Raw genomic sequence first — 72,089 nt, 5'->3', positions numbered from 1 at the left:
ATTCAGAGATCCTTTAGGGGCTGCAGCTTGGAAACTTGTAGGACACTTTATTGCAGCTATGTGCGCCCTTTGATGGAGTATGCTGAGAGTGGTGTCCTTCTCTTAAAAGCGATCAACTTCTTCTCGAGTCTGTGCAGCGTTGGAACACAAGGTTCCTTTTGGGAAGGCCAGACTATCACGCTCGTTTGAGACTGATGAATCTCCAAACCTTTGGAGATCGACGAGATAGAGGAGATCTTATTGTGACGTATCGAGCATTGCATGGGCTTTTTGGCGTGAATCTCGATCACATCTATAGAAGAAGTAGCACACAACTCCGCAGCCATGCCTTCAAACTGGCCGAGGAGAATTTTAGGACTACACAGCGTCAAGTGTTTCTCTACAATAGAGTTTTCGATGGATGGAATCGTCTTCCACATGGTTGGTGCCAACTCGGTGAATACGTTCAAAAACTGACTCGATCTGCTCATTCAGAACCAGAATTGACTTTTCAAGTGATTTTTCAAGTGACTGTGAACATACGTGCGAGTTATTGTCTCTTCTAATTTATGTATTGGAGCATTCCAATTTATTTTGTATTTTTGAGTTTATGGGTATAACCCCTACTCTTTTTGGGAATTAATAATAATAATAATAAAACTTAAACACCTATTTCTTTTTGAATTCTCGTTTTCCATTTTCTCAAAAATATGACTTCCAAACGAAACACTGAAACAAATGTTCAAATTTCCCACCTTGGCAACAGAACTTCAGACACAAAACCTTGAATTATTATTTTTTTAAATCTCACTTCTTTGATGTGCTTGGCTGAAATTTTGAATTTTTCATGGTGTTGCCAAACCTATCGATGATTGAAGTAATCAACGATTATGATTCCACGGTGCAAACCGGCAACCGCTAAGCAACGTTTAAATATTAAACATTGATTAGTTTAAGTTTAACCATGGTTACCAGCGAAACGGTGCAAACGGGCATAAGGAATTAGGCTCGTTTAATGAAACGGTGCATACGGGTATGTAGTCATACACACACGATTAACCTTTTATACATAATCTTCAAATATTAACACTTTCTAGTTTCTAACACACTCCAATATCTCAAACGTTAGAAATGAATTAATGTTGTGAGGTCTTATATTAGTGTACTGTGGCCTGAGCTGAGTAGATCCCTATCTATCCTTGCCGTGAGATGGATAACGTCAAACCATAATCGTGAAATGCAAACCATAGATAGATAACTACAAGGATAGATAGGCAGACAAACTGGAGATAGCGATCTATCCCTTATCTTGGATAGGTTATTGAAAACGGCCGAGTGGAAATAAATAGTTGTGTCATAGTTAGTTTGTGAGTTATAAATGTATTAAGTGTAAATAAATAATTTTAATAAGTTGGACGTTTTAATTAAGCGAAGAAAACGTTACAATATTATAGTTCTACCTGAAACATGGCTTGGTGGCTCGATTCTGAAGTATGTCCTCCGGGGTATAATATCTACAGAACGGATAGAAGCTGCAACACCAGTTGCAAGTCTAGAAGTGGTGGGGTGGCAATGGTCGTGAGATCAGAATTGGGTTCAAGTATTGTTTCACTACAATATGATAACGTTGAACAATTGTTTGTATTGGTGGAAGGTGCTGTCAAATTTATAGTAGGTGGTGTGTATTTGCCGTCGGTTTCTAGCGAGGACGACTATGCTTCTCATGGATTGACAATTGAAGAAATCTCAATGTTATATCCTGATACTAAACTTTTTGTGTGCGGTGACTATAATATACCTAGTGCGTTTTGGGATAATGATCAATTTCTGCTAAGTACGGGCAATGACAAGCATGCTGCCCTCCAGGAGTCTCTGAGTTTTGCCGGCCTGTTACAGGTCAGTAGAGTGCCTAATGAACGGGGCAGGTATCTTGACTTGGTTTTCACGAACGAGGTTTCTGTTGATGTGGTGATGACATCTGACCCATTGCGGAGCGATACAATGCACCACTTGGGACTGCAGTTCTCGATCGTCCAGTCTGTTGCCTCTGGTATGGGGGCCAACCATTTTGAGTGGAGATTCGATTATGATAGGGGTAACAACATCGGTCTTAATAACTTCTTGGCCTCATGTGACTGAGACTTCAATGATGAGCATATCAATCAATCTGTGTCGAAATTTTATAACAATTTATATGATGGGTTGTGTCGCTTTGTTCCCATGAAGCGGATGAGAGACTCCAGCTACCCTTGTTGGTTTAATGGTGAACTTATTGGACTTGTGAACGCTAAAAGGAGAGCCCACAGAAAGTATATTGAGTCCAGGGATCCTGCTCATTACCAGTAGGTACTTCAAAACTTTAAGGAATAAATGTAAGATGCTTGGAGAAACGTTGTATCGTTCATACCTGCTCAAGATCGAAAGTAGCATTCACGAGGATCCAAGTTCTTTTTGGTTCTACTTTAATTCAAAAAGGAAAAAAAAATGATTTTCCTGCGAGTATGGATTTTCGTGGAACTCAGGCTTCTACAGGGGAAGATGTGGTGGAGCTCTTCAGCGAAGTTTATAGCGAGGATGCAATTGTCCCTCCGAATGTCGCCTATTATCATAATGTAAACTTGAATGTGTGTCAGTTCAGTGTGGCTGAAATATATGAACTGATATGTAAAATTAAGCCTAAGAAGTCCAGTGGTCCTGATGGCATACCTAACTTTATCATTAAAAAGTGTGTCAGCACGTTACCATTGCCAATTTGTAAGTTGTTTAATAGCTCCTTGCTGTTGGGAAGATTCCCCCTTCTTTGGAAGAAGAGTTTTGTGGTTCCAATTTTTAAATCTGGTTCGAGATCGAGTATAATAACTATCGGGGGGGTGGCGGTTCAGTCTGCCATTCTTTGCAATTCTGGATAACCTAATGTACAACTTTCTTTCGCGGAATTGGGGATCTATCCTCATTAATGAACAGCATGGATTCCGAAAGAAACGATCAACCACTACAAATCTTTTACTTTATACAAACGAAATATTTGAGTCTTTCGAAGCTGGGATGCAGGTTGATGCAATATATACGGACTTCTCTAAAGCCTTTGATAGGGTCAATTTGAACTTGTTGGTTTCTAAACTCGCTGCTTTAGGAATTTCTGGGTCTCTACTGGTGTGGTTGCGCCAATTTCTCTACGGTCGGACCCAGATAGTGAGATATGGAGGGTATCATTCCAGAGAATTTGAAGTGCCGTCTGGTGTGCCTCAGGGGTCTCATCTGGGCCCTCTCTTGTTCAACCTATTCATAAATGACCTGAGTAAAGCTTTGAAGGGCGAATTTTTGTTGTTCGCAGATGACATGAAAATGTACCTACTCCCCAATTCGACATCTGGGTGACTCCTTCCTATTGCAGGACCAGCTAGAGAGGTTTTTTGATTGGGCTGTCCTCAACTGCTTGGTCTTGAATGTGTCAAAGTGTAAGACCATCACCGTTCACCGTTGTGGGGAACCTGTTGCCTTTCATTATAACATCAATGGAGCGGTGCTTGTTCGGGTCGGCTCGGTTGATGATCTGGGTTTGAGACTGGATAGACATCTGGATTTTAAACATCCGTTGTATCACTTCCAGGGCATATCGCACGCTGGGCTTTGTTTGTCGTAACTCATCTCATCTGTAACATTTAGGTTGTTGTTTTGTTCGCTTGTTAGGTCCGGCGCTTGCAGGGGCGGATCCAGGATTCGATTTTGGGAAGGCACAACCTCCCCCCCCTATTCCCATCTCTCACCAACAATTTTCTATTCTTATCTGAAAAAAAACCTATAAAACTATATTTAAATTCAGTGCAAGCGAGCAATCGAGGAAAGAATTTTTGGTCTTGGGGGGCACGTGCCCCCTGTGCCTAACTAGGGTTAGTTTCAATGTTCCTGGCAGAACAACTAGGAATACCTTTTTGTTTCGCATCGCTACTCATAGGACTAACTACGTTTCCAATGTTTTTCCAGCACGGCGTTCAAATCTCTGGTGCTTAATGGATTGCGAGAGTTGCAGTAATATTTTTGTTGGTTTATTATTTGTGGTAATGTTGGTTTTATGATTGTTGTTGTGCTATCACATTATTGTACTTCATGTATTTTATTTATAAGTGCCTATGTCGAATTGGTTAATTTTCAATTCAATAGTATGATTGTACTCATGATAATGGAAGTTTTTTTTGTATTAAAGTGTGTTTCCCGTTATGCTGTAAATTTATAGTGTCGAATAAATAAATAAAACAATATACATGCAATCTGTAACTCGTTTAATAGATGTTCTTTACTCGAATATCTAAAAACATGCTATGATATCAATCTTGGAAAATTAGAGAAAAAAACCAGTTTCATTAGAGTTAATCTGTGCTGTGCACATTGCATGAAAATGGTTTTTAAAAACGTCGATCTTTTAGCTACAAATAAGCAACAGAATACCTATTTTAAGGACCTACTCGCAACAGCCATTTTGATAAATAAAATAGATATATTTGATCGTTTCCTAAAGCATGTTTATGTGTGGTTGAAATCAAAGAATCAAAGTATCAAAACTGATCAGGCACAATATTGGCTGAAAAATTCACTAACAAATTTGAAAACTGAAACTTATGATGATAATCCTCTGAAATATTTTACTCCAGATGAGGACCAGAGTTCGAAAGTCCATTAAGGCTTGCTCAAATCGAGTCCCTATTATGAAAGATTCGGTCGAGTTATACGGTCGGTGGACTTGGGTGTTGAAGGGCAGGATGAAAATATTTTGGACAATTGAAAAATATAAAAATGAGTTTGCGAAGGAACCTGAAATGTTCCCATTTTGTTAGGAAATTACGAGAAGATGTTTTAGCTCTGAGATTAGAGTGTACACTAGGAATCAGTAAATCTCGTTTAACGAAAGGAGGTCCTGCAGGTGAACAATTTTCTCAAGAATTTTGGTCAAAGAAAGATAAAAAAAAGGTTTGTACCCATTTCGATGGAAAATACCTCAGAAACCCTATTTGCCAAACACTGAATGACAACATTATATTTCCAGAAGATGACAAGGAACCCACTTTATGTGCATACTGCGGACATGGAATCATAAATGAAGTGACGGTCTGGGTAAAATGTGATAGTTATTTGAAATGGATTCATCAGTTATGCGACAAGGATGGTGATGAGAATAAGTCGTATAAAGATATTTTCCACTGTAAATTGTGAAGTCTCACCCAGAAAAGTTTGTCAACGTTAGGCGAAAGTATTTACCTTTTTTAGAATCTCTCAAACTCACAGAAATAGAAATAATGAGTTTGGAACGAAATACTCAAGATCAAAGACATTCTGAATTGTGGCAGAAAGAAGGGAGATTTAGAGTGACATCTTCATACTTTGGAAGAATTTGTAAGGTTCGAGAATCATCTTCTTATGAAAATATTGTTAAAGTTATAAGAGAACAAAAACCCATCCGTTGTGCAGACCTGATGCACGGTATTCGATATGAACATCAGGCTAGAGATGCTTACACCGAATTGACAAAATCTTCCTACAAAAAGTCAGGACTGATTATTCATAGGAAATATTCATTCCTTGGTGCGTCCCCTGATGGATTAATAGATGGCGATGGCCTCATAGAAATTAAATGTCCCTATAAAGCCCACTTTTCAGATCCGAATGAATATAATTTTGATTTTTTAAATAAAAACAATTCTCAAATGAACAACAATCATGATTATCACTACCAAATTCAAGGAATATTAGAGATAACGAACAGAAAATGGTGTGATTTACTGATTTTTACCTTCAAGGGTGTAAAAATTATTCGTGTTCATAGAAACCTTGATTTTCACGAAGTAATGTTGAGAGAACTAGAATTCTTTTATTACTACTCCATGTTGCCTTCCAGTGTTCTGCCCAGTATACGAGTTTACCGCTGTCCGATAGAGAGAGAGAGAAAATGGACATGTAGAAGCTAACCTCTTCGGGAAAAGGGATTGGTTGATGATGTTTTTTATTATAAAGAGCTACAAAATAAGAGAGGATGTGTTGTCACTTTCAATACCGATGTGACATTTTCAATATCGGAATTGATGATAAACGACTTTTTAACCTTAAATGAGGGATGCTGGCTGAGTAGTTTTGTGACAGATCACTGTATGTTCCTCATTAATTCAATTGATGAGAGATATCAAATAATTTCCGTGGCAAAATCTTGTATAATCTTTGGCGACGTTCCTATAACAAAATATTTCGCTGATATCAGAAATATAGATAAGAATGAAGTGGTTATATATTCACGCGCAACGGAAATATATACATTAAAAGTGAGAATGACGTAGAGAGAAAAAATGTAACCTCATTAGAATGAATTTCTTTTTTGATGAGTCATTCATATTATTTTTTTCTGAATTATTGAAATCATAATTTTTTGTTTGAAAATAAAATAATATGTAGTATGTATTTGTATATATTATGCACTTTATGAAGTGAATCTTTTCAAATTTTTTACTTGATCGAGAGTCACTAATTTTTGTATCTGTCTCATGAATGTGTTAGAGACGGTGGAGCTTGGTGAGGTCCCGGATACGGCGGTGGTCGGGGAGCTTGGGGCGGGGGAGTGTTTTGTTGGGGGTCATACGCGGCTGGGTATAATGAATTTCAACATAAGAAGTATTCACAAACATTTCAATGAACTGTTAGTTCACTTGGACCTTTAACATCGAAACTACTAACATTAATCTATTCACTATAACTGGGTATGATACATTTTATAACAACTCACTATTCAATAAAAACTATGGAACAATATTTTATATTCGTAACAATCTGAATCCAAGTGTTCTTTCTGTACAGCTGAGTCAAACAATTCCTATTCGTATAGAAATTAAAATCAATGACTTTTCTCTTGGACTGACGGCTGTTTACAGACCTCCAGCAACTAAAATGAAAGTATTCATAGAAGAAATGGAAATATATTTAAGTGAACCTAATTACAATGATGTAGAGGTAGTTATTGGTGACTTAAACATTGGAGGGAAACGATAAAATGGCAAGCCTCTATTTAAATGAAATGGGATCATGCGGGTTTATTTCTTATATTAACAAGCCTACTAGAGTCACAGCAACAACAAAAACTCTACTCGATCATATAATGATCAGAACACAGAAGAGTATTAGTAAAAAATCAGTCTTCGTCCCTTTGTTTTTAAATTTTCAATGTCTGATCATTTTCCAGTGGGATTAGAACTCAACTTAAATGAAAAAATTGCTAGTGGTATTAAAACGGATGAAGTTAAGAAAATCGATGACAGGAAATTGTTGGGATTACTGAGGGAGGAGGGATGGTTAAAAGTATATGAGAAAGATGATGTGGAGGAATGTTATCGGGAATTTAAGTTTATTTTGATGTGTCACATTAGCAAATGTGAACAGAAAACACGTATAAACAACAAAAATAAGAAGCTTTAACCGTAGATAACTCTTGGATTAATACATAGTATTCGTAAAAGGGATAAAATGAAATTAGATTTAAATAGAAATTACTCAGAAGAGAAGAAACTTCAATATATTGATTACAGGAACTTTCTCAATAAATTACTAAAACTAACAAAACATAATTATTACTCTAACAAAATTAAATCAGCAAAGAAAGACTCTAAAAAAATTTGGAAAATAATTAATGAGGCGGTCGATGTCACAAAATCTGAAAGCAAAATAAATAGTATTATCAATGAAAAAAATGAAGTATTGACTCATCCAACTGACATTGCTGGCTTATTCAACGATTTCTTTTCCACTATAGGAGGTAAAATGCAGGAAAAGGTCAAGAAAACAAAAAAAATATACACAAATAAAATAACTAATCCAAAAACACTTTTCCTGGCACCAGTGAGCTCAAAAGAACTTATACTACTAATAGCTACCCTGAAGAATGATTCCTCACCTGGGGATGATGGAATTGACGCCAAACTCATAAAAAAGATACATACATATTTAGTAGAACCTCTCAAATATATAATTTATCTAACTTTTGTTAAAAACGAAATTCCCCTAGACTGGAAAACATCTAATATCATACCTATACATGAGTCAGGAGATAAACAATCTTTAGAAAACTATAGACCCATTGCACTCATCAATATCTTTGCCAAATTATTCGCTTAAAAAAACGAGTTATGAACTTTCTCGAAAAAAATAATGTAATCTTTAATAATCAGTATGGATTCAGATCAAATTTGAGTACAGAAGACGCCATATTTAATCTAACAAATGAAATAAATACGTGTTTTAACGCAAATAAGAAGATCTTATCAGTATTTATCGATTTAGCTAAGGCTTTCGATACCGTTCCTCATGACAAATTATTGGAAAAAATGGAGTATCTGGGAATAAGGGGAAATGTGAATCTTCTTTTCAAAAATTACTTATCCAACAGGACACAAAGAGTAAAAATCGAAAATACTTATAGTCACGAGAGAATTACCCCAATAGGTATCCCACAGGATACTGTCCTTAGTCCTACACTGTTTTTAATCTATATTAACGATATTGGATCAATACTAAAAAATGCTAAAATAATTGCCTACGCTGATGATACGGTTTTATCGTTCTCAGGGTCCACTTGGCAGGAGGTATTTGGGAAGGCTGAACATGGTATTAGATCTGTATAGTTGGTTCAACTACAACCTTCTTAGTATAAATATCCTAAAAACAAAATACATTACATTCTCAATATCCGCCGTCGACATACCCCAAAATATGATTGTACGAATTCTGACTGTACATGCGAGCCCTTAGAGAGTGTCGATAGTATTAAATATTTGGGTATTATCTTAGAGAGACATCTCAGATGGAATCTTCATTGCAACTTCATCAATAAGAGAATGAGAAAATGAGTATACAGCCTATATCAACTCAGAGATATTCTTAGCAAAGAACTATTAAAGATGGTATATATCTCACTAGTAGAATCCATTCTGAGATACTGTTTGATTATTTGGGGGGGAGGATTCAATAACTCTTTACAAAGCGTAGTGACCACTCAGAAATTTATACTTAAAATAATACATAACAAACCCCGAACCTTCTCAACTGACAGATTATTCGAATGTACTTCCAATTAAGGCTCTATATGTTCATGCCTGCATCAATTATTTGCCCAAAATACAACACCTATCACCAAAAAAACCCACGTACTACACCACTAGATCTAATCTTTTAAGAACCCATCTGTACATCAAGTCACACACGCAACGGACTGTAACATATTTTGCACCTAAGTTTTATGATAAACTTCCTAATACCATAAAATCATTGAATAATAACGAACGAAAGTTCAGTAAACTAACCAAAAATACATCCGGGAGAACTATGGTACGTTTTTGAATATAATGCCATCAACATAATAAGTACTAATAAAAAATAGTACTATTTTGAACGGTTATTTTTTTTCGTGTGATCTACCGGCGGAAATCTTTTTCGTCAGGCTCTCTGGGTGCGGTCTCTGGGCTCCTCATTTGCTCCATTCTGTTTTTGCATCCTTATAATTCGATGGTAAAGGGTTCACGACACAGATATGGATTCATTCATTTCTAGTGTGAATTCAGTTGCCAGTGGAACACTTTAATTGTTTATATGATGAATAAATAGATTTGATTTGATTTGACAGATCACTGTATGTTCCTCATTAATTCAATTGATGAGAGATATCAAATAATTTCCGTGGCAAAATCTTGTATAATCTTTGGCGACGTTCCTATAACAAAATATTTCGCTGATATCATAAATATAGATAAGAATGAAGTGGTTATGCCTGTCGCCAGGCACTGACACTTCTTGATCCTGTGGGAAATGAACACATCATGAAAGCATTTTATAATGAAAAAATGGAAATTTTTCTTTGAATGAAGGGAATCGAATCAAAAAATCCCGAAATAGTGAGCTTTAATCACCCGAGACAAGCGGATAGAAATAATTGTGGTATCTTCATATGAAGTTATCTAACATGGCCTTATGGCGTCAATCTGTCTCATAATTGTGATTTATTTCTTTTCGAAGATTGTGAAGAAACAACCACCCACCACAACTTTCGATACAAATCAATTAAGACGTAAACTCAAACTGATGATATTGAAAAATAGTTATGACATGAGACTCAGATGTTTTTACTGTTCCTCAATTATCAATGAAGATGGGCATGTATTCAAATGTGAAATATGTTGCCGATATTCACAAAAGAAATGTCTGAATACCATGGATGAGATCAAAAGATGCTCATCAACCGATGAAAAAAAAAACAACATATGTAAATTGTGTTATTTTAACTAACGTCCAGAAAAAACCTACTGTTTTTCTGTAATAATTTCTCATCACATTGTATGCCGTGAAAAATTACATAGCCGCACCTGCCTACAACGCTTGAACAGAACAGAAAGACAATCTATTCACGGAGAAAAAATTGAACAAACTAAATATATTTATCGCGATCGACTGAAAACTATCGTATCTTGCTATGTCGACTACAACCCCTTCAACTCATTAAATTCCTCATTAAAATAGTGATTTATCATGTGAGTTTGAAGTTGGCTTCTCGTCGCCTTACATTCAAAATATTTTTTGAGTATTCGAAGGGGTAGTTTCACCCACTTGGAAAACACCGAAGAGATTTTCCTTTACAACATATATTCCTCATTATAAGGATAATATTTCATGTTAGTTTGAAGCTGGCTTCTCGTCGCCTTCATATTGAAAATAATTTTTGAGTATTTTCGGTGGTAGTTTCACCCACTTCGACGGCACCGAAAAGATTTTCCTTCATACCATATATTACTCATTATAAGAGTAATTTATCATGTGAGTTTAAAGCTGGCTTTTTAGATGAACACGTAACTGACTTGGTGGCTTCTTGTAATGAAATGCTGGGATACATCATTAGGCACTATCGTCATTTTTTCAGCCACGAAGCGCTCCTTTCTGTCTATTATGCTTTTGTGTTTTGTCGATTAAATTTTGCATCCTCAGTATGATGTCCCCATTATGGGATTTACATAGACAGGTTGGAGTGGGTACAGTTTCTCAGATTCGTCCACTTCAGGACTGAATTCTGGTTGGTTCCCAGTGATCCGAATGATTCAATCAGAATGAGGCACTTTCAAGTGAACAGGTTTAAAAATGGAAGGCAAATCAATGATTTTCTATTTGTGTTCAAAGTATTGTCTCACCGAATAGAATGTCCTGATATTCTACGATCGATCAGTTTTCATACACAGATTCCGTCAACTGATATAATCGCCAAGATATGACGATTGGTTTGAATATTCAGATCCTAAACTTTTCAAAGTTAATTGTGGTGTGAATATATATAACATATATGTAGGCTTTTTTATCTGGTCTAGGGTATGATTCTCTTTCAGACAAAAGTAAACCTATATTTCCCTTCTTCTTGGTGATGTTGTTAATAAAACTCGAACTCTATTTACAAGTTTATTCACAAATATACACGTTGGAATCTACACTCTCCACAATATATTAATATATTGTGACCGATTGCTGACTATTTTCGTCTTTACTTCTGAACAAAACTCTTATCGTCTAATCGACTAAACATCTAATATAGAATCGTCTACTCGTCTTTATTCAAAACTGAGCAGGACACTTATGCGAAAATCTGAATGTAGATGAATCTGAATACCCGTTTTCCGGAAAGAACAATGATTTTAAAGCTTCAAGGCTCACCTACATTTCTGATTGGAAAACTTAGGGGATGTCTATTTTACTTTTGGACCAATGGGACTCCAGCAGTACCAAGTCTTAGGATGGTACTTACCCCGTCTTCAAATTCCCATTAATCAGCAAACGTCATCTGGCGTATCTCAATGTTAAATGAAGCTTTGTTTACGCCAGCGTCAATGTCTTAATGCTACACATGCTGTTGCCATAAAGTTTAGACCTTTCTCTTAACATCTGTAGGGGTTGGCGATAAATCTCGTTATCCACTGTTTCCTATAGAAATCTGTTTTTCTTCAAGCCGCAAAGCTGTCCCATATTTTCTTCTACGAAAAACTTCGGAAACTTCGAATTTCCTAAGTCTTCCATGAACGACAACATTTATTCACAATATTTATATTACACAATTGTGGATCCTACTTTCAACATTTGATTAATCTGCTTTCTTGGGCCATGGAAATCTATTAGTTTTTCGTGTCTGATGCAAAAATTCAACTCGAAAAATTTCACTCAATGTCTCCTCTATGCTACCAATATACCATCATTCTTCATAAAATATAGCATAAAATTCCCCATTTCAGTTGGAGTATTTTCTTCATCCAATAAGTCAAGAGAAAGATCATCAGATTTATACTTATCGATACCCTGTCTCTCAAATTCACATTTGTGCTCATTCTTATTTGATGACTATTTTCTTTTGATTTTAATTCCGAATTCTCTTCTCTCAACTCCTAAGAGGGTTCAACATCTAAACTGTCACATTTTCTGTCACTGGTCGAATCAGATTCGCTATAAAATGAAGAATCGGAAGTATCAGTAGATGAACTGATATTTTGATTTGCTTTCTTTTTTTTTGTGATATTCTTGTTTTTCAATTCAGATGGTTTTGAAGAATTTAAGGAAGAGCCAATAAATCTTGTCAATCGATCGGGACTTACTCTTTCGAGTAACCAACAAAGGGTTGATTTCTTTATAGTAATTGGTTTATTTCCAATTGTGACCTTTATGAACCGTCCTGATCCTAATAAAGACTCATCTTCATGCTCTAAAGAAATTTTCAAAATCAAACCATCAGCAACTTTCAAGGATGTTATAGTTGTATCACAAGAAAGTGTTGATTTTAAATTTTTCAAATCTTTCTTGTTGATGTCACTTTCAAGGAATGGTAAATGACTAAAAAATTTATTATTCGTTTTTTTGGTTTCACCTTCTTCGCAGACGTACCTACTCTGTATTAATCTCTTCATTATTTTCCATTCACCGTTTTCCAAGTCCTTATCGAAAACCTCAGTTCTCGATTTATGCAAAAGAGGTTACATGTTCCAGGAGTTTTTTTGAACATCTAACCCCAGTTGCTTCGTATCCTTCAGGGCACTATGCCAAGCTTTCATCACGGTTTCTTCAATCCTTTCATCACTCGATTGATTGACCGAGTAATAGTTTGACGACAATGTTTCCCCTTTATTTTTCTTCAGTTCCCTTGGGAAAACAATACAATCCTTTATATCATTCAGTATATATCATTAATAGCTCGAATTCTGTCTAATCTTTGAATGATATCTTTCATACTGAAATTTACTTTGGTCGCGAACGTTGAAGTCATAGACCTAGTACTTCGAAATGTTTATTCAAAAACTTGGCTACTGAAGAGCCATGGGAGAAACATATGTTCTTAGAGGTCTTCGTTAATCCGAAACATATTTATTAAATTTATTAAAGCATGAGCATTTAGCTCAATACATAAATAAGCGTTCGAAGTTATAAAATTATTTCCTTAATTATAATTGTCCATTGTCTCCAAATTCTCAGGCAAAACACGCTATACGAGTTATTATACATCCGTTCTTGGATATCCATGTTTGTTTTTGCGGAAGGCGTTACAGCAAAATTAATTATCCTCAGATAAAAGGCAGTACCTTCACTACCTGTAATAGTTCGAATACAGTTGAAGAGCTTATTTTTTCCGCCGCTTCATAGTTCATTTCATCTTCAGGTTTGAGATCTGAAGAAACCAACAAATGTTCATCTTTGGAGAAATTATTCATTAATTCAAAAAGTTGTTCTGGTGTTGCCCTATAATCCCCAATAGGAAGCACGACTCGGGGTTTCAGAGCCCTCGTTCGAAGTCATCAATATTGGCGGCACAAATCGCATATACTATTTTCAAATTCCTCATGTGGTTCAGCTTTGTTCGTCAAGCAATCAATATGATAGCTTCGTTTTCAGCATATGCATGTACAATAATTAATTCCAACAATTCATGAACAATAAAAACATCTTTCTGTCATCACACATGATTTCTCCAACAAGAATTTCTTCATTCTTAGTATATTCATATTTTTATGCTCATCCAGCGGTTTTCCCAAAAATTGCTGTTGCATGGAAGTAGTGAATAACGTACATTCCACAATTAAAATTATCAAATCTCGAATCTTAATTTTCCATTCTGCCACATATAATTCATCATATTTTCCGCTGGATAAAAGAAAACTCTTCATCGTCTGAAAATATTTAAATTTCCTTTCCTGGTTCACTATGTCTGAGCGTTGTAAAGGATCTAGAATAAAAAGTCTGTTGCTTCCAACGTCAAGCAATACCAAAATCAAATGACTATCATTTATTGAAAATGCGATGTATTTGTTTCCATAACGAAATTTAGTTCATGAATAGGGGCAGTGAAAAATATTGAACTTGCCAACTGCACCGAGAATTTTTGATATATTATATATATCGGTCTTATCAATGAGGCATAAGCAATTGTCTATGATGAAACTGGTTAAATAATTTCCGCAATCGAGGGATAGGTAATCGCTTATTTCAATTTCTGGCACAGGGCAAGAAATATTATCATAACGTGCGACTACGTAATTCAGTGTTCCAATGGTTTTCTTCTTGATCATCCAACATCCCAAAGATCGGGTATATTTTTATAAAAATTCATATCCTTTACTACTCCGTTAGGAAGGAGTTCAATATTCTGGACGGTTCACCATTTTCTATCTTCTGAAGATTCCGAATCATTAATAGTTTCTCGATATTCTCGGCAAAAAATCGAAATAGTAAAACGATTTCAATTTTGCTAGCATAATGTTTTGCCAAAATGATGGATTCCTTTTCACTCTTATAATTTTCACACCTTTGAATGTGAAAATCACGAGATCACACCATTGCCTTTTCGATATATTCAACAAACCTTGAATTTGATAAAAATATTTAGAATTTTGTCGAAGTTCGTGGGATTCGTTGAAAAATTACAAGTGTGCCATATTAGGATCTTCATTTCTAATTGTAAAGGGGCATTTAATTTCTGTCATCCCAATATTATCTATTAAACCATCGGGGGAACAGGCTAAAAAAGGTCCAGTTTCATCAATCACTAATCCACTTTTCTGACATTTTACATTGAACATTTCGGAGTACCTTGCTCTTGCAATGTCTTCAATAGCTATTCCATGATTAAAAGCTGGAGTATTTATATGAGATGGATTAGTGATCATTTTGAAAACATTGCCTTCCGTTGTCTGTTCACAGCTGCATATTGTGAAGAAATAAGATGCATTTATTCTTTTCGCCCTTTCTTCCCTCCAAACCTTGGAATCCCTCTGAGTAATAGTTTCTTGGAATAATTTCTTCCTCTGTGCAGAAGAAAAAAAAATTTCAATTTCCTTCATGCACTGTAAATAGAGTTGGTTATCAGGATTCTGTGCGGATATCTGGTGATGATTACTATTATCATCTATTACCACAGTTTGCTCCTTTTCCGAAATATCTGCAGATAGTTTATTTCCTTTTTCTATTTGTTTAATATAATTTCCGCCGAATTTACTTCTTTTTGAATTTTATACCAGGTTTTTTGTGAGCTCTATCCCTATTTTGACTTCTTTAAACACTGCTTTTATTTCATTTTGATAGGTTATAATAAATTTGGAACTTTTTTAATTTCGGTTCCCTTTCAGAACGGTGCTTTTGAGATAGCCAAAATAGTTTTCTATTAAATTACTCGATCTCATCAAATCACTTTTTAATAAAATAGGTACCTGTTCATAAAGGAGCGAACAGTATATACTTCCTTAAAATGGTATCAATGAATTCCTCATTTGAATAGATGTTTTCTGCCTCACTATTCTCAAGGAGACTTATTTTCTGCTTTATTTCAGTAAGAATAATTTCATACCTTCTATAGAAGGGACTGCTCCTGTAAAGCGTTTCGAATGTATCATCCGGTTTGTTCAGTTTTCCATCAAACTTATATTCAGTTTTTGATTGGATTCCTCCGCACAGTTTGTCTTAGCTTTTTTTTTTAATCTCAGACATTGTTCTGCTGGTTAGCAGAATAGCGATATTCTGGAACCATTCATCCAGCTCTACTAAATTTTTTGAAAGAGGGATTTTTGTTGATCATTTTTACCCACTGCTTCAATATCTTTGCACACCATTTTCATGCAATGGGCGCTGCACAAATGAATGGTTATTGAATTCTTTACGTTAGAATAATTTTTAGTTATAGTATAGCATGCTTCCAAGTATTTAAAAAGACTCATTCTATTAAATGCAATTGCAGCATGAATGGTCGCAAAACTATAGTCCGTCGCAAATCCCGAAAATGCTGGGCCACTTTTTCTGTTATAATAATATAATATAATACTAATACATGATAATACATGAAATACATCGCCAAGGATGCCTCAGTGGCGGACGATAGCTGTTGTTATGGCTGTGCGACACATGAAACTATCCAGCACATCACCGGGGGATGTCAGAAGTTCGCGGGCACGGAGTACAAAAATAGACATGATGCTGTTGCCAAGATTCTCCACCAAGAATTGGCGCTAAAACACCAACTTCTAACTTCGAAAAAGGTTCCTTATTACAATTACCATCCAGATGTTGTGCTGGAAAACGAACATCACAAGCTCTACTGGGATCGCACGGTTCTCACAGACCGAAAAATAACCCACAATAGACCAGACCTCATATTGCTCAATAAGGATGAGGACACAGCACTATTCATCGACGTGGCAATTCCAAATAATAACAATCTCCTAGATAGGCACACTAAAAAAATTTCAAAATACAGAGATCTCGAGGATCAAACCAGAAGACAGTGGAAGCTGAAAGATATAAAGACCATCCCTATTGTCATTTCATCTACAGGCCTGATACCGAAGAAACTACTAGAGAACTTGAGGAAACTTCAGTTGGACGAAAATATCTATAGAGTCATGCAGAAGGCGGTACTGCTCGGAACAGCGAGAACTGTACGCAAGTACATGGGGAATGCAGAGGAACACCGTCTGCTCCGACAGGAAGTGCGGGTGGAGCAGGAATCCAACCTACAGCAGGGAGGCGAGGAGCGACCCGGACCCGACCACCACCACGAGCCCGAAAACCTGGAAAGGGCTCCAACAGAGCTTAATCCTTTTGATATCTGAGATATCTGGGATAAGTGAATTTTCCTCTGGAGAGGAGTGTGAAAGCCGCAAGGCTAAAGTCATAATAAAAAATACATTCTGTATACTGATAAATTTTGAATTTTACGAGACTGATACTACATCAATTCCTTCAAATGTCTCCTCACTGCCCCCTTAAAAGTAGCCAGTGAACTTGAAGATCTTCTTCCTTTGGGAAGTTTATTGAAAAGGTCAACAGCAGCATAACTTGGTTTTCTTCTTCCATTATTTGTCATAACATTTTTATCAATGTAGAACCTCTCCCTGTCTCTTGTATTATAGCGATGACCAATGTTCTCATCCACAGGTAATCCATTCTTCAGAAGATTGTTAGTGATCTTATAGACAAATACACAGGATTCTTTCAAATTTAGATTGTTTGCGGGTTGCAGGCAATATAGGATGTATGTTTCATATAGCGCAGATGTAGGAAGTGTCGAACGGCAACTTGAATAAGTATTTCACCACCTTATTTTGTAATCGTTGCAGTCTATTCACATTAAATTTGGTTTCATCTCTCGGAATATTAAATACGTACCTACTACAACAAAGTCATAAATGCAATAAACATTTTTGTAATTTCAGGATAAAATGCAGAAAAGAAAAAGCATTCAGTGCTTACTCCACGTGGGAGAAACGAAGAGGAGAATAATCAGAAAATGGACAATCTCCTGAGGCTACGGGAAGAATTGCTGATACAGCAGATACATAATTCGAGGCAGGAAGATAGACGTGCCGAAGAAAATGAAAGAGAAAAAAAAGGCAGAAAAAGAAATGGAATTGCTCGAAATTGAAATAAGTTAAAAAAAAACTCCAATAATTTAGATATTCTGTATTGGAAATAAATATATTATTTGATAAAACTAGTCAGTGTTTCCACTATTTGACAGTTGTTCGAAATAATCTAAGAATATCAAACAAAATTTCTACTTCGCTTTGTGGATTACTCAATGGGGTAATAATAAAAGATTTGGCCGCATAGCCGCGATCAACAAGAAGGACTCCATTTCCCATTTCGTTATTCTGAAGTCTCATTTTCACTGCAGAATTTTCAAAGATGTGGTTATCGTGTGCAGAGCCAGGCCAGCGACACACCAAATCAATAATTTGCAATTTTGCATTGCAAACGACCTGACAGTTCAATGAGAAGAAGCCTTTTCGATTGCGAAAGAATTCTCCATTTGGTCCACCAGGAGACTTAATTCTGATATGGGTGCAATCAATTGCACCGACAACTCTAGGATAGCGGGATATATCATGAAAATCTCTTTTTCCCGCTTCTTGTTCCTCTTGTGTTCTTGGAAGATATACGTGATGAGGAAATATTTTACAAATAGCTGTTATTGCTTGCTTAATTATTCTATCAGAAGTGGTTTTGAGAATGCCTAGAAAGTCTCCCATGGATATATAAAAATCTGCTGTTGCCAGAAACCTCAAAGTGAGTAGTAACTTATCCATTGGACTGACAGCACGATTCGAATTCCTGAAGTTAAAAGAGGCAATCACAACAATTGTAAGGGAATATATGAATTTATTATAATAGGAAGGTATAAGTTACAAACACCACATACCAATCAGTTCGATTACGAAGATCTGATTCAATTTTTCGTAAAATAAAAGAAACTGTAGCTTTGGAGAATCTGAACCTTCTGAAAAACTCTTCATCGTTCCATCTAGAGAAGTGATCAATTCTCTGCCTCAAATGATACCCTCGTTCAGGATACGTATATTCCAAGAACTCATGATCAGGATTACTGAATAACTCGAAAATATCATCCATTCAATGATATATCCAGCAAATATTTATAACAAATAACACAAGGAATCACCATATATCAAGAATCAAAAACTTTCAACTAATAATAACTGTTACGTTTGGAATAAACTTGATAATTAATCAAAGACCTGTTGAGGGTGCTGGTTTATTCTAGAACTGAACTACATCTTGGCGAGAGTTTTATTTTTGTAATAAAAGAAGGGAGATGTTAGGATCTTGATCTTATTATTATAACGCATGTCTCTTTTGTACATATTTATGTAGCTTGATTTATAGGAAGATGTAGTTCAGTTCTAGAATAAACCAGCACCCTCAACAGGTCTTTGATTAATTTTATTATCAAGTTTATTCCAAACGTAACAATAACGTACTGACATTTAGACTCTGTTTCACCACTTACTGTTAAAGTGGCAGATAAGCTATCCACAACTAATCCACCAGATAAACCTGAAAATTGTGTTTCACATGTGTCCGTTAGATTATCCTTACTGTTAAACTGTCGAATATTTTGACTGAGAGATCGAATGGCTGATAAAAGTTCATGTACCAGATAACGTCACTCCGAACTGTCAAAACTTCGAGAAAATTTTGCTCTCGATCAGTTTATCTTGAAGGTAAGTATTTCGTGAACGTTTGCAGACGCAACACCAGATTTTGTGATAATGGATCTTTTTGAGTGTCTCGAAGATGAGAGTGACTATTATTTTGCGAGCTTATCGAGGCCTCGCAAACGTCGTGAAATTAGAACTAGAATGAAACATTTTGAAAACTATGATGACGAAGAGTTCAGGTGCCGATTCCGACTGACGAAGTCATCTGTTAATTACGTTCTGTCTCTCATAGAGGATGACATAAGAACAACAACTAACTTGTAAGTACCTGCACATTCATATAATTTCGTTATATATTGTGATAAAAAATTGCACTTACAATGTGATTGAGAATATTATTATGTTGTAATAAATGTACCTATGTTATTTTTTTTTTCAGGAACTCTGCAATATCTCCAGTGAATAGATTGCTACTCACACTTCGATACTATGCAACAGGATGCTTTCGTAGAGCTGTTGCAGATTTGAGTGGTGTCAGTGCAGCATCAGCATGTAGAATTGTTTCAGAGGTTTCTCTGGCAATTGCAAATTTGAGAACCGAATTTGTTAAATTCCCCTCAAATTTACAGTCTGTTATACATGGATTTTATAGCATAGCCAGATTTCCAAGAGTGATAGGAGTTATTGACTGTACCCACATAACAATAAAATCTCCAGGTGGAGATAACGCAGAATATTACAGGGACAGACATGGTAATTTTTCAATGAATGTTCAGACTGTTGTAGACCATGAATTGAAAATTATGGATGTCGTAGCTAGATGCCAGGTTCATGTCATGATCAGACAGTTTTCAATAATTCAAGAGTGAAACAGCGGCTTCTGAACAGAGAATTCAATAATAACTTAATATTAGGAGACATATGTATATGAAAATACAAGCTATTTGCTGACGCCACTCCACAACCCCTCTAGCCCACAAGAACGGTTGTACAATGAATCACAAATCAGGACGAGGAATGTAGTAGAAAGATCTTATGGTGTATGGAAAAGCAGGTTTCCAGTAGGAAAAGCAGGTTTCCAGTATTATCAAAAAAAATAACACTTCATATTTCAAAAGTGCAAAGCATTATTGTAGCTTGTGCTGTGCTTCAGAACATTGCGATTATGTCAGGAGATAAATATTTTAATGAGGACTCTCAGCATATTGAAGAGGATCCACAGCATAATGAAATGGAAAATGCTTCAGGAAATGATTTAAGAAGTATGCTTATATCGGAATACTTCGCATCATTATTGTAAATAAGAAGGAGCACAATATTTTTCATTAACCCTTAACTACTAACGTACCAAATATGTAACGTTGTCACTACCTATACGTCTCACAGACGGCTTCATATAGATGGACATATTTTTTTAAGTTTCCACAGTTTTAACTTTATGAGCTGTTTATATGTTCCCTTTGTTATTCTAGAGGTGAAACCTATGCTCAGAAATGCAAAAAAAGTTCAATATTCAGTGAAAATCACAATTTTCCAATGTAGTCTGGAATATTCATTTTGGCAAAGATTCTTTGAAAAACTGAAATTCAATTGAAATACTATATAAATAGGTAATTTTTTTATTTTTCTTTATACAACAAGAGTTGGACGGAAATCTATCCACAAGAATTGATCAAAAACAGGTATTCTGAAAAAACTGACAATGCCTGTTTATCACGAATTTTTACACATTCCGGACATACTTTTTTTGCACACTCTAGGCAAATTGGGTTCTGGCATTCATAACAAACATATGCCTTCCTTCTTTTCTTCTTATGAGAGCAAATAGAACAATTCTTTCGTTTTTTTTTCAATGTTTCCACACTAATTTCAGGTATTTTCAGCCCCTTTTTTACCTAGTATTTCCAAAATACTGAGTCGTAATTTTTCATGCCAGCTTTGGATTTTTTGACGTCTTCTTCGTTAATTGTGGTAATAGGTACTAGATTTTGAGAGAGTTTTTTCATTAAATCAGATCGATCAAATGAACGAGTTGACAGTTCCTGGCTCGAGCAGTTAGGCCTGGAGCTGTGATAATGAAGACAATAATTCTGAATGTATTGTGAAGTATGTGCTGGTATTGTGTTGTAAATACCTGTGTTCACTCTCTCTTTTGGGTATGTTCGAATAGACCATAGGCTAAATAAATAAATATGGATGAGTCTATAAAATATCGGGAGTGGTTACCGACGAGACCTACGACTGGAATCACTTCCAGCTTCATCAAACCACTTCAACAAATGTATTTCGAAATTTTTATGGATATTTTTGCACTTTTTGACGAACTTGTTCGGCAATCTATGGTTATTTCAAATCACTAATGATACGACTCAGAGAAGGTCTCGTCTTTTTATTATTACGTTAACGCTAACTATACGTCTAAGAGACGGCAATCGATCTTTCAATAGAAATATCTAGAAAACTAGACTATATACGACAATCAACTTTAGGGTACTAAGTTAGAGTAGAATAATGATAAATTACGTGGAAGCGCTATGGCATGAGTTGAAAGGGAGAGGTCATCTGACGAATAGGATGAGGTCGTGCCGTCTCTGATACGTATGATTAGTGGTTAAGGGTTAAAAACTGTATTGGAATTTGTTTCTTTATTTATTTATTATCTCTTTATTGAAAATTCTCAACTTGTAAATATTGAACGATTTTTGGGTAATAACATCAATGAAAATGTGGGTCCTATATTGTTAATTGTTAATGAAATTTCACATAATTCACGGTTTTATTATTGCATTTTTGTTCTTCTCAATCTCCAATAAAAGTGCCTTCTCTTTCAAATCATACAATTTACTTTGCTCTTCTTTCATGCTTTTCTGCATACTTGTTTTGTGCAGAATTTCCTCTCGCAACATTTTCATCTGTAGCTCATGGATTTCCATTTTCTGTTTTTCTTCTCCTTCCAAAATTTCATTCTTCTTTCTCTTCTCCTTCAATTCTTCTTCTAATACTTCTTTCTGCAATTCCACCGAGGCAAGTTTGGCTTCACCCAATTTATTAAACACCCTTTTCTCTTTTGGTTGGCCTGGAAAATGAGTTATAAAATATGTTCGCAGAAAAAAAATCAATAGAATACTTACACAAAGCAGGATGTTTTTTTGTTTTTAGGGAAGCAAGTTTCCATTGGCTTCATGTATTTCCAGTTGCTTCTCCTTCTATTGAATTTGATGAAGGGACTGATGGAGAAAGAGGTTTTTCTTGTTCCGTTTGTCTATGATTATCACCTGAATCGCTATGCTGCTCCATGTAAATAACTTTTATATTTGGCTCCAATGGCACAAATCCTTCAGTTCTATTCTCTTCAATAACTGACAATAAATAAATATATCACTGCAGATATTATCATATATTATAATGATAGCAAGTACTCACTAATTTGATCAGAATCACATATGCTCTCTTCCCCTTCAACAGATAATAAGATCATTTCTTTGACTTTCTTTTCTGTTTCTGTATAAGGTGATGCTTCATTTATTCCACCACCTGTCTTATATAACTCGGCGCGGATGGTACTAGCTTTTTTTCTGGTATTTTTTTTATCGCCTCATATTTAATTTTGAGGTGCTTCGCATCACGAAAAAGCCCTAATTCTCTACTATTGAAAGTCATTTCTATATCTTTCCACGCTTTCTCCTTCTCTTGCCAAGTCACAGCATCACTTTTTTTGTTCTCGATTATATTTTTACGCTCTGATATAATCGAGACGAGAGCATCGGTCTCCTCACGTGAAAAATTCACATTTCTTTCCCTTTTTTTTAACATGCTTTCACATTCACTAAAAATTCACCAACCAATTTGAAAATGATAGAAAAATTTGAATTTTGGATATTTCAAATCAGAGCATAGAGACATGAGAAAAGTCTTCATAATTCATCTTTTTCTGTCAATGTACTTCATAACTAATTGTATTGATGATGGGCTTAAAGGTCTAGAAGGGTTTAAAGAAAACCAACTCAATAAAATGCCGACAGTTTCGGTCTATATTTAGACCATCTTCAGGGCTATTATTTTCTGGTTTTCCGTGTTTTCACTTTCAAATTCGAAGAAAAACACAGTGCGGTGGAATTGAACATACCAGCAGTAGGAGAGCATCGATCACGACTTCATAACTGACTAACTTTGTCCTCATTCTATGCTCATTTATCCTTATTTCAATCACGAGTACGGCGTTGCCAAACTGTCATTCAGTAAAATTTTCAGATAGTTAACTAGCAGATAAATTACTTGGAACTTGGGAGGTGAAACTGAAAAATATTTAACTGACAGATTTATTATGATGTTAGCATATCTGCTGAATACATATCGAACACTTTAACAGTAAGTGGTGGAACAGAGTCTTATATCTGTATGTTCATATCTGACATATCCTTATTCGACATATACCTTGTTCGGCGAATAGGCATTATTTATTCGACGAATAACACTATCTGGAAGTGAAAAGACGATCATTTTCACTTATTCTATGAATAAGACTTATCTGTAAAATAAATTTAGTTATTCGCAGGTGAAAGTACCGGGCCTCAATTGAATACGTTAGATGACATTAGTTGGCACCGCTATAAACTCCGACCGTCTGTTAGCGTTCGGAAACTGGTGCATTATAAAAGACAAGCTTATCCTTCGTAGTAAGTACATCCCTCAATTTTTTCATTGCTCCAAAGAAACTACTGATCTTGTTTATAACCGCGTCAACTTAGCTGCTCCATTTTAGCTCATCATCAATAGTCAATCCTAAATATCTGCATTGATGCCATTGATTCACCCGTTGAACGGGAATGTCGTTGATGTGAAGAGATATATTGCATAACTTTTTCCTGTTCTTTAAACTACTGAACAACATATAAATTTTTTTTTGCTCATCAATGATTAGATTGTTGTTACATAATCACTTGTGAAAAATGAGAACTGCGTTATTAACGAGTATTCCGAGTTGATCTAGATTTTTATGGTAGAATATGAGTGCAGTGTCATCAGCAAACATGTAATAATGTTCAGCTTCAGCTAGATCGACCAGAGACAGGCTCTCCACATAGAGCAGATAAAGAAGAGGTCCAAGGACCGATCTCTGAGGAATTCGAGTTTTAACTTTCTTCCTTTGACTGTTTACCCCGTTGACTGAAACATATTCACACTTTCGCCTTCAGGCATCTTCATCAGACATTTCTCTCCGATATATGGTGATTTCGGTTGTTTATATCGAGAATTTATTTTCTATATGAGTGAGTGGAGGTCGATAGAGGTTTTCACGTGAGTTATTGATAATATTTAATACGAATAAGCCATTCAATCTGCTAAATTTTTGGTTTGTGGTTTGTTCATTTCATTTCGTTCTTTTCGCTTTAAAGGCGAAAATCGCGAGCATCGATATTATCAGTTGACATCTGCGTGCGTGATGGGCTTATCGCTCCCGTGATTTCTGATTTGTTCGAGCGGACTTCAAAGGGTTCCATACCCGTTGTGATTTATTTCTGTTACTTTGTTTTTGATCCTGTGTTTTTGAACCTTTTTCTCATCCTTGGCCCACCTTGTGTGTTATTCTAAGTCTCACCGATCGGCCACGGCTGAGTGAAGGGTGTGTCCCTTGTTTTCATCCCCGTGGTACTTTCGAGGTATATGGGCATTGCCTGATGTGCGGGATGTATATTTGGTTTTTTTCAATACCGAGTCTGTCGGAATTGGATTAATTTGGGTGGATACATTAGGTGTCTCTGACATTTTAATTGGTTTAATTCTTTAGCCTTTGTTGTGATTGGAAATGGTTAATTGCGGTGAATGTTTCTCAGCGATCGGTCGATCCAAGCCGTCGATAACTTGTGAATCATGTAAAACCTATTTTCATGCAGTATGTATTTCTAAGACGGTGGATATTCTGGCCGCAATGAACGCTGTTCCTGGCTTATTCTGGAGATGTAAAAATTGTGAAAAATCCTGCGTGACAGTCAGGCAGTCTGAGATCGGTGATTTTTTGGAGTCCAGGGTTGATGCAGCGCTGTCCAGGATTGATGATCATGTGTCCTTCATGAATTTGAATTTCATGAGGATGCTACGCGAACAACCTGTTGTCGTTGATGGGCCGACTCTGTATGCAGATATTGTGAAGAATAAGACGATGCCTGCTGTTATAGTTAGACCGAAGAATGATGGCCAGGGTGTTTCTCAGACTAAGTCGGAGTTGATGAAGAACGTCAATCCCGCCAAGCATAATTTTCAGTTGACAAAGATCAAACATTTGAAAGATGGCGGTATCCTTCTGGGCTGTAAAACTATGGAAGAGAATGATAAGCTGAAAAGTTTGGTAAAGGAGAAAATGGCGAGCTCATATGAAGTAAAGGAGTTTACTGGTGTGGAACCACGAATTCGAATGGTGGGCTTGATTGAGGAGTATACTGTAGAAGATTTGGTCGATTTGATTATCAAGTGTAACCCTGAGATTTTTTGTGGATCGTATAATTGTAAGGTTATCAAAATTTTTCCTACAAAAAATAATCCCAATATTTATCAAGCCGTTGTCCAGGTGCATAGAGTCTGTTTTGATAGGATGATGAGGGCAGGTAACTTGTTTGTTGGTTATGACAGTTGCCGTGTTTTTGATGCAGTAGACATTTTGCGTTGTTATAGATGCAACGGATATCATCATTCCTCCAATAAGTGTGATAAGCCTATAACTTGTCCTCTTTGTGCGCAGGCTCATGTGCTCGGAGATTGTAAGTCTTCGGATCGTAAGTGCAGTAACTGTGTCAGATTGACCGGAGGGTCTCATTCTGTGAACCATGCGGTGTGGGAGAGGGAGAAATGTACTTCTTACAAACTAACCCTGAAGAAATTTAAAGATGACTTTTAGGGCCTGCATAGCATTCTGATACCATGACTGAGTGTAATACTTCTGTGGAGTCCTCGAACAATAGATCTACGTTAGGGGTTCTGAGCCTATACTACCAGAACGTCAGAAGCCTGAGGTCTAAAACTACATTATTTTTCAATGCAATAGCTGTCAGTCAGCATCCGGTGGTGGCTCTTACGGAAACTTGGTTGGACGGTGCGATCAGAAGTGAAGAGTTGTTGCCAAGCCAATATGAAGTGTATCGGTCTGATAGGGATTTTATGGGGTGTGGGTGTTCCAGAGGCGGTGGAGTTCTCATTGCGGTTGATAAGACATTCGTATCTTTGGAGATTAGTTTGACCCCGTTTGTTACTAGCGACCTTTCTTTGGTTGATATAGTGATGGTAAAGATTATTGCCGACTCGGCCTCCTTGTATGTGATTAATCTCTATTTACCTCCTTCTTTATCGGTAGAGCGGTATCGTTCACTATTTGAAGTTCTTGATACCATTTGTGCAACATATAGCGGAAAGTTCCTCATTGTTGGTGATTTCAACATTTCTGCATATGCTTCCCACATTGATGATCCTTCCCAACCACGTAACACACCTGTTATTCTTCTCGGTGAATTTTTGGAAATCAACAATTTCACACAGAATAATTTTGTGAGTAATGAATACAATAGAACTCTTGATCTGGTTATCTTCAGTGGTGGTGATTGTCTCGTGGAGAGGTCGCAGGATCCTTTATTGGTTGAGGATAAACACCATCCAGCATTATGTGTCAGTTGCTCACCTAATATCACGCGCAGTTAAAAGGAAATTTTATTACCTGTTACTAGCACGAATACGACTTCAGCAAAGCGAATTTTTTCCTCATGTATGATCTTATTTCGGATATTGACTGGACCTTCCTGGCGAATATCAACAATCCTGATGATGCTTCCGACTTTTATGACAGAATCTATAGCGTATTTGATCGTTGTGTCCCCGTTCGAACTTATAAGAAAAAGCGTAGATATCCTCCATGGTTCAATAAGGAGATTATTCGCTTAATTCGCTTGAAGGCGAAATTTTGGAAATTATTCAAAAAAAAGAATGATGTCACTGCTAGAGGGGAGTTCGTCCGTCTGCGAGCCAAAATTAAAATAGATACAGCTAAAGCTTACAGAGCATTTGTGGAGAGGTCAGAACGAAACATAAAAAATAACTCCAAAAAATTTTGGTCATTCATAAACAATAAGAAGGGTTCAACAACTGTTTCTGGGCAGATGTTCTATGATGGACAGTTAATGGATGGTCCATTAGACATACTTGATAGCTTTGCTGTTTTTTTCGCAAAATCTTTCACTACTAGTACTACGGATGTTGATGAGATTGAGGATCCTTACATGACTAACATTAATGTTGCATTGTTTGAGGAAAGTGAGGTTCTTACGGTTTTGAGGAAGATGAAACCAACTATGACTATGGGTCCGGATGGCATTCCCTCCTTGATTTTCAAGGATTGTGCGTGTGTTTTGGCGTATCCGCTCACAATCTTGTTCAATACCTGTTTGAGAAGTTGCATCGTTCCTGATGCGTGGAAGCTTTCTAAGGTGCGCCCAGTTCACAAAAAGGGCAATAAGCTTGATATTTCTAATTTCCGACCGATATCAATAATCTGTAATCCAAGCAAAATATTTGAGATCCTCCTTTACACTCGGTTATATCCTCTAGTCTGTGATCGAATATCACCTTTTCAGCATGGTTTCGTCAAGGGCCGTTCAACAGTTACCAACCTCCTAAGCATAACCCAGTTTGTTTCTGAGGTAATTGAGAGAAGATCCCAGGCTGATGTCCTGTATACCTACTGATTTTTCAGAAGCGTTCGATTCAATGGACCATGGAATTTTGTTGACGAAATTGTCCCAATTTGGCTTTTGCTCTAATCTCATTAATCTTTTTAAGTCCTACTTGTCCAACCGGCGGCAATATGTTGAGTTCAACGGTGTGCGGTCTAGAGTGTTTTCAAGTACTTCGGGAGTGCCGCAGGGCAGTAACCTTGGACCACTGCTTTTCATAATTTTCATCAATGACTTGGCTGATGTGGTGGACGTATACTGTTTGCTATTTGCAGATGATTTCAAGATGTTCCTTGAGGTGAGGGATGCATTGGATTTTGAGCGGCTTTCCATCAATTTGCTGCGCGTTGTTGAGTGGTGCGAGAGAAACCGATTGAATCTGAATGCCAAGAAGTGTTATGTCATGTCTTCTACACATAATAAGAATGTAATCCATTTTGATTATACTGTGGATGGTAACTCGCTTGAGCGTCCGGCGGTGTTGAAGGATTTAGGAGTGATCTTTGACCCAAAGCTGTCGTTTGCACCACATATTGATGAAACTCTGTCTACTGCGAGGGGGATGTATGGATTCATTGCGCGCATTTCTCGTGACTTTTCGGATACGGCCACATTGAAGATCCTTTATTACGCATATGTCAGATCTAGGCTGGAGTATGCAGCTTTAGTATGGTCCCCTTACCACCAAAACCATATTGATGGGATTGAGTCCGTGCGACGTTTCCTGAAGCTGTTGTCTTATAGAGAGGATAATGTGTATCCGCCCATCGGTTTCCCTCAAGAGTTACTTTTGAGTAGACACGGTATGAAGGGTCTGAAATGTCGGAGGGACTGCCAGTTCGTTGTGTTTGTGCACAAGTTGATCGGTGGGATGATTAAAGATTGCTATTTACTTGGTAATCTCAATTTTCTAATCCCGAGACCTGCTTCCAGAGCGGAGAACACATTTTACATGCCAACACCGAGAACTAATACACTGAAATATTCACCTCTTTATAATTTGTGTCGTGCCTGTAACTCTGTTTGTCCTGACTTGGATATTTTTCATTGTAGCATCTCAGATATCAAGTCATACTTTTTTGCCCGACTTACTTGTCTTATTTTGTATATTTGAATTAGGTTTTTTTTCTTGTTTACCTTGTTCTGTAGTTAGGTTTGACCAGTAGAACATTGTACTCTTTGAATAAATAAATAAATAAATAAATATTGGAATCTATCCCGAAGGAATGATTCGATCGAGTTTTACAGCCCGCCCTTGTACTCCAAGTTGTTCCAACTTATTTATGAGTTTCAGGTGATCAACAGTATCGAAGGCTTTTTTAAGATCGATGAAAACTGCAGCTACAACATATCCCTCATCAGTTCTTCTCATTAGAGTCTCCATTAGATCCGCCACTGGTCCCAACGTCCAGCTATTTGCCTGGAAGCCATATTGCAGCTTCGAGAAACTAAAAAAATGTTCTACTACCACGTAGTTATCTATGTTAAAGTAGTTAATTTCTGATTCATGGGGCCATGATTCACGTATAGCTATCAAATCAGGGTAGTTGAAGTTTTTTACAGAGCACGTTAGGTTATCAAATTTATAGTTTTTATGCGGGACGTCGGTAGCAGCATGTTGAGGAAGCGGGCTCCTGCTGCAAAAGAAGCTACAGCTCCAAAGAAACAACAGCAATCAACGAGTCCAATTCAATTGCCGACTCGAACCGCTGAAAGTGCTGCGCAGGATATTCAGCCAGTGCTCACCCAAGCGGGGTTAGTTAGAAAGCGCATGAAGTGGACAACGTCCATGAATGAAACTATAGTGCGCATATATAACACCATCACGGGACTAGGGCAGAACACGAACAACTATAGGAAAAGGCTCCATGAGGAATTCTGCAACGCCTGCCCAAATCTCAATGTCACTGAACAACGAGTGGTAGACCAGTACCGCGTAATTCTGAGAAATGAACTGAGCCGTTCAGAGGAAAAGTGGTATAAGTCACAAATTTCGATTTTTGAGTTATATCGATATTTGGGTACCAAAGGTTGCATATTATTCTTCTTATGAGTGGTATGAGTCAAATCGTGGTTTTGACCGAGTTATACCCATTTAATGTTTTTCCTCTCAACGAAATACTAAGCGCATTTTCGGAATAATGGTATAACTCATCTCGCCATGCGCGCGCACCTCTATACGTGGACAAACGTGATTATAATAAATCAAACTGCAGTATTATCATTTTTGATCTCGAAAAGATACTGTGTCCCACTATCACTTGTGTTTTCTCCGGATTGTATTGTTTCGTCTGAATAAGGCCCGGTAATTTCATGTGCGAATAACTAAATTTTTTACAGATAAGTCTTATTCTTAGGATAAGTAAAAATGCAGTCTTTTCACTTTCAGATAGTGTTATTCATCGAATAAATCTTTCATTGAAACTCCTTAATATGGAGAGTAGAGAGAAGGATAACGATCGACGTACTAAAAATGTGTCCCCGAAAACGGGAAACGTAGGATAGGTGTCGCTGCGATTGCAGCGGGTATCGATAAGGGGTGGGGATTCAAGCGTCAATTTGAAATGAACAGCCTTCGTTTTATTTTAGGTTATGTGTCATCGTGGTTTTTCTGATGATTTTTCGAATACCTTTCTTCAAATCTATATTAAATATGAGTTCTCTGAATTATATGCAATAAAATGCAAGTCGAAATCAATAAAATTCAAAAGAAATCACTGATCAAAAAAATTGTACCTACTTTTGTTTATCATTGTTTATTGAAAGCAGCTATGTTAGTTGGTTTACCGTAATCTTCAAAATTATATAAATCCGTACTGAGGAGTAGTACACATCAAGACAACAGAAGGTAGCAGTCTCAGATTTATCACTTAGGTATTAGAGTAGATTCTGTTGCCAATACTCAGCTGAGAACCGATATAAACCATATATTATGTTATGCCAACAAAATTCTTCAAGAATATTTACTTCTGAAACCATGTAGTTTTATTGGTTATATATTCTCATTCAGAAGAGTCAACTTCTCACGAGGGATGACAATTTCTATTTCGTTTATAATGAATCCATCATCTTTTTGATATCTTCATCGCAAAAGTGCTCTTGACACACAAATTGATTCGGAGTCGATTCTTGAGATAAGGTTTTTTCCAATTTTCTCTCAAGAATGCTCTCGGAAATTTTATGTCTTCTCCTTTTTTTCCGATGCCAAAACACTCTTATACTAGCGCACGCTTCAACATTTCACCATGGTCATATGTTGTTCTCTTATCAAAAATCGAAAATAATAATATTCCTATCATCTGTCACCAGGGAAACAGTTCACTCAGCCAACGAGCCAACTACAATTTGATTTGTGTAAATCAAAATTTCGTACTCTCGTGATGGCCAGTGCGCCTGTTGGCAAAAGCATGAACTACGCTATTGGTACATATTTTAGGGGACAAAAAATCTGTGGTCTCAAAGCAGCGATCGTTCTCCTTCTCTCTACTCTCCATACTCCTTAACCCATATGGTCCCACACATTTTTTTTCTTTATTTCGATAAATTTCACTATATACTGATGAAATGAGATGAGTGAGACAGAACAGACTCATTTTCGAAGAAAAAATCAAGTAGCGATTTCGGAAAAAAATATGCACTCAAACGAGTACACTGGGCACTCGTGAGGTCTCAGACAATACAAATAATATTATGTGAAATTTCATTTTATTACACATGTATGGTATATTATATAATATGGTTTATTAGTTAAACATTGTGATACTTTATGAAACAGTCATTATCAATCGCTTTCGGTGTGCATGTGTCAGGAAGAAGTGTGGTGAAAAAGGGTCATTTTCTCGAGTTTTCTGGAAGCCCAATTGATGAAAGTGCTACATCAGGTTGTTTGATATGCGAGGATTGCCGTGAGCTAATTACTGTCCATATTCTAATTGAATCATAATCATAAATTCGATATTTGAGAGTTAATTTCTTCAATTCTGAGCTCTTGCTTATCAGAGAACACCGTTCATATGCTGAAAGATTTATCGATAACATTATCATTCTTATCGGTGATTCCGAGATACAGGCCCGACGATTGAATCATTGGCAATTCCGTTTGTCTGTCCATTTGTTTATCAACCTTTTTTACCGCGGCCTACCTGTGTTTGTTTTGAATAGTCTCTTACATGGACCCGTAAGAGTGAAGTGTGTAACACCTTGTCCTATTGTTCCCACAATCGTGTGACAGTCGTTCCTTTTCCCGGTTGGAAGAAATATTGTATATTGTATGATTTCCTGAAAATTTTTTTCTAAAAAAGTTTTCACTCAGGCCTGTTAGTCGATAATCTGGTATCGTAGAGGAACTGTTTTTCTTCTCACACTGACTATGAATGACGCAACAGTTGAAAAAATTCTCACACAAATGCAAAAGAATAAAGACGAACTGAACAACACAATACTCGCTAGTGAAACGAGATTATTGGTGGAAATTGAGAACTTGAAGAGCAAAATAACTGCTGTTGAGTTGGAAAACGAACATCTTAAAAATAGGGTCGAATTATTAGAGAGAAATTCTAGAGAGGCTAACATAGTATTGTTTGGATTAGACAGGGAACCTAAGGATATCACTAGTGAATTCGTTATTGAGAGACTTAACGGATTGTTGGACACAAATATTAGGAAATCCCACCTGAATAACATCCTATGTCTGGGAAGATCAAAAAATTGTCCAGTGAAAGTTGAATTTGTGTCTTATCTCAAGAAGAGGGAAATATTCCGTAACGTGAAGAGTCTGAGGGGAACTGGCATATATATCGAGAATGATCTTACTGAGGCCCAGCGTGAGGAGCAGAAAATATTGAGGAGATATCTACGTCTTTGGAGGGGAAAGGGGAAAAGGTTGTTTTATCAGGGGAAATAGGCTTGTTGTCGATGGCACTTATTTTTCTGTGACGCAGTTGTTACAGTTGGAGAAAGGTCAAACGTGTAGAAAGTCGAATAGCGCACCATCCACCCCTATTCGAGTGCAGAACTTCAGCCCGGAGCGGAAGGCTGAACTTGCAGAGAGAACACCGGGTGAATCAGAGACTTTTTTGGCTGATGTGAAAGGAACCCGAAGGCCAGTTGCACCTGTGGCGTCTTCACCCTCTGAAGCAATCCCCTCTGTTCCGGATATCAACTACATTCCAAATCGGGAATTTCCACCCCCAGGAGGGGCAGGGGAGGGGGCAGTGAAGAAAGCCCAGAAGCCAGTTAGACACATCAAAACTTAAACGCTTAAACTCAAATCGGGAACCCTGATCTGTTGCTTGGATCCATAGTTTTGTTTTTTTTGGTTTTATTTGGATATTCTGTTTATTTTTGCCCGTATTCCTTTCTATTGGGTGTTCATTTTTTTCTTACTTATCTCAGTTTGTTTTCCCGTGTGTTGATGGTACTAGTTTTTTGTTGTTTATTCCTGTTTAAGTTGTACTCACATTGTTTAAGGCAGCAACATGGATCCGTTCATTCGAGAGTATGAAGGTGAAACAAAGGATACACAAGTTATCTCTAAGTTGGAAGATTTTGTCACGTCCGTTCAGACACCATTGAAATTTTTGCACCTTAATATACGGAGCATTATGAAAAATTTCGACAAACTAATTTTGTTTCTCAGTGGATTTTCGGTTGAGTTTGAGATGATAGTTCTTACTGAAACTTTTATAGTGCATGATTTGGAATGTTTGAGGATTGATGGTTATCGAACCTTGTACAATGGGGGGGAACTGAACAGGAACGATGGTGTGATGGTGTACATTAAGGAAGGTGTCAGTTGCTCATATGAGACAAGGAATGTTGGAATTATGAAGATACTTGAAGTTAGCGCCGAAGTGGGAAATAGTAATGTTAAACTGTCCGCTATTTATAGATCGCCCAACTCCTGTCCGAAACAGTTCAATGTTGATTTTAATGATTATCTTCAAAAACTCTCAGGAGGTGACATCCAGATAATCACTGGGGATATTAATATAGATCTACTGTCTGATTCAGATATTTCTGAGGAATATAAGAACATCTTTAATAGTTGCGGATTTGAATCATACATTAACAAATATACTCGACCAGAAAGTAAGACATGCCTAGACCATTTTCTGGTTAAAGCATCCCCAACTGTGGATGTCTCATCTTTCATATTCGAAACTGATATTACAGATCATTACCCCACAGCGGTCACAGTTGGCTTGGACCGGGATACTTGTGAAAAACCAAAGATGAATGAGAGTGGGATCAAGAAATTTGTTGACTATGCTGCACTTAGAGAAGACCTGAATAATGAGAATTGGAGCGGTTTATACACTTTGGATGATATAGATGAAATGACCGAGTATTTAATTGAGAAGATCAAAGCGTATGTTGGGAGAAATACAACAGAAATAAGAGTGAAAAAAAAGAAAAGACCGCGAAAAAGGTGGATGACACCTGCACTCTTAGTGTCAGTTAACAAAAAGGAACTCATGTACAAGCATATGATGGAAGCACCAAATGATTTGAATCTCAAAAGGCAGTATATTTATTATAAGAATAAGTTGAATAAACTGATAAAACTCTCCAAACGAATGTTTGCACGGAAGCAGATAGCAGACAATGTAAATCAGTCTAAGGCCTTATGGAAATGCGTAGATGAAATATGTAACCGTTCCAAAGCGGAAATAAGGATAGAAAAAATTAATTCTGACACTGGTGATCTTGTTGAAACTGAGAGAGATATTGCAAACATTTTCAACCAATATTATTCTGAATTGGGAGAAAAATATGCGGCGAAGATACTCGAACCCAATGACTACATAGAGAGGACAAACGCTGTGGATAAGTCAATGTATCTTTATCCAACAAGCACTGGAGAGGTTGAACAGGTAATAAATGAGCTGAAATCGAATAAATCCCCTGGGTATGATGATATACGTGCAGAAACTCTGAAGAACATCTGCAATGAAATCAAAGCTCCTCTTACTCATTTAATTAATAAATGCATTGATAGAGGTTACTTTCCCAGGTGTCTGAAGGTTGGAGTCATCAAGCCTCTGTTCAAATCGGGAGATAGGTTGGAGATGGTCAACTATAGACCAATTTCACTGGTTTCCAATATTTCTAAAATTGTGGAGAAGATTATTAAGCAGAGAATAGTGAGTTTCTGCAGGGAACACAGCATACTATCGGAGCGTCAGTATGGGTTTCAGGAAGGAAAATCTACAGATGATGCGATTCATTGTTTGACAAGGCATATTTATGAGACCTTAGATAAAAGTAGACCATCTCTTTGTGTGTTTGTTGACCTCTCAAAAGCTTTCGATACGGTGTGCCACAAGAAATTGTTGGAAAAGCTCTATAGCTTCGGGATGAGAGGAAAGATTTATAAACTTCTAGAGAGTTATTTGTCAGATAGAGAGCAAAGAGTGTGTGTTGGTGAAGAACTAAGCGATCCCATGCATGTCACTTATGGAGTACCACAGGGAACAGTGTTAGGCCCAGTTCTGTTCACCCTATACATGAATAGCTTGTTGACTTCAACAACTAAAGGCAAAATTATCAGTTTTGCAGATGACATGGCAATATTTTATGAAGGAGATACATGGCAACAGTTGAAGTACAAAGCGGAAAAAGATCTCAAAAGTATAGGAAAATAGCTCAGCTACAACAAACTGACAATGAATTTTGAGAAGACAAAATACCTGCCATTTTCATCTTATTCGAGTGGACTACCAGATATGGGACCGCTTACTTTGGACGGAAGTTCATGTATTTTCGAGGCGGAGTCTGTGAGATATCTTGGGATCGTGATTGATCGACATATGAAGTGGGACCTACAAGTGAAGAACATTGTGAAGAAGTTGAGAAGTATGCTATTCAGATTCAAACGCCTCAGAGACTATCTTGATATTAAACATCTGAAGATACTATATCATGCACTCATTCAATCGCAATTGTCGTACGGGATAGTTGGCTGGGGTGGTATTTGTGACACCCATCTGGAAAATCTTAATATTATCCACAGGTGGTTACTGAGAATAATATTTCGGAAACCTTTAAGATACCCAAATGATAAGCTGTATGAGGAGTCTGGTTTTCTTGATGTGAGGCAACTTTTTTGTTTGTCCATGCTTATAAGAATAAAAACGGGCAAAGTCACCTCTTCACTGATTGCACATTGTTACAGTACTCGAAACAAGGAAAAGTTATTGAGTGTACCCCGCTGTAATAAGACCGTAGGCCAGCGCCAATGTGATTATCTGTCGCCGAGATTGTTTGGTTTGTTAACTTTTGAAATAAGAAAACTGAATACTCAAAAACTCAAATCACGAGTTGTCAAAGTGTGCAGACGTGTTGTTGTTCACTCTTGCGGTTTTCATAGTAATTTATTTCAAATTTGTGATTTGGTTTCTCTGCGGTCTCCTATTAAGGTAGGGTTGCCAATTGTTTGTTCATATTCTTGGTTTGAGGGTGCAGATGCGAATAATTTTATTTCCTTTATTTTTTCACTCTTTGTTTATTTTCTTATTTGGCTTTGATTCATACCGGTTCGCGTCGTGCGCCGTGCGCCCGAGATCGTTGCCAGGAACCCGTTCTCCCCACCTTGTTGGACGTCGACCCGCAGCTCCGATTTCCTGACGCTCCCATATTGATGTTTAGTATTTCTTCTTGGTTGGGGCGACTGTTTGCTGGTTTTTCACTTGTCCTCAGCGCGAATTGCATTATACTACGTGTACTTTGCAATTCTTTATTGGCTTTCCGCTCACTTGCATGTAGGATTTTTTTCCAAAAGTGCTCACTTCCCTGCAACATCACTATTTCCCATCCCGTATAACCTTTTTGTTCCGTGGCCTTCTCTCTGTGATAAGTCTCTATTACAGGCCCAATAGAGTGAAGTGTCTCCCCTTTATCCGAATCCCGGCACTTTTATTATCGGTTCTGCTTGTCTTGTCTTTTTCTTCGTCTTCTATTCTCAATATGAATGCTGGTCGCGTGACTGTTACAACCTGTAAAATATGTGGTAAATCAGGAGCACCAACACTGAAACTTCTGAAATGCGCATCTTGCCTAAATCATTTCCATCCTGAATGTCTTAAACTTTCCCCCTCAGAATCTAACGCACTATCTGGCACCTGGTCATGCCAGTATTGCCTTAAGGATGGTCGTATCTTGCGCAGTAGAGGTGGCATTGGTTCCGCATCTGGCGGTGGTACTGGTGCTCCAGAGCCCACCGCGTCATTATCGCCTGGTCAATTCGACATTCTCATGAGTAAATTAAGCGAAATATCGTTGGATATCTCTGAAATAAAGTCTTCACAGCTTGCACTCAGGGAGGAGATATCTCAGTGCCGTGTAATTCTTGAAAAGCATGGTTTGGCTATTGATGATCAAGCTTGTGCTATCGGTAGGCATGAGACCACTCTATCTGAGCACCAGTCCAATATTTCCAAATGTCAATCCGACCTGCTGGATGTCATTCAGGGTCAATCCGAGTTGGGGCAGAATGTTCGGTCTCTTAATGATAGGGTTGGCCGTTTGGAAGCCAATCCTGTTGCCGCGTCCAGTGACTCACCTCAGGCAGCGATGGATCAAAACGAGTTACTAGAGCGAGTACGTCGTTCACATAATGTTCTAATTAGAGGTGTGCCTGAGGGATCTAAGGAGGCTGATGGTAGTGTGGTCACTCAACTGTTGAACACAATCGAACCCGGGGCAGACTCCTACAGAGTCGACGTCAGCAGGGTGGGAAAGGAAAACTCTTCCAGGCCAAGACCCATTAAAGTCTCTTTCACGAACACTGTAATTGTTTCCAGAATCCTCCGCAATAAGAAATTACGCCTTCTGAACCCATCCTGGAGCAAGGTCTCCATCTCTGACGATAAAACGCCTCAACAGACCACCGAGTTGAAGACCCTGCGTTGTTGTCCAGACGTGGTGCGGGGGAGCAGGGCATCGATATAAAGTACGTCAGTGGAATTCCTAAGATAGTCCCAGTGACAAACCGAGGATCAAAAAACTCGACATTGAGCAGCTAGAATGGAACATAACTTATTCTAACGTCCAATCTCTGCCATCTAAACTGCTCGAGTTGACCTTGTTCGCATCAAGTTCCAAACCAACGTTCATACTCATCTCGGAATCATGGCTCCACCCCGGTATTCCTGACAGCATAGTGTCCATTCCAGGATACACCCTACATAGGAACGATAGCTTAACTACAGTCGGCTATGGCGGAGTTTGTGCCTATGTCTGCGATGCTGTCGCGTCCAGATTTAGCGTTAAGGTTTCTTCCTTGTCCTTGCCTGGTCTCGACAACATAACCCTGGATATTTCTCTCAATGGGACTGAAATCTTAACTGTAGTATGCATTTATAGACCTCGGCCCAGTCCTCACGATAGCAAATTGTGTCGTCATCTTGCTGACCTATCTAGTTCGAAAAAAAACTTATTCATTGTCGGGGACTTCAACATGCCAGACGTTCAATGGCCCTTAACAAATGATAGATCATGCAGCTCCGCTTCAGCCATTTATGTCGACACTATTAGAGAAAACAACCTTTTTCAGTTGGTGGACCAGCCAACTCGTTTCAGAAAAAACCAGAACCCATCTCTGCTTGACCTCATTCTAGTAAATGACCCTCATCTTATAGCATCCACTGAGTTCCTCCCACCATTTGGTCGGTCAGACCACGTTACTTCTGTATCGAAGGTGCAACTCAGCATTCCAAAATCTAGTAAAGTCACCAAGCGTATTAAGATCATAAATTATGATGCTCTCAACACCAAGCTTCAGAACATTGTCTGGAGTGATGTTTTACAGTCGACTGATTGTGTTGAATCCATGTGGTCCGCTTTCACTAGCACACTGTCACACGAACTCGAAACTTGTACAACGTATCGCTCTAAGGTTGTTATACTCTCCAAACCTTGGATTGATCAGAGCATGCTCCGTATGATGAGAACTAAGAAATCCTTGTGGCAACGATATTTGCGCAGTCGAAGAGACACGGACTACGAGGCTCATCGTAGGTACTCTAATCACGTGAGCAATTCAGTGAGAGAGGCTAAATCGAAGTTTGAGTCCACCCTTGCCTCATCTGGCGACCGTAAGAAGTTCTTTAAGTACATTAGATCCAACCTGAATTCCAAAGTCACCGTTCCATTGGTCAAGGATCGTCATGGTTGCCAGAGCGGCAGTGCTTCAGAGTCTGCAGAGATCTTGAGTGAAACTTTCGCTGAATCCTTTGTTTCTGTGCCTCTCAATAGTCCCAAGCTGAACCTCCCTAGCTCTGTCAACCAGTTGGAGCATGTCGAGTTCCCTCCGTCGGTTGTTGAGAAGTACCTATCTTCTCTTGATGTCGGTAGTGCACCCGGTGGTGATGGAATTTCTGCTAAACTCCTAAAAAACTGCGCATCCTCGCTTTCTCTGCCCCTTTCGACGATTTTCACAAAATCTTTCATCACGCATACATTGCCAAAATGCTGGAGAGAGGCCCTGGTCACACCTATCTTCAAAAAGGGAGACAAACTCGATCCTAACAACTATAGGCCAATAAGTCTCGTTCCAATTGTCGCCAAAATCTGCGAAAAGATAATTCACGAGTCGATGCTACATTTTGCACTCGCCAATGGTATTATTCCTGACTGTCAGCACGGTTTTCTCCCAGGCCGCTCCGTGATCACCAACCTTCTGACTTGTGTCAACGACTGGAGTTCAAAGCTGGATGCTGGAAATCCTGTTGACGTTGTCTATCTTGACTTCTCAAAGGCTTTTGACCGCGTGTCTCATAAACTTCTCCTTTTGAAGTTAGAAAGTCTCGGCATTCGTGGTGACCTCCTGTTGTGGCTCGAAGCCTTTTTGTCTGATAGAGTTTTTCAAGTTCGCGTAGGTGACTCGATATCGTCTACTAGAGGGGTGTCTAGCGGTGTGCCCCAGGGTTCTGTCCTGGGGCCGCTTCTCTTTTTACTTTTCACGTCAGATCTGCCTGCTAAGGTAAAGTCATCTTGCGCTCTTTTTGCTGATGACGTGAAAATTTATGGCAATCCATTATTGGGATCAATATTGCAAAGTGATCTGGATGCTGTATGGAGGTGGTCCATCACTTGGCAGCTCCCACTCAATTTGGATAAATGCACAGTCCTTCATATGGGAAAACATAATCCGAAACACTCCTACTACTTATCCCACCATGCTATTAAATCTGTTGCATCTCAGTCAGATCTGGGGGTCATTGTCACTGAGGATCTGTCCTGGTCTGAGCATATAGCTGCTGTCTCCAACAAAGCCAAGAGAATGTCGTTTCTCCTACAGAAGACTTTTGGCCGTTGTGATCCCCGCACTTGCAGCGTACTCTACACCACCTATATTCGGCCCATCCTCGAATATGCTGGTCCAGTTTGGGCCCCGGTGCTGGCCCGTGATGTGAATCATCTGGAATACATCCAACGAAGATTTACTAGGATTCCCTATGGTAGGAGAAGGCCCACTTACGAGGAAAGACTTTCTTTAATGCACCTCACGCCATTTGCTAACCGTCGTCTGAGGGGTGACCTGATCACAACTTATAGAGCCCTTCACGGCTTGTTCAACGTTGATGTGTCCCATCTCTTTTGCCTTAATGCTGACACTCGTCTGCGTGGCCACAACTTCAAGCTGACGAAGGAGAGGTTCCGGTCCACCAGCAGAGAGTTCTTCCTCCCCAACAGGGTTTTTAATTCCTGGAACAGCCTTCCGACAGCAGCAGTGAACGCCCGCTCTGTGAATGGCTTCAAGAGTGCTATGGACAGATGGTTCGCCAGTGTTTCTTCGTGAGACTACTGTGAAATTGTATGTGTGTGTTGTGTACATTTCATTCATCTCTTGTTTTTCTTTTTCACAATGTCAACTCGTATTAATTCTATTTTTTTTATATGAGTTTATAGATTACGATCTCAACTCTTCTGTATATTCTTAATAATAATAATAAATATCAAATTGTTTAAGAAAAAGATCAAGTGTTGGATCTCAAGTTCGGGAAGAGAAATTCTTCATAACCTAGTGAATCAGAATCATATCTAATGTTGTTGGAGCGGAGTGAAGAAGACATAGGAGAGATTGGGTGAAATATAGATAATTATACCTACTATTACTATTGAAAAAAAAAGGGAGCGGTGAAGGATGTTAAATTAAATTTTTTTTTCTGTATGTTACAGTATGTTTTAATTCTCGAGTCGTGCGACAGCTGTGCTAGGGAGAACACGCGTGTTAAGATACGAGACACCTTATCTCTGCGAACAGTAATCTGCTTCAAACGTACGTAAAAATAAACACATATTATCGTTTTCCGATTCATCAAAACAAAACAAATTTTGCGACAATTAATATTAGTTGTCCTTTGGACAACTACTAAAAATCATGAATCCATCATCAGATAATAATGTTTCATGGCAGACAGTCAAAAAAAGGAAATTTTCATCTCTTTCCCCTGAAATTATTGGGAATTCATCGATAAGCACACAAAACAGATTTTCATTCCTGTCTGAAGAATCAAATGAAAATGATACATCCCAAGCAATACAAAGAATCCCAAGACCTCCACCAATTTTCATACACGGTGTAACAAACTGCTCAGAAATGAATAGAAAATTAACATCAGTGATAGCTAACGAACAGTTCTATACGAAAACACTAGCGGATAACAACGTCAAAGTAAACTTAACAAATCCTGACGCATACAGAAGTTTGGTAAAATTCCTTCGGGATGAGAATATAATATTTCACACATACCAATTTAAACAAGAGAGAGCCTATCGAGTGGTCATCAGACACCTTCACTACAGTGTTCCTGTTGATGAGATAAGAATGGAAATTGAAAAATCAGGCCATAAAGTGAGAAACATAATAAACATAAGAGATCGTACGACAAAAAATCCCCTCTCTCTATTCTATGTAGACTTGGAGCCCAGAGAAAACAACAAAGATATTTATAAGATAGAATTCCTCTCAAATAGAAAAATTACAATAGAACCACCAAGAAAAAAACGAGAAATCATACAATGCACTAGATGTCAGGAATACGGCCACACAAAAACCTATTGAAACAGCCCATTTATGTGCGTTAAATGTGGCAAACAGCACGATTCAAAAACATTCTCCAAACCAAAAACAACACCAGCCACTTGTGCCTTATGCGAAGGGAGTCACCCAGCAAACTACAAAGGTTGTCAAGTCTACAAACAACTTATACGAACCAAGAATCAACCGAACCTACAAACGGTATCTGCATACCCCAAACCCAAGAAATAACCAGAACACCAGAAATATCCTATGCAGAAGCAACGAGAAACCAACAGAAACAACAAAAACTACCTACTCAAAGTCAAAATCCGAATTGTTTAGAAACGATGATGTCTACTTTCCTATCAGACCTCAAATCCATGATGGCACAACTTATTAACCAGAACCAGATCATACTGAATCTACTTACAACAATTGTTAAAAATGGCAAATGGGCTTCCAAACCGCAAACATGAATTGGAAATATTCATGAGTCTCAATAAAATCGATGTGATGCTGATATCAGAAACCCATTTCACCGACAAAACAGATCCCACAATACCTCACTTACTCCACTGAACACCCAGATGGTACCGCTCACGGTGGCGCAGCTATTCTAATCCGAAGAAGCTTGAAACATGATCCACTACCAAAATACGTCAGTCACGAAATACAAGCAACGAACATCAGAATGTACACAGAATTATGGAGTTTCGATGTATCAGCAATGTACTCACCACCCCGGCACAATATTTCCCCAAACCAATATGAGTCGTTTTTTCAATCTTTTCAACAACGGTTTATAATAGGAGGTGACTGGAATGCAAAGCACACCCATTGGGCATCAAGACTAATTACCCCCAAAGGACGTAATCTAATGCAAGTGATAACAAACAAAAATTTTGACGTAGTTTCACCAGGTTCACCGACCTACTGGCCAACAGACAGAAACAAGATTCCTGATGTCTTGGACTTTTTCGTCACGAATGGAATTAGCAATCGCCACATACAAGCGGAATCCTATCCTCCAGACCTTTCATCTGACCACTCACCAGTTTTAATAACCCTTCACACAATACCCAAATCGTATGAAATTAAATCTTCACTCACGACGGAGAAAACCAATTGGGGTATGTTCCAGCGAATACTCAAGGAAGATGCAGTTATGAATATAATCTTAGAAACGCCCGATGACATAGAAACAGCTGCAAACAACATAACAAAGATGATTCAAAAAGCAGCATGGGAAAGTACCCCAACACACTCAAGGACGAAAGAAATTCAAACAAAACTACCCCTTCAAATTCGGGAACTGCTGGTAGAAAAACGAAGAGCAATAGGGAAATGGCAGAGATCACGGAATCCACTAGACAAGACAACACTCAATCAACTCACCAGAAAACTACGTGAAACCCTGCAGCAATATAAAAATTCTCAATTCCAACATTATATAGAAAATATAAATGACAAAAATGAGCACAGCATCTGGAAAGCCACGAAGAAATTCAAAAGACCCACATTGAGGAAATCTCCAATAAAAAGGGCCAATGGAGAATGGGCTGTCTCAGATGAGCAAAAATGCAATACATTTGCCAAACATCTTGCACATGTATTCACACCAAATGACCCCTATCCTGGTATCAACGATGCAGAAATTGAAACTTTTCTGGATGTTCCATGTCAGATGTCCTTACCAATTAAATCTTTCACACCAAAAGAAGTAGCCAAGGAGATTAGAAGACTGAAAAACAAGAAGGCCCCTGGCTACGACCTCATAACGGCGGAAACCCTGAAAAAACTACCCAGAAAAATTGTCGTACTGCTCACAACACTTTTCAATAGAATGATGAGCATATCCTACTTCCCCACCATATGGAAGTATGCTGAGGTTATAATGATACCCAAACCTGGTAAACCAGAACACAAAGTGGAATCATATAGGCCCATAAGTCTGCTCCCAATCCTGGGTAAACTCTTTGAGAAGCTGCTTCTTAAAAGGCTGAAAGATGACATGGATATGCACCAACTGGTACCAGACCACCAACTAGGTTTCCGAGAGAACCACTCGACAACACATCAAATCCATCGCATTGTGAACACCATCTCAACAAGCCTCGAGGAAAAAAAATTTTGCTCAGCAGTATTTCTGGACTCATCCCAAGCATTCGACAAGGTTTGGCACAACGGACTGCTATACAAACTCAAACAACTCCTCCCACAACCATATTACATGATTCTAAAGTCCTATCTAGCAGACCGTTAATTTGCAGTGAAATATGGAGAAGCAATATCCACTCCTTCCAAAGTCAAATCCGGAGTCCCACAGGGAAGTATTTTGGGACCACTTTTATATATCATCTATACTTCGGACATACCGGAAAATAAAAACACCACCATAGCATCTTTTGCAGACGATGTAGCCTTACTGGCATCTCATGAAGACGCCGAAACAGCTTCTAAACATCTACAAGAACACTTGGATAACCTTGGACAGTGGCATCGGAAATGGCGACTCAACATCAATGAGGCTAAATCAGTACAAGTAACATTTACAACAAGAAGAAATACATGTCCCCCTGTCAAAATATTCGAAAATGAAATACCAGTCGACACCAAAGCAAAGTATCTCGGCATACATCTAGACCAGCGCCTCAACTGGAGACAACACATCAATGCTAAGAAAAATGAAATGAATTTAAAAATCCGAAAAATGTATTGGCTTATAGGCAGGAAGTCCAAATTGAATCTTCAAAATAAATTACTTATTTACAAGGCAATCATCAAGCCAATATGGACGTACGGCATCCAATTCTGGGGTTGCGCTAAACCATCAAATATTCGAATCATCCAAAGACTCCAATCTAAAATACTACGTTCAGTGGTTAATGCCCCTTGGTATGTCTCCAACCACACCATCCATGAGGATTTAAGAGTCCCATATGTCACCACAGAAATAGAAAATTACTCGAGAAATATCATCAGAAGCTAGAAGGACATGCCAACCAACTGATCGACCAACTGACAGAAAATCCGCTCAACTCACGAAGGTTGAAAAGAACCTGGCCAAACGACCTAACTGGGTAATCTTAACTGTGAATTGATGTTCAATTTCTCTTAGTCTCTACATACAACACATTTACTTAATACTTTCGAAAGTAGATTGTAAATCTCTATAAATTCAATAAAAAAAAAAAAAATGTTGTAATTCTCGAGAATTGAACATTCACACCACGTACAAGCAATAGCTTAGCTAAAGCTTCTGTGGTATTTTGTTTGTTCCAGTATTCAAACATATTTGTAGTGTTATTTTTGTGGCATGTTTTTTGGAATAAATATTATTATGACTTTAGCCTTGCGGCTTTCACACTCCTCTCCAGAGGAAAATTCACTTATCCCAGATATCTCAGATATCAAAAGGATTAAGCTCTGTTGGAGCCCTTTCCAGGTTGTCGGGCTCGTGGTGGTGGCCGGTCCGGGTCGCTCCTCGCCTCCCTGCTGTAGGTTGGATTCCTGCTCCACCCGCACTTCCTGTCGGAGCAGACGGTGTTCCTCTGCATTCCCCATGTACTTGCGTACAGTTCTCGCCGTTCCGAGCAGTACCGCCTTCTGCATGACTCTATAAATATTTTCGTCCAACTGAAGTTTCCTCAAGTTCTCTAGTAGTTTCTTCGGTATCAGGCCTGTAGATGAAATGGCAATAGGGATGGTCTTGATATCTTTCAGCTTCCACTGTCTTCTGGTCTGTTCCTCGAGATCTCTGTATTTTGAAATTTTTTCAGTGTGCCTATCTAGAAGATTGTTATTATTTGGAATTGCCACGTCGATGAATAGTGCTCTGTCCTCATCCTTATTGAGCAATATGAGGTCTGGTCTATTGTGGGTTATTTTTCGGTCTGTGAGAACCGTGCGATCCCAGTAGAGCTTGTGATGTTCGTTTTCCAACACAGCATCCGGATGGTAATTGTAATAAGGAACCTTTTTCGAAGTTGGTGTTTTAGCGCCAATTCTTGGTGAAGAATCTTGGCAACAGCATCATGTCTATTTTTGTACTCCGTGCCCGCGAACTTCTGACATCCCCCGGTGATGTGCTGGATAGTTTCATGTGTCGCACAGCCATAACGACAGCTATCGTCCGCCACTGAGGCATCCTTGGCGATGTACTTCATGTAATTTCTTGTTGGAATCACCTGATCCTGGATGGCGAGCATGAAGCCCTCTGTCTCAGGAAACAACCTTCCGGAAGTCAACCAGTAGTTCGACGCAGATATGTCGACGTAATCATGGTTGACCTCGTTCTGGTGCCTCCCATGCAAAGGTTTGCCAATCAGTTTCTGCATTTTACTTTCTACAGAGTGTTCGACGGTTTTCAAGTGATCCTGTTGTAGCTTTAATGGTGTAGAACTATCAGCAACACAAACTACTCGATGAAGTTCTGACGAAGCTGCCCTGCTCAAGAAATATTTTCGAAGTCCTTCAATTTCCTGGGACATACGGCTGGACAAATCAACAATTCCTCTACCCCCAAGATGTCGTGGCAGCTCTGTCTGTTCTATTGAGCTTTTGGGGTGATGTTTATTGTGTTTAGTCAGCATCGTCCTTATTTTTCTCTGTAAAGCTGCTAAATCGGTGGTCGTCCAAGAGATAATACCAAATGAATAGCTCAGCGCCGAGCAAGCGTAGGTGTTAATCGCTTTTATCAGATTCTTGCTGTTAAGACCAGTTCTCATTATCCTCCTCAATCTTCGGGTGAACTCCTCCGTTAATTCTTTCTTCATCTGGGTCTGATTGATTTTTCTTGCCTGTTTTATGCCTAGATACCTGTATGTGTCTCCTTCCTTTAATGCTTCAATTTCTGCACATTCCTTGAGTTTGAACGTACCATCTTCTATTTTCCCTCTCGTTATGTTAAGCAGTCGACATTTTTCAAGTCCAAACTTCATTTTGATGTCTTCCGAGAATCCTTCCACCATTTTCAGCATCAGTTGCATTTGTTTTTTGACATATGCGAAGAGTTTCAAGTCGTCCATGTAAAGGAGATGATTCAGTTTCATCATAGTTCTACTGCCGCTCTTGATGGAAAATCCGTAGTCCGTAGAATTCAATCTATGAGACAAGGGATTCAGGGCCATGCAGAACCACAGAGGGCTCAGCGAGTCTCCTTGGAAAATTCCGCGTCTTATTGGAATAGGTTCTGTTGTAATGGAGCAATCTGCTGCTTTCATTTGAAGACTAGTACGCCAGGTTGACATGGCGTTTTTCAGGAACTTAACAATATTGGGATCCACCTTGTAAATCTTCAAGATCGTCAAGAGCCATTCGTGAGGTATAGAATCGAATGCTTTTTTGTAGTCTATGTACGCAGCGTAAAGATTCCTTCGCTTGGAGAACGCTTGATTGCAGATAACTGAATCTATTATTAGTTGTTCTTTGCACCCTCGGCTGTCTTTGGTGCATCCTTTCTGTTGTATGGCGATGATGTTATTCCTTTCGCAATGGTTGTGAATTCGGTTTGAAATGCACGATGTGATTAATTTGTACATCGTTGGAAGACATGTGATTGGTCGGTACTTGGATGGGTCTTCTGTATTCCTTTGGTCTTTAGGTAACAAGTATGTTGTGCCATGTGTAAGGAATACTGGCATTCTTTCAGGATTTTCAATGACATCATTTATTGCGGAGGTCAATTTGTCATGCATGATCCAAAGTTTCTTGATCCAGAAGTTCTGTAATCCATCAGGCCCAGGTGCTTTCCAGTTGTGTAGTTCTCTGATAGCTGATTTTACTTCTTCAATTGTGATCTTGTCATGCTGCATCGGCTCATATTTTATAGCTTCAGATTTTTCATCTTCAATCCATCCGGTATCTCCATTGAAGTGAGGTTTCGTTGATAATTGTTCGGTCCAGAATTGTTCAATGGCTTCCTCTGGTGGTAACTTTTCATTCTCTCCATCCGACGATCTGAGTGACCGGTAGAAAGATTCTTCCGACTTTTCGAATGAATTATTGTCTCTTTTCCGGCTATAATTGCTTTTATATCTCCTCAGGCGTTCTGCATACAGACTTAATTTTTGCTTCAGAGTGTCGAGGCAATGGTGAGCTGTAGCATTCTCCGTCTCTCGTTCTGTGTGTGTCCTGTTTCTATCCATGATCTCTTTGGCAGCTTTCACAACCTTTCTTCCTCGATTCCCGTTAAAGTACTCCGTTAGTCGTCCAATGTCTCTTCTTAGCCTTTCTGTTTTGTGTTGAAGACGTTTCTGCCATGCTGGCGCGTATAATTTGTGTAATTTTGGACCATCATTGTTCGTTCGGCGAATTTTCGCCCCTATGGTTTTCGCTGTCGTTAGCGCTGCACAGTGAAAAACTAGATGCAGATATTCCAATGAACTTCCGTTCTGTAGGTATTCGGGTAAAACGTCCTTATTCAAGATGTCGATTATAAGTGACAGTTTCTTGGATGTATTGAGCCGTGGGGGTGCTACTCGATGAAGAGGATCTGTTCCTTCCAGTTCGTCAAAGTATCTCTTCATGTCAGAGTCAACTTGTCGGTGGAGCTCTTCCCTATCGTCCTGGTTTTCAGGCTCACTTGCGTTGCAAGATGGACTTTCAGTATCAGTTTCTTCTGCCTGTTGTTGCCCAGGCATGTGAATTTCATCGGAGGTGTTGGTGTTATTCTCTATTGCAGGCGGACGCTGAAGTTCTCGTTTAATTGCGTCGATTCGGGCCATTGGTATTAGTTCATTTCTCAGAATTACGCGGTACTGGTCTGCCACTCGTTGTTCAGTGACATTGAGATTTGGGTAGGCGTTGCAGAATTCCTCATGGAGCCTTTTCCTATAGTTGTTCGTGTTCTGCCCTAGTCCCGTGATGGAGTTATATATGCGCACTATAGTTTCATTCATGGACGTTGTCCACTTCATGCGCTTTCTAACTAACCCTGCTTGGGTGAGCACTGGCTGAATATCCTGCGCAGCACCTTCAGCGGTTCGAGTCGGCGACTGAATTGGACTCGTTGGTTGCTGTTGTTGCTTTGGAGCTGTAGCTTCTTTTGCAGCAGGAGCCCGCTTCCTCAACATCCTGCCACCGATTATTATTATTATGTGGTGATAAAAGCGATTCGACACAGTGTACGTGTCGAACCAAGTTTGTCATCCCCAGAAGATACCTGCACATTGTAACAATGGCATTCTTGGACTTGACCCTCAACTTTCTCCACCGTCAAGGAAATTCCCGAATTGCAATGAAATCTTCGTTGTCATGTCATATGAGTCACTTCAGGTACAAGGGACTAGAAAGATTTGGGAGGCGCAAGTCCACGGAGCCCATTGGGCAGGTATATAAATACCTCAAATATAGGTAAAAGAGGACAGTGGGTAACAGAGACTGGTTAGCAGTTATCGACAACGGTCGAAACATTCTTGTAATTAGAACAGATCTCCCGATGAATAAACATATTCCTTCGTTTCCACAAGTGTTTTAATGTTTCCCGTAAACACATACACCTCAATTATTATTATTGCCGACATCGTAATTGTTTTTCGTTTTTTGCTGATAACAAGAGAAGTTTCACTGAACTTGAATGTGATATATATTACAAAAAAGTGGACACGAACTATCACTGACAATTGAAAAAAATGTTGGCTGTACAAAATATGTTTCATGAGTTCGAGATTCAGCTACCCCTGTTTGAAAACCTTCTACACCTTTTCCAGTTGTAATTCAGAAAATCAAAGTTCAATTTCAGAAAAGCAAACATGTATTTCAGATTAGCAACATTTAATTCAGAAAAGAGAAATTGAATTTCAGAATAGTTAATTTAATTTCAGAATATAGAAATTGAATTTCAGATTAGGAAGTTGAAATTCAGAAAAACAAAGTTGTAATTCAGAATAGTGAATTGAAATTCAGAAATAGCATATTGTAATTCAGAAAACGAAAATTGTATTTCAGAAAACATCAATTCAATTTCAGAAAATGTAATATGTAATTCAGAAAAGTATCAAGTGATATGTATGACAATATGTCATCAAACTTCTCATGAAACTTAAGTCATTATCGAGAAAAAAATCAAAAATGGAATTGAAAGATAATTGTGCAATATGCAGAATATCCATGAGTAGAAACAAAGTAGTTAAATTATTGCCATGCAGCCATCTTTTACATGACAAATGTGCGGAGCCTTTGAGGGATCAGACTTGTCCTATTTGCAGAACTGTATTTGTGGAAAAAATAGAAGTTACCAGGACCATATATAAAAAAAACACAAGTCAAGACAGGCAGCGTATAACAGCATGCGCAAATAAAGGGGTGTCTTTATCAGAAACTTTGGGTGTGAAATACAAAACTGCCTATCAGTGGGTAAGATCAGGAAGGGACAGTATGTTTGGAAAGGGTGGGAAAAAACCAAAAATTTTGAACAGTGAACAAATAGATATAATGATCTCATGGGTTGAGGAAACTTGCGACCTAACTATTAAACAGTTAAAAGCCAAGGTGTTAGCAGAGTTTGGAAAATCAATATCGAGCACAACGATAACAAACTATTTGGAAGGAAGAATATTCACATTAAAAAAGGTTCATACAGCACCAGCTACTATGAACACCGAAGAAAATAAATTGAAACGTGCCGATTATGTAAGGTCCCTTAACAATTTCATCCGTCAAGGAAAACAAATCGTTTGGATAGACGAGACAAATTTCAATTTATTTTGCCGAAGATCTCGAGGGCGTTCCAAAGCCGGTACCCGTGCAATTCAACAGCTCCCGGCAGCAAGAGGTCCGAATATACATGTGATTGGTGCTATTTCTGCCGCTGGTGTGATTGCAATGGAAAATAGAAGAGGATCTTACACGGCGCTTCTAGCTAACGAGTGGATTCAAAGACTTATGAATACATGGGAAGACTTGGGCAATCGATTGTCAGATTTGGTTATTGTGTGTGATAACGCTCCCTGTCACTCTAGGCTAGAAGAAGTTGTCAATGCAACGGAAGCTAATTTGTTGAGATTAGCTCCGTATTCCCCGATGCTAAACCCGATCGAATCAATTTGGGCTAAATTGAAAATGGGGGTGAAAACAAGACTTAGAGTCCCTGAGGTGACGGCCCCAGGGGTTCAAGAGCAAAGGTTGCAATATTTGGAGCAAATTATAGATAGAAGTAAAGACACAATTATGGGAGGCGACTGTGCTCGTGCCGCTCAGCACACAACAACATTTCACGACGCAGTGCTAGATTTAGAAGATTTACCAGTTGGTTGTTAGTTTTGTTATGTTAGCTTTATAATCTTATGTTAATTTTGTTAATTGTGTTACTTTTGATATTACTATTAATACTCTTCCTGAAGACCAGGATATCCCAATATAAGCTTCCATCAATTATTCATTCACGATCAAGAAATACCTCACCTGTACTCATTGTTATTATTTCTATGTAGAGTACATTCTGAATTACAATTTCCTATTTCTGAATTACAATTTCCATTTTCTGAATTTCAAATCACGAAATCTGAATTCCAATTTACACTTTCTGAAATGCATATTACTATTCTGAAATTCAAATTACCGTTTCTGAATTTAAAGTTCTTATTCTGAAATTCAAATTCCCTTTTCTGAATATAAACTTACTATTCTGAATTACAATTTTCATTTTCTGAAATTCAATTGTCTTTTCTGAATTACATTTTACGTTTTCTGAATTACAATTGGAAAAGGTGTAGACTCGCTCATTATACATCATAGAACACTACAGTATTGATGCAGTTTTGATACAAACTGGTAGATGCCATCAGAGGGACATTTTACCTGTAGGTGATCAACTGTACCCAAATGAGTACAATGGGACCATATGGGTTAATAAGATTTTATTTGTCATAGATCGAATGTCGGTACGTCATTATTGGTTGAATTTTTCAGATTCTTGATGTATGATTATTGTTGTTTCTTTGGTTGAAACAACACTTGCTTGAAGTTTTTTGGGGCAACTGAACGACCAGACTCAGAACGTTCAAGGGAATGTCTTAACTCCACAGTTGCCCAAGAGGTATATTGATCAAACTGAAGATGAATGATGATTTTATTAATTACAGTCTAAGCTTATATACTAAATTGAATAATGACGATAGAAATAACATTGCCATATTTGGTATCACTGCACTGACGGAGTCCCCGGTTGCATCAATTGTTTCTAGCCAGTCAGCAGAATTCGGTAGATCGACGGCTCGCTCGGCGTGACCCAGTTTTGTGAATAATTCAGATGGAATTTTCCATATTATTGAACTTGAGTATTTTTTAGAATAATGTTCGAATTTCGAACATTACTCCCAAGGCCGAAGTGCTGCAGGCTATGATGTTGGAGCTCCAGTGTTGGCAATCTGTTACTTCTATTGTCCTATTTCTTAATTTCCTATTTCTAACTCGTGTGACACTCGATCGAGTGCTTTATTGGGCATGGTCATGAATGGGTGCTGACGTCCGGAGTTGGTCTCTCGTCTGGAATTCTGTTTTCGCCTCGGCGTAGAGCTGGTCAAGGTCGAAACATTGCTGGCGTGGTTTTGAACTCGGTGTGATTTCGGTCAATGGAATTTCGGCTTCTACTTCATTTATTTCCGTGGTGGATCTGTTAGTTCTTCGGTTCCGAAGGAGTGGACGTATATATCGCATACAGAGGTACGTTACAGCTAGTGTGACTATCGCAGAGATTCCTATCACGGTGGTTGTAGCAAGAGGGTGTGAAAAATGTCTCCAGATATGTGAATTTGGTTCCTCTTCTCCCAGAATTATCTTTGTTAAATTTGCAGAGATGTTGCCCATTGCTGTTTCGGGCTCGATGAGATTTTCATTGAGAGGATTCGAGTTCCCTTGCCATAAGTTCAATGGGATTGGCTTGCTGAACGTCGTTGTTGATTTCATCTCATTCGTGAACCTCGCTCGAAGGATTATATTTTGCGTTCTGAGGAGACAGTCTGCTCCTATGTGAATTGTGCCAGTTCCATTGATGGTAATTTCTTCTCGTTTTCCTCCGCATAGTTTTGATATAGTGGACGGTTGGTTGGAAATGAACATCCACGTATTTGGTTTGATTAGTTCTTTCCATAATACGTCTTGGCCAATAGTCATTTGTTCTCCCAATTTTTCTTCCATGTTGGTTGAAGGTTTCATGAAATCTCTGCTTTGAAGATTTTTTATTTTTTTTTTGATTTTCCGGAAGGCTAGTTCACGGGCTCGTAGTTGGCGCTGGAAGGCTTCTTCACGGATGCTGTTGTTGGCTCTGGAGGGCTTCTGCTGGCGCTGGATTTGGCTCTGGAAGGCTTCCCCACAGGCGTTGATGATTTAATTGAGATAAGGGTCGTAAATCCTTAGCTCTTATTTTTTCCAGTGGACTCGGTGTGTTCCCTGGTTTTTTTGAATTTTTGATCCGGAAGGCTTGTTCACGGGCTCGGATTTGGCGCTGGATGGCTTCTTCACGGATGCTGTTGTTGGCTCTGGAGGGCTTCTGCTGGCGCTGGATGGCTCTGGAAGGCTTCCCCACAGGCGTTGATGATTTGATTGAGATAAGGGTCGTAAATCCTTAGCTCTTATTTTTTCCAGTGGACTCGGTGTGTTCCCTGGCTTTTTTGAATTTTTGATCCGGAAGGCTTGTTCTCGGGCTCGGATTTGGCGCTGGATGGCTTCTTCACGGATGCTGTTGTTGGCTCTGGAGGGCTTCTGCTGGCGCTGGATTTGGCTCTGGAAGGCTTCCCCACAGGCGTTGATGATTTAATTGAGATTAGGGGCGTAAATCCTTTTCTCTTATTTTTTCCAGTGGACTCGGTGGGTTCCCTGGCTTTTTTGAATTTTTGATCCGGAAGGCTTGTTCACGGGCTCGGATTTGGCGCTGGATGGCTTCTTCACGGATGAAGTTGTTGGCTCTGGAGGGCTTCTGCTGGCGCTGGATTTGGCTCTGGAAGGCTTCCCCACAGGCGTTGATGATTTAATTGCGATAAGGGTCGTAAATCCTTAGCTCTTATTTTTTCCAGTGGACTCGGTGTGTTCCCTGGCTTTTTTGAATTTTTGATCCGGAAGGCTTGTTCACGGGCTCGGATTTGGCGCTGGATGGCTTCTTCACGGATGCTGTTGTTGGCTCTGGAGGGCTTCTGCTGGCGCTGGATTTGGCTTTGGAAGGCTTCCCCACAGGCGTTGATGTTTTGATCGAGATTAGGTTCGTAAATCCTTTCTCTCGATCCGGCTCGAAGGACCAAAAAATGTTGTCTCTTTGGTTGAAACAACACTTGCTTGAAGTTTTTAGGGCAACTGAACGACCAGACTCAGAACGTTCAAGGGATTGTCTTAACTCCACAGTTGCCCAAGAGGTATATTGATCAAACTGAAGATGAATGATGATTTTATTAATTACAGTCTAAGCTTATATACTAAATTGAATAATGACGATAGAAATAACATTGCCATATTTGGTATCACTGCACTGACGGAGTCCCCGGTTGCATCAATTGTTTCTAGCCAGTCAGCAGAATTCGGTAGATCGACGGCTCGCTCGGCGTGACCCAGTTTTGTGAATAATTCAGATGGAATTTTCCATATTATTGAACTTGAGTATTTTTTAGAATAATGTTCGAATTTCGAACAATTATTGTTTGTGTGGTTTTCACGAAATATTTGCTTTCTAGTTGGAATTATGACAATTTCTACAATGCGGTGCCTTATTTTACATTCATCAGCGAAAAGTAGTATCCCGTGTTTTCATAGAATTGTTATTCGCCAAATAATTCATATGAAAGCACTGAAATAAGGTATTTATTTATTTATTTATTCACGGGATAAACCCAATTACAAAATAAGAACAAAAATATAAGTCAACAAAAATATCGTACATACCTAATTCAGATCAAACAATAATTAACATTTCTCACTATGGCGGAGTATGATGAGTTTACAAAGTCGATGCCTAGTTGTCCGCCAACATTCACCCGTTCTGAAATCCTGGGAATGGGAGATGCCCGTGTGTAATTTAGCCTGTAATTAGGAACACTGAGGAAGGCAGACCTCCTAGTATTTCTGGGTGGAACGTGAAAAGCAAATAGAGAGAGAAGCTCAGTCGTCGACAGTTTCCCCATCAAAAGCCTAGTGAAGAGCAATACGTCGCTCCTAATCCTACGCGTCTTCAAAGTTGGTAAGTGAAGTACAGATCTCATGTGAGTTGCCGAAAAATTTAATCGAGAAATGCCCATTCTATAAGAAATATTGAGAAGAAATTTATTCTGAACACTCTCGATCCTGTCACTGTCCTGTGAAGTATAAGGACACCACACAGAAGATGCGAACTCAAGATGAGGTCTTACCAAAGTTACATACAGATGTTTTATAGTATCAATATCACTGAATTCATGGGAATGTCTCAAAACAAAACCAAGCGACCTTAATCCCTTAGCAACAATATCCTCTATATGCAGACTGAAACTCATTTTGAAGTCATACAAAACACCTAAATCCCTCACCACATCAACCTCAACCAATTTCTCTCCTCCTAAAGAATAACGATAATGGAAATAGCATCCCTTTCTAAATATTGACATTTGTTTACATTTGTCAACGTTAATAAACACAGCATTTAACCTGCACCACTGTTCGAGTCTCTCCAGATCGGATTGGAGATTGAGCATATCCAATAAAGTGTTGACTACCAAAAATATCTTCAAGTCATCTGCGAATAGGAGGAACCTCGCGAATCTGAAACATGTCTTAATGTCATCAATGTACATCAGAAACAGGAAAGGCCCAAGATGACTGCCCTGTGGAACACCCGACCGGATCACATATGACAAGGAGAAAGAAGCCCTAACCTTAACCCTTTGCGAACGACTATCTAAGTATGACATGAACCAACTGAGCAATCTGCCCGAGATACCAAATGCCAATAGCTTCCCCCTCAAGATACTATGATTCACCTTATCAAATGCCTTGGAGAAATCCGTATATATGACGTCAACCTGCTTTCCCCCCTCCAAAGAATCCATAACATACTGAACAAACACAAGGAGATTCGATTCAACGCTCTTACCACAAACAAAACCATGCTGCTATTCTGATAGCCTAGAAGATATGTCTCTGCGCAATCGCTCCAACACTAAGGATTCAAAAACTTTCGGTATGGCACTAATGATGCATATAGGTCTATAGTTTTTAATGTCAGATCTGTCACCAGATTTGTACAAAGGTTTAACTGTACTGCACTTCCAATGTTCAGGAAAAATACCTGTACTTAAAGACTTATTGAATATGATCTGAAGTGGAAGAGCAAGAGATGAGGAACAGTTCTTCAGAAAAAAGGGTGGAATCTCGTCAGGTCCAGGACCTTTGTTGGTATCTAGCGAATGCATTCGGTTCAAAACCTCCTCAACTGAAAAAGATAAAATATAATCTCCGAGTTGACCGCTTGACGGCGGCACTGTAGACCCACATGTAGAATCAAAAGTTGGTAAATATACTGATTTAAAATGTTCGGCAAAAAGTTCAGCAATATGTGAATCTTCACTAGCAATACCTTCATCTAGGTGCATATTAAGCGGCAAGTCGTTGTTTTCTCTCTTAGAGTTCGTGAAATTCCAAAATGATTTGACATTCTCTCTCAACGAATTTTCAACATCAGAAATATATTCTGAATAACATGTGGTCGCCAAAGAAGCACACTCCGACCTTATCTTGCTGAATGCTAGATAATCTTCCCAACGTTTGAACTTTTTGTATACTCGATGGATTTCTTTTTTCCGGAAAATAAGTCTCTTCAACTCTACAGAGAACCACGGAGGAAAGGTTGACCTCCTTATTCTGATCCTGGGCACGAACCTATCAATGGCCGCCATGAGCACTTCATAGAAAGCATTTACGAGGTCATCCACATGACCAGACTCGGACAGAATCCCAGCCCAGTTCATATCCAATAAATATCTGTTGATTTCTGCATAATTGGCCTTCTTGAAATTAAAATGAGTACTACCGACATCAGGAGACCGGACAGGATCCAACGGAATGTGTGCACAAAGTGCAGGGTGGTAAAGGTCCAATCGAGAGATAAAATCCACAGCAGGCTCAATAAAGAGATCAGCATCACTAGACAAAACGAGGTCCAACATAGCATCATGCACATTCTTAACTGAATTTACCTGGTGTAAGTCGCCAAAAGCAAAAGCATCAACCAGAACACGAGCACAAGGATCAGAAACGCTACCCAAACAGGCATTATGCCAACTAACATTTCCCAAATTATAATCTCCAGCTATGAAAACTTGCTGATGTTCGAATTCACTCACAATATGTTCTATATTAGCACAATGATTCTCATACATCTGAAACCTATTCAAAGAACAAGAGCTTGGTGGTATATAAACTGTTCCAAACACTATACTTGGTTTGCCCCTGACTAAAACGAACAAGTCTTCAACATTATTATTAACTATAGGCAGTAAAGAAGAATGTAAACTTTTTTTGACCGCAATCAAAACACCACCTCCAGTTTCCTTCAAGCTCGTCAGACAAGATCTATCCTTCCTGAAAACATTATAATCGTGCAATTGTAATTCAGCATCGGCAATTGAGGAGTCAAGCCACGTCTCGGTGAGCAAAATTACATCATAATCCGACATATTTACATTCTTAGCCAAATCAAACAATTTCAACCTACCCCTAATACTATGTACATTTTGATAATACACACACAACTTTTTTAAATTTAGATTATCCCTAACTGTTAGTTTTTTTTGATTCAACTATTCTTGGAAAACCATCAACATATCTAATGGTTAGGTTGGATTCTCCATTGTCGAATCAGATGCAATTCTAGCAGAAGGGTGCTTGATTTTATGCTTACTCCTCAACACATTCAAAGCCTCGTCAGATGTAGAAAATACCAGTTTGAGAGGAGGGGGGTTGTTTTCCATCTTTCTTCCCAATCTGAACATCTTAACGACTCTGGCATCAGGGACAGCATCAGACAACAAATTCTGAACTATTCTTTTTTCTTCGACGATAGATTCTTGTGTCGGTAAATTGTAGATGACAATGTTCTTCGATCTTCTGCGGCGCTCTTCGATTTCCCTCATTAATTCATCATGAGATGTTGAATCTTGAGCTCTTGATTGAATGTCGAGTCCAGTAGGTGACTGCAGAGAAGCTACTGCTGCCTTCAGCGAAGAAATATCCTCAGCCTGGGAAGCAACCTGTGCACACAGAGCCTCAATCCTTCCATTCATTTCAACCATCTGAGATAGATAATTCCTCCTCATTTTTTCCCTGAACTCATTGAACTGCCTCTCGAATAGGAGAGTGAGCTGTTTGATTATTTTCTCAGAATCAGGGTTCCCGGAGTTATCGTTCAGCATAGATTAAATGAACAGAGAATAGATGGACCACTCGAAAAACAAACTTCAGCGTCATCTGTTTTTACGGTACATGTACTAATTTTCGACGAAACCAAATAAAAGGGGAATCTGTAACGCTCATTTTTAATTTTCTTGTAATGATCAAGGCAGAATATATTTGAAAATTTCTGAGTGATACTCAGAGAAAGATTCGAAATAAATTGCTCATTAAGAAATTGCAGTGAGATAGGGAATAATACGAATCTTTATCTAGATTTTTCTCTGATCCGAAGAAAAATCAGTTCATAATTGAAAAATTTATTGCATTGTTTTTCAAACACGGATTCATTTTATAATTGAAATAAGCTTTTAAATTCACTTTATTCTAATTACAAAACTTATTCATTACACAAAAACATTTCTCATAAACTACCATAATTCCTAATCACGAAAACAATTCACAGAGCCGGAGTGAGGGCGTGGCGAAAGAGGCGGCCGCCACGGGCGCGAGCGATCTGGGGGCGCAAAATATAAATAAAAAAAATTAAAAATAGAATTCTCTTAAACTTTTTGTTTAATTTTAACACGAGACATAACACTATAAAAATGAAGTGACCCATTATATGTAAATGAATTCAATTCAATTAATGTGAATGTAAACGAACACCATACTTGCGCGATTGTGAACAACGTCACACCATCAGCCTGTAACTAGAATGCGTCGCTTAGCAACCGACGCGAAGACCACGGCGCACGGCCATGTCGATCTACTCGTAAAAGACTATTGGACAGGCGCGGTAAGATAGATGGTGTTATTTCGGTTATCTCCTTTTAATGGAAATTGGGCGTACGACGACAGTCGATTGACGCGCAAGACCTAAGGCGATTGGCGCTATTTCCTTCAGTTTCTACCTCCACTTATAGAGGAAACTACTAGTGTATTCGTGTTTCTAACGGTCAACAGTGATACTTATATATCTATTATATATTTATAATTATCGAGTGTAGCTTTCATATTATTGAACGCCCGAGAATCATTGGAACTGGAGAGCTGGATAACGTAAATTATTAAAGATCAGGTACTTTTCAGTTATTTATTGACTCGATAGAAAATTACTTTGCGCCTCCATCATATCACTTCAAGGTTTTCTATTATTTTCAGTTTTTGTGAACACTATAAAATGCCCCCTAAAAAACTATCAGGATCACAATTTCGGAAGATCAGAGAGGAAAAGTTATTAGAACTCAAAAAGAACTCAAGTAATATCACATGTTACTTCAAGAAAGAAACTATCGTACCGTCTAGCAGTGATTCTTCAAATTACACACATGTTATAGAAGGAAGTTCTTCTACTCCATCAAGTTCTGAAACAAAAAAAATCAACCCCTCTAGGCCCTCTACTTCGAAAGGTTCTAACAATGACAAAGACATTTTTCCCAAAGATTTAGCAGTCACCCATACTTGTCCAGAACCATTCGATTTTAACGACCCTACTACATGGCATGTCACAAAAAATAATATTAAAATATTTGTTGAACGGGGACCCGAGTTAGGCGATGATCTCGATTCCTATCCAATAAGTGATGATGGTCGACATTTTGATAAAAAATGGTTTGTGAAGATTTTACCAAATGGAAATAGACTTGAAAGAAGCTGGCTTATTTACTGCAAGAAGTTGGATGCTTTATTTTGCTTTCCCTGTTTGCTATTTTCTGGAAAACAAGATATTTGGACCAAAGGTTTTCGAGACTGGCAACATCTAAATCCTTCACTTCCTCGTCATGAAGTTTCTTTAGGACATAGGGAAAATTACATCAAATTGCGAAGTTTCGAACGGAATATGAAAATTGGTGGATTAATGGATGATGAACTGGAAAAAATTATTATGAATGAGAAACAAAAATGGCGGCATATCTTGAGGGTGATCTTAGATGCTATTCTTCACTGTGTGAAGAATAATGATGCTCTTAGGGGCACTTCCGAAAAAATAGGACACCCGAAATGTGGAAGATTTCTAAGCACAATTGAGCTCATTAGTCATTACGACCCTATTATAAAAACTCATATAGAGTCTATAGAGACGCACAATAAAAAACAGGTTTCTTATTTTTCTCATATGGTACAAGATGAGTTGATTCATTTGGTTTCAACAAAGATAAGAAAACACATCATAGCTAACATAAATAAAGCCACTTATTTTTCAATTTTATTTGACTGTACACCAGATGTATCACATCAAGAACAAATGACTCAAATATGTACACGGAAAAAAATGATCCAGAACGACGGTCGTACAAATGTGCAGCATATACCATTTACATGAATTTCATATATTATCTCTTTAATGTTACATTGACGTAGAAACCCTTTCAGATACGAATGAAAAAATTAATCTTACTGGAAATCGTTCTCCAATGACAGATTTCTAGACTATTGACCGAAAAAACCATCTTATACACGTTATATACTCAGTCGCTCTATACAATTTCACACCGCCCTCGTATTCCCGTCGTATAAATGGAATATTCTCATCTGATGTATGTGACCGTCCGTTCTTCAAGAACAGACTTCCTTCCTTCTGCTTCCTTCTAGAATTTTCGATCAGCGTCGTATCTGCCCGACAACACGCGATGCACGAAACATCGCCGCGTATTTTGCAAGTACAAACTCGTAATTCGCACTCGCACTTGGACTCGGCCTCTTGCACTTTATTATAGTTGTTCGTCTTGCACGTTATTGTTAATATTAATTCAATTTCCATATTTCTACTTCCATTTGTGAGCAGTGAGCAGTCTTTTATTAAAAATAGACCAGCAGTGATTTTTTCAAATGGAAGCCTTCCTAAAAAAATTAAATCTAGAAGAAGAATATCTACAGAGGTTTCTAGGTAAGTGAACATTTGCTTTATTGTTTATGCTAATTCGGTACATAAGTTCGTCACCTATTCGAGATTTGTAAATTTACGTCATGAATTCATTCTGTACATGTTTATTGCTCTGAAGACCAACCACATCAATTATTCATTGTACAAATTTTCTTCACATGTCTGATAAAGTGGCGTCGAATATGGAATAATTGTTTTTTAAGCATACCAATAAAAATCATATTATTAATGTACAGAATTACACCTGCAAAATCAACATGCATGTTTATTTTGCAGGTGTAATATCGTAAAATCTATAGTATATCCAAATCCAAGAGGCCAGCGGTAAACATTGCAGCATGAAGTGATCACGCGTCAAGAACGTGATAACGCAGAGGTGTACTAATAAATTGAATTCCGAGAGCGTTATATTTTAAAACTTTTTGAGTGTTCCAGTTCCGGTGAAGAATGTGTATGCTTATCTACGAGTCTGAGTAATGAACAATTAATCTAAAGTTCCCACTTTAATAAATACTATGTATATAAATGTGTAACAATATTATTTTTGTAAAAGTGACTACCCCGTAGTGTCGTCAGAAGATGCAGAACTTTCCTCTAAGTTGACGATGACTGGTGTTATATCATCCATAATATTATACAGTTTCCACATGTCTACCTCAACTTTTTGTTTGACATGTTTCACGCATTTTCTCCATCTTTCGGAAGTAACCCGTGAGAGAGCCTCTTGAAAAAGATTTTGGACGTCAGCCATTTTAAATGTGGTGTTTTTATCTGCCACAAAATTCTTGACATCGGCCCAAATCAATTCAATAGGGTTCAGTTCGCAGTGGTAGGGAGGTAATCTAAGTACAGTAATATTTTGGGCCTTTGCGGTTTCATCCACAATGTATTTTTCAAAGTTTTCTTTGTTCTGCCTGACTATCTGCAACTATTGCGCTTTTATGAGGTCAGGGGTGAAATCAATATTTTTCTCCCTCAACCATTGTTGGATATCACTCTTTCTGAATTGTGAATTAGGAATTTTTTCCATTTTCCATGAATGGTAAGGAGCATTATCTAAAACTACTATAGAATTTTCCTCCAATTTAGGAACCATACCCTCGACCACTTTTCGAAGGACTGACCATCCATTTCTTCATGGTAGTCACCAGTTTTTTTGGATTGGAAAGTCCAGAGTCCTCCAGTTAAAAAACCAGTGTCACTGCCAATATGACACACTATAATTCTTTGCCCTTTGCCTGGAAAAATATATTCACTTCATTTGAAAAAGAATGTTGAAATTGTTTTCCACCAAAAAGGTACTTACATCAAGTTTCACAAAACTTTGATTGCTCGATCAACGATTTGGCATTCGATTTCCCGAAGGAAATCATTGAAACTTTCATATTTCCGAATATATTGGAGGAGTAGCAGTTGAGAATCATCAAATGGGCGTGTATAGATAATTATTTGGTGAAAGAATGATATTCAGAATGCTTATGACCAACTTATCGACTGAAAACTAATTGACGTTCATCCGTCACTCGATCGTTGATTGTCTGATCAAGCTTTATGAAACCAAAGGGTTAAACTCAAAATTCAAGACCTTCCCAGACGGATTTTTAATCCAGTAGATAATCCAGCAAGTAACGCTTGCCGAGAAGATGTAACTGTTTCATCGGTCCACACTTTGGATTTAGTATGACCGGTATTTACCCAAGTTTCATCCAAGCAGTAAATCTTCCTGTTTTCATCACGGAAGGTCCTAATTTTCGTGAGATAGTTTCTTCTCCAACATTTAATGTCGTCACGGTTCATTAAAAAACTGTTGCGTTGGCGACGTCCATATTTGAAATTAAGTTTTTTCAATATTATAGAGAAGGTACTCTTCTTAAAATTTGGCAAGTTCGAGTCTTCATTAACTATTTTTAATACTTTCTCTATAGTCGGGTGTTCATTTCTGAAGAAAAACTCGTGAACTTTTCGCCGTATTACATTTTTATCGAAATCTGATAAGGACTTCCATTTGGTGGTCCGATTTTGATTTGTTGCCGGCTGTGATAGAACACCGGAATTTATGTATTCGGAAATAATTCTCCTAACACTTCGAGCTCCAATGCCAAGTCTCTCAGCAACTCGGAGTTCTACGTCCTTTAAACACATTCCTGCATTTTGAATAATCTCAATTTTATAAGTATTCAAAATCATATCTTTTATCTCGGCACTGAAGTGTCGTTTCAGACGTCTCTTTTTTGGAGGACTTAAGTCAACACGCGATTCCTCAGCAGTATCAGTACTTGACATCATCTTAAATGCTTGTAACTTGAATAACTTGCTACAACTATAAACCAATTTACGAAAGAAAAAGCAATGAATGATCTCTGCAGTTCTGCACAACAATTCGCATACAATCAATGAATCAAACGTAATGCGGTACTGCATTACTCCCACCTGCAAACATGGCGTTCCTGAAGCTTTGACCAATAAGAGGAGTACCTTAAATAAGATCACGCGTTAGTCAGTTTGTTTACGCTGGCCTCTCGGATTTGGATAGACTATAGGTGCATATTAAGCGGCAAGTCGTTGTTATCTCTCTTAGAGTTCGTGAAATTCCAAAATGATTTGACATTCTCTCTCAACGAATTTTCAACATCAGAAATATATTCTGAATAACATGTGGTCGCCAAAGAAGCACACTCCGACCTTATCTTGCTGAATGCTAGATAATCTTCCCAACGTTTGAACTTTTTGTATACTCGATGGATTTCTTTTTTCCGGAAAATAAGTCTCTTCAACTCTACAGAGAACCACGGAGGAAAGGTTGACCTCCTTATTCTGATCCTGGGCACGAACCTATCAATGGCCGCCATGAGCACTTCATAGAAAGCATTTACGAGGTCATCCACATGACCAGACTCGGACAGAATCCCAGCCCAGTTCACATCCAATAAATATCTGTTGATTTCTGCATAATTGGCCTTCTTGAAATTAAAATGAGTACTACCGACATCAGGAGACCGGACAGGATCCAACGGAATGTGTGCACAAAGTGCAGGGTGGTAAAGGTCCAATCGAGAGATAACATCCACAGCAGGCTCAATAAAGAGATCAGCATCACTAGACAGAACGAGGTCCAACATAGCATCATGCACATTCTTAACTGAATTTACCTGGTGTAAGTCGCCAAAAGCAAAAGCATCAACCAGAACACGAGCACAAGGATCAGAAACGCTACCCAAACAGGCATTATGCCAACTAACATTTCCCAAATTATAATCTCCAGCTATGAAAACTTGCTGATGTTCGAATTCACTCACAATATGTTCTATATTAGCACAATGATTCTCATACATCTGAAACCTATTCAAAGAACAAGAGCTTGGTGGTATATAAACTGTTCCAAACACTATACTTGGTTTGCCCCTGAATAAAACGAACAAGTCTTCAACATTATTATTAACTATAGGCAGTAAAGAAGAATGTAAACTTTTTTTGACCGCAATCAAAACACCACCTCCAGTTTCCTTCAAGCTCGTCAGACAAGATCTATCCTTCCTGAAAACATTATAATCGTGCAATTGTAATTCAGCATCGGCAATTGAGGAGTCAAGCCACGTCTCGGTGAGCAAAATTACATCATAATCCGACATATTTACATTCTTAGCCAAATCAAACAATTTCAACCTACCCCTAATACTACGTACATTTTGATAATACACACACAACTTTTTTAAATTTAGATTATCCCTAACTGTTAGTTTTTTTTTGATTTAACTATTCTTGGAAAACCATCAACATATCTAATGGTTAGGTTGGATTCTGCATTGTCTCTGCGCATGTCCAACTCTCGACGAAGGGCCTTCAAATACTCACGTTGCTTGCGGGTCGAATCAGATGCAATTCTAGCAGAAGGGTGCTTGATTTTGTGCTTACTCCTCAACACATTCAAAGCCTCGTCAGATGTAGAAAATACCAGTTTGAGAGGAGGGGGGTTGTTTTCCATCTTTCTTCCCAATCTGAACATCTTAACGACTCTGGCATCAGGGACAGCATCAGACAACAAATTCTGAACTATTCTTTTTTCTTCGACGATAGATTCTTGTGTCGGTAAATTGTAGATGACAATGTTCTTCGATCTTCTGCGGCGCTCCTCGATTTCCATCATTAATTCATCATGAGATGTTGAATCTTGAGCTCTTGCTTGAATGTCGAGTCCAGTAGGTGACTGCAGAGAAGCTACTGCTGCCTTCAGCGAAGAAATATCCTCAGCCTGGTAAGCAACCTGTGCACACAGAGCCTCAATCCTTCCATTCATTTCAACCATCTGAGATAGATAATTCCTCCTCATTTCTTCCCTGAACTCATTGAACTGCCTCTCGAATAGGAGAGTGAGCTGTTTGATTATTTTCTCAGAATCAGGGTTCCCGGAGTTATCGTTCAGGTGTTGGGAACAAAACATTTTACCGTCTTTCATGACGACCCGGGCCTTCTTCACGGAGCAACTGGGATGAAATAGGGCATCACATTCTGAACAACCAACCGGATTAGGGACGGGTTTCCTACAGTACATGCAGTCCGGTTTCGCAGTTTCTTGACTCGACATCTCGAAATTAGGTACGCCACTGGAAACGAGGGAATTCCACTAGTACGATAACAAAGTTATCAACAAGGAGATTCCAAAACACAGCTGTGATCTCTGATAAGTTTTTACACCCACTTTTCGCTACTCAATACCGCCGCACAGTGAAAATGTAACACTATATTTACTGTTTCTTGATTAACGAAGCGATTGATGAAAAGCCGACGAAATTAGGCTTCCATCGACATATACTTTCAAAAAAAAAAAAAATCCTTCAGATAGGAAATTATTTGACAGATACTTATTAGCATTGAATAAAATTTATTCGAAGTTGAAAGTACCGGGCCTAAGGGAGAAAGAAATGAATAATTCTGATCTTGTTTCCAATAACTATAGTCATGATGTCGAAAATAAAGAAGTGAAGGGAAAGAAACGAGTCCGCCACGATGAAAACCATAAAAGAACTAATCGTAAAACAAAAAGAAATGCTGGTGAGGAGTATACTACAAGTACAGGAATTGTTGTTTCATTAAAGAATTTTGAGAATAAAATTTGTGGTTGTCGGAAGCACTGCAATGACATTGTTGATGAAGCCCAAAGAAATGGTCTGTTCTCAGGATTTTGGAACTTGAAGAATTTCGCTACTCAAAACGCGTATATTTCGGGGGTTGTCCAGAGAGTTCCTGTGAAACAACGCCGCCCAAAGGCCCTTGCGGAAGTACAGAAGGGGCCTAAATCTGTAACGTACAAGTACGTCGTCAATATAGAAAAAAAGAGTATCGTTGTCTGCAAGAAGTATTTCCTTGAAACATTTCAAATTTCAAATGGAAGACTTCAAAGACTCCTGGAGAAAGAAGAAATTGGCAAGTCACCAGGTGAAGATCTGCGTGGAAAAAAGGGTGTCCTAAGAAAACATCTGAAGACGCACTTGATGTTGTAAGAAAACATATTGGGGAATTTCCTAGGTATGACAGTCACTACACCAGGGCTCATAATCCAAACAGGAAATACTTAAATCCTGAACTCAATATAAGAAAACTGTATAATTTATACCTTGAATACTGCGAGGATAAGAATGTGCTCCCAGAATTAGTGGTTAAGGAACATATTTACAGAGACGTGTTTAACAAAGAGTTCAAGTTGTCCTTCCACAGTCCTAGGAAGGATACGTGTGCAAAGTGTGATAAATACAAAATTCAAGTTTCTATTACACCAAATGGTCCTGAAAGAGAAGAACTTGAAACCCAACACCAACTCCATTTGCGTAAAGCCCAAAAAGCAAGATCAAGTATGCAAGAAGACACTGAACTTGCGCAAGAATCAGAAGGTACTTTAGTTTTTACTTTTGATCTTGAGAAAGCTTTAGCTTTTCCAAAACTCACTACTTCGAATGCCTACTATAAACGAAACATGTACGTGTATAACTTCGGGATCCATCACACTGCAACCGGTCAAGCATTCATGTATACTTGGAATGAGACTATTGCTTCTAGAGGGTCTCAAGAAATCGGTTCTTGCATCATAAAACACGTAGAACTTCACTGTAGCAACTTTAATCACATTATTGCATACAGTGACGCTTGTACTGGACAAAACAGCAACATAAAATTGTCACTTCTTTGGAAAAAAATAATTAAAAACCCTGAGAACCATATTATAAAAATTGACCACAAATTTATGGTAACCGGCCATTCCTACCTACCAAATGACAGAGATTTTGGGCTCATTGAGAGAGCGGCCAAATCAGCTGTTGTATACGTTCCTTCAGATTGGGTGAGCCTCATTAAAAATTCAGGAAAAAATAAATTCCATGTTTACGAAATGCGTAGAGAAGATTTTATATCAACTGCAAACTTGGAACGCCAGATCACAAAAAGGAAATTCAACTCCAATAAAATGCCTTTTAAGTGGTTATAAGTTCAATGGTTGCGATTTGACAGCACTCATCCAAACATAATTTGGTACAAGGAACTATTGACTGATATCCTGGATTTCAGCAGCTTAGATTTGAACAAATCAGGTAAAGGAAGGCCTCGTACCTCTATTGCAGATGCCCGGCACCAAGAGTTCCTCTATGATTCCCCAAGGCCAGTTACTGTTGCAAAAAAAAAAGATATGCTAGAACTTCTTCAATGGATTCCTCCAATCCACCATCCTTTCTTTACTGAGTTATCGATTGCTGAAGATGCTGTTGACAATGGACCTCTGTCTGATTTTGGAGAAGATGCAGAATAACAAATAGTTAACAAAGAACATAGTTCAAATAATGTCATTGTAACCACCATGACGTGGAGACAGCACCGGCCATCAATTTAGTGAAAAAATGGTATAACTCGTTGAGTTATACCGCTCTATCGTTGCATTTCTCAATAATAATAACAACAAAAAATGGTATTCTCATTTCAAAATTAATTTACATGGAGATGAAAGAACTCTATGGTTACTATTTTTTACCATATGAAATTTCAACATTTTCTTCTTTCAAATATGTAACAAAATTTTCCATACTTATCAATGCGATTTTTCAATCAATTGAAACGTAAAACCTTCATTTCCATCATTTCACTTAATTGTAGTTAGATCACTTTTCCTCTGAGCCACTCAACTAATACCAACGGCCCGAATCGACGCAATTAAACGAGAACCTGCAATAGAGAATAACACCAACACCTCTGATGAAATTCACATGCCTGGGCAACAACAGGCAGAAGAAACTGATACTGAAAGTCCATCTTGCAACGCAAGTGAGCCTGAACACCAGGACGATAGGGAAGAGCTCCACCGACAAGTTGATTCTGACATGAGGAGATACTTTGCCGAACTGGAAGGAACAGATCCTCTTCATCGAGTTGCACCTCCACGACTCAATACATCCAAGAAACTGTCACTTATAATCGACATCTTGAATAAGGACGTTTTACCTGAATACCTACAGAACGGAAGTTCATTGGAATATCTGCATCTAGTTTTTCACTGTGCAGCGCTAACGACAGCGAAAACCATAGGGGCAAAAATTCGCCGAACGAATAACGATGGTCCAAAATTACAGGCGACGGCATGGCAGAAACGTCTTCAACACAAAACAGAAAGGCTTAGAAGAGACATTGGACGACTGACGGATTACTTGAACGGGAATCGAGGAAGAAAGGTTGTGAAAGCTGCCAAAGAGATCATGGATAAAAACAGGACACACACAGAACAAAGAACGGAGAATGCTACAGCTCACCATTGCCTCGACACTCCGAAGCAAAAATTAAGTCTGTATGCAGAACGCCTGAGGAGATATAAAAGCAATTATAGCCGGAAAAGAGACAATAATTCATTCGAAAAGTCGGAAGAATCTTTCTACCGGTCACTCACATCGTCGGATGGAGAAAATGGAAAGTTACCACCAAAGGAAGCCATTGAACGATTCTGGACCGAACAATTATCAACGAAACCTCAGTTCAATGGAGATACCGGATGGATTGAAGATGAAAAATCTGAAGCTATAAAATATGAGCCGATGCAGCATGACATGATCACAATTGAAGAAGTTAAATCAGCTATCAGAGGACTGCACAACTGGAAAGCACCTGGGCCTGATGGATTACAGAACTTCTGGATCAAGAAACTTTGGATCATGCATGACAAATTGACCTCCGCAATAAATGATATCATTGAAAATCCCGAAAGAATACCAGTATTCCTCACACATGGCACAACATACCTGTTACCTAAAGACCAAAGGAATACAGAAGACCCATCCAAGTACCGACCAATCACATGTCTTCCAACGATGTACAAATTAATCACATCGTGCATTTCAAACCGAATTCACAACCATTGCGAAAGGAATAACATCATCGCCATGCAACAGAAAGGATGTACCAAAGACAGCCGAGGGTGCAAAGAACAACTAATAATATATTCAGTTATCTGCAATCAAGCGTTCTCCAAGCGAAGAAATCTTTACGCTGCGTACATAGACTACAAAAAAGCATTCGATTCTATACCTCACGAATGGCTCTTGACGATCTTGAAGATTTACAAGGTGGATCTCAATATTGTTAAGTTCCTGAAAAACGCCATGTCAACCTGGCGTACTAGTCTTCAAATGAAAGCAGCAGATTGCTCCATTACAACAGGACCTATTCCAATAAGACGCGGAATTTTCCAAGGAGACTCGCTGAGCCCTCTGTGGTTCTGCATGGCCCTGAATCCCTTGTCTCATAGACTGAATTCTACGGACTACGGAATTTCCATCAAGAGCGGCAGTAGAACTATGATGAAACTGAATCATCTCCTTTACATGGACGATTTGAATCTCTTCGCATCTACCAAAAAACAAATGCAACTGATGCTAAAAATGGTGGAAGGATTCTCGGAAGACATCAAAATGAAGTTTGGACTAGAAAAATGTCGACTGCTAAACATAACGAGAGGGAAAATGGAAGATGGTACGTTCAAACTCAGGGAAGGTGCAGTAATTGAAGCATTAAAGGAAAGAGACACATACAAGTATCTAGGCATAAAACAGGCAAGAAAAATCAATCAGACCCAGATGAAGAAAGAAATAACGGAGGAGTTCACCCGAAGATTGAGGAGGATAATGAGAACTGGTCTTAACAGCAAGAATCTGATAAAAGCGATTAACACCTACGCTTGCTCGGCGCTGAGCTATTCACTTGGTATTATCTCTTGGACGACCACCGATTTAGCAGCTTTACAGATAAAAACAAGGACGATGCTGACTAAACACAATAAACATCACCTCAAAAGCTCAATAGAACGGACAGAGCTGCCACGACATCTTAGGGGTTGAGGAATTGTTGATTTGTCCAACCGTATGTCCCAGGAAATTGAAGGACATCGAAAATATTTGCTGAGCAAGGCTGCTTCGTCAGAACTCCATCGAGTAGTTTGTGTTGCTGATACTTCTACACCGTTAAAGCTACACCAGGATCACTTGGAAACCGTCGAACACTCTGCAGAAAAGTAAAATGCAGAAACTGATTGGCAAATCTTTGCATGGGGCACCAGAATGAGGTCAACCATGATTACGTCGACATATCTGCGTCGAACTACTGGTTGACTTCCGGAAGGTTGTTTCCTGAGACAGAGGGTTTCATGCTTGCCATCCAGGATCAGGTGATTCCAACAAGAAATTACATGAAATATATTGCCAAGGATGCCTCAGTGGCGGACGATAGCTGTCGTTATGGCTGTGCGACACATGAAACTATCCAGCACATCACCGGGGGATGTCAGAAGTTCGCGGGCACGGAGTACAAAAATAGACATGATGCTGTTGCCAAGATTCTTCACCAAGAATTGGCACTAAAACACCAACTTCTAACTTCGAAAAAGGTTCCTTATTACAATTACCATCCAGATCTTGTGCTGGAAAACGAACATCACAAGCTCTACTGGGATCGCACTGTTCTCACAGACCGTAAAATAACCCACAATTGACCAGACCTCATATTGCTCAATAAGGATGAGGACACAGCACTATTCATCGACGTGGCAATTCCAAATAATAACAATCTTTTAGATAGACACACTGAAAAAATTTCAAAATACAGAGATCTCGAGGAACAAACCAGAAGACAGTGGAAGCTGAAAGATATGAAGACCATCCCTATTGTCATTTCATCCACAGGCCTGATACGGAAGAAACTACTAGAGAACTTGAGAAAACTTCAGTTGGACGAAAATATTTATAAAGTCATGCAGAAGGCGGTACTGCTCGGAACGGCGAGAACTGTACGCAAGTACATGGGGAATGCAGAGGAACACCGTCTGCTCCGACAGGAAGTGCGGGTGGAGCAGGAATCCAACCTACAGCAGGGAGGCGAGGAGCGACTCGGACCCGACCACCACCACGAGCCCGACAACCTGGAAAGGGCTCAAACAGAGCTTAATACTTTTGATATCTGAGATATCTGGGATAAGTGAATTTTCCTCTGGAGAGGAGTGTGAAAGCCGCAAGGCTAAAGTCATAATAATAAATCTTTATTTATACTGTGAGACATTCAACAATGTATAGGACAATCCAGGAAATTGCATAGAACGAACATATTCATCTAGCAGAAAAAGAGAGCAAGGAAAA

The 72,089-nt window shown here is 38.6% G+C and overlaps 2 protein-coding genes and 1 long non-coding RNA gene across 3 annotated transcripts; 1 reads left to right on the top strand and 2 right to left on the bottom strand.

Annotated features, from left to right (window-relative positions):
• Positions 1-22,260: 22,260 nt before the first annotated feature.
• On the bottom strand, positions 22,261-23,063 carry LOC123312879. Its single transcript, XR_006537702.1, has 3 exons — positions 22,890-23,063; positions 22,598-22,825; positions 22,261-22,542 (listed from the first exon to the last, which is right to left on the bottom strand). It is a non-coding gene; the product is annotated as an uncharacterized LOC123312879 (long non-coding RNA).
• A 15,035-nt stretch (positions 23,064-38,098) lies between these two features.
• LOC123312873 lies at positions 38,099-40,058 on the top strand. The gene is made up of 2 exons (XM_044897432.1): positions 38,099-39,182; positions 39,347-40,058. Exons 1-2 carry the CDS (start codon positions 38,640-38,642, stop codon positions 39,395-39,397), a joined length of 594 nt encoding a protein of 197 aa, XP_044753367.1. The 5' UTR covers positions 38,099-38,639; the 3' UTR covers positions 39,398-40,058.
• Positions 40,059-52,477: 12,419 nt separating this feature from the next.
• LOC123312872 lies at positions 52,478-53,515 on the bottom strand. Its single transcript, XM_044897431.1, has one exon. It carries the CDS (start codon positions 53,358-53,360, stop codon positions 52,641-52,643), a length of 720 nt encoding a protein of 239 aa, XP_044753366.1. The 5' UTR covers positions 53,361-53,515; the 3' UTR covers positions 52,478-52,640.
• Between the last annotated feature and the right edge of the window lie 18,574 nt (positions 53,516-72,089).

Source organism: Coccinella septempunctata, chromosome 5, assembly GCF_907165205.1.
Source record: "Coccinella septempunctata chromosome 5, icCocSept1.1, whole genome shotgun sequence".
NCBI lineage: Eukaryota > Metazoa > Arthropoda > Insecta > Coleoptera > Coccinellidae > Coccinella > Coccinella septempunctata.
Note: the sequence above shows the minus strand (reverse complement) of the source record. Positions and strands in the feature narration are given on the sequence as shown.

Excerpts from the sequence above, each read along its gene's own strand:
- LOC123312873 (XM_044897432.1), top strand. The coding sequence starts at position 38,640 with ATGCCAGACGTTCAATGGCCCTTAACAAATGATAGATCATGCAGCTCC. Across the intron at positions 39,183-39,346 it reads GCAGTCGAAGAGACACGGAC|TCATGGTTGCCAGAGCGGCA; the intron begins TACGAGGCTCAT and ends GGTCAAGGATCG.
- LOC123312872 (XM_044897431.1), bottom strand. The coding sequence starts at position 53,360 with ATGAAACCTTCAACCAACATGGAAGAAAAATTGGGAGAACAAATGACT.